This window comes from Leptidea sinapis, chromosome 17 (assembly GCF_905404315.1).
Source record: "Leptidea sinapis chromosome 17, ilLepSina1.1, whole genome shotgun sequence".
Lineage (NCBI taxonomy): Eukaryota > Metazoa > Arthropoda > Insecta > Lepidoptera > Pieridae > Leptidea > Leptidea sinapis.
Genome location: NC_066281.1, coordinates 8,677,855 through 8,747,232, shown reverse-complemented (window position 1 = coordinate 8,747,232; position 69,378 = coordinate 8,677,855). Strand labels below are relative to the sequence as shown.

Sequence of the window (69,378 nt, the reverse complement as noted above, 5' to 3'; positions counted from 1 at the left end):
CAGCAACATAATATGCCTCTAGAATATGCAGTTATTGCACACCAATGCTAATCATCTGGGTACCTAATGTGGAACAGTGAATTCTATGTGCACGAAGACGGAGTAGATATGGCTTCTCCGGTGTCACCCGTTTTATGGAAGACTTCGAGGAAAGAGCAGAAGGCTTCTGTCAAACATAGAGTTTATAGACGCTATGTAGACGACACCTTTTTAGTGTTACCCACGGATAAAATATCTGCATTTCTAGAACATATTAATTCAATTCATTCAAGTATTAAATTCACATTTGAAAAAGAAAGCAACAACCGACTGCCTGTTTTGGATATTTTAGTTATACGCAAAGCAGACGGTACAATAGGCCACACTATTTACAGAAAGGCAACCCACACAGATAGGTGTAACCTAAACGTTGAATCCCATCACCACCCATTACAACTTCTTTCTGTCGGTAAATGTTTGTTTCAGAGAGCCCACCGGCTATGTGATGCTGACCATCTCAATGAGGAGTTACAGCATATCAAGAAAGTACTTCATGAGAACAAACTGCAGCCTCCTCGTCAGCACTGTAACAGAGTTAAGGCGCCAAAAGTTACAAAAAACGTTTTTAGCGTTTGATTTATGAAGAAGAATGAAATAGTAGATTATCAACCGAGGGTCGAAAGAATCAATTCCAGAGGTATTTAGAGGCTATAGTCCGAGTAGGAATTGATTCTTTTACCCGTATTAAACACTCTACTTTTCATTTCGAATATGAAGAAAATAAATCTAGTTGTTTATCAAAACTATTTATTGATAATATATAATATTAGTAGTACCTATTTAAAATTAAATGTCAAATTAGGACAATTTATGTCGGCTTTTTAAATTTTAAATATGCAACTCACCGCTTAATTGTTGCGGCTTATTCCGCTCAAAGAAGTTTTCGCTAAGTTCACACTGGCTGTTTAGAAAGTCACATGGCCGCAGTAATTTTTTTTTTTAGTTTTTTTCACATAAAACTTCACAGCTGACAGGAGTTCTCTTTTTAAAATTCATTAGGTGGGAAGTAGTTTGTATGAGTTTTTCCCTCTCTATGAAGGGAAGCAGTATTTTCCACCCAATAATCAAATCAAAACAACATAACTTTCCGAGTATGAGAAATTAAAACCCCTTTTCCCTTCCCTCCTGAACCTCGGTGGGCGATTCCAGGACGCACTTGATCGGTTTTAATGAATATTTTTAGTTATATTATAGAATTTATATCGCTACAACAAGTTAATCGAAATGTAAACAAATCTATTCATTAAGTTATTAATTATAGCGTATATCGGTCGCTGATCGTAATTTTATGACAAAGAGACATCAGATAAAGACGACACCTCACATATTGTGTGATTATGTTAAATTTACAAGGAGTGACATCATCGTCCGCGCGCACGGAGGTCACACAGCCAACCGAAGGCCTAATTAGTGACATAATTTTCCTTTTAAATGAAACATGAATGAGATTCTTGGCCCTTGATAGATTCGTAATAATTCCCGTATTTGTTCTGTCATTTGCCATTAAAACCTTTTACAATAACTGTTCTTAGAAATGTTTTTATATGGTAACGTGCGTGCATACGTTGGTCAGAAATGATAGTAACTAAACAATTTGTTATGTTTTTAAAGCGATAATCTTCACTTCTAGGATTAATACACTAATAAAATTTGAAAAACAAAATGCGGGATGAAGCCACAACCTGAGAGTTGAACAAAGCATACAAGATTTTATGACGATACGTCACTAGAACGGCTCAGTTGGTTAGAGCACTGGCACGGAACGCCAGAGCTCGTGGGTTCGAGTATCGCATCGTTCATAAAATTGTGTTTCACTAATTTTATTTGTGATAGTAATTATTTCAGTTTGTCATAATGTGTGTAGAGTCAGTTTTGGTGATAACAATAATGATTATGAAGAATCATTGAGAGCAAAATGTAAAGAAGTGAACATCTTGCCTGTTGCCTCTCAATATATTCTTGATAATGTATGTACATAGTGAATACATACATTATAGTACATAAATGAATATGTTAGAAACTGTCTTAACCATAATGTTAACACTGAGAAAAAATATAAACTTATAAGGCTACTACTCTGCTAAGTCGAGTTAGTCTTATGTGGGGCGTCGCATATGCTTTTTCAACAAAATCCCAGAAAATGTTTAAATCAATGTATTAAAAATTTCAAAAGAATTGTTAAAATCGTTTGTGTGGTAAAGGTTACTATAACATAAATGACTTTCTTAATTATACCATAGACTGGAAATGGAGTGGCTATTAATTATGAAATTTTATTGTACGATTTTACATTGTATCCATGTTTTAATAAATAAAGAAGCCCGCTGAGTTTCTTGCGCCCGTTCTTCTCAGGCCTGAGGCATACCTTTTGGAATGGGTGGTAGTTTTCTACTTTCAATAAGTTATGTTGATATATATATATATATATATATATATCCTATGTATAAAAAGAATTATTATTGCCGAAGACAGCAAGCGTCGCAAATATGTTGGTCTCAGTGAGTCATACATCTTTGTGCCGTTTGGTGTCGATACACTTGGCCCGTGGGGCCCAGAGGCGCGGAGAATTTTCAAAATACTATCTTCGCGCCTCAATAAGGCTACTGGAAACCCAAGCGCTGGCAGCTATTTCGGTCAACGGATCAGCCTTGCTATCCAACGCGGTAATGCTGCCAGTATTCTTGGTACGCTTCCACGTAATGATAGTTTTAATTTTATGTAGTCGTAGTATTGTAAATATAGTTACAAATCTTATTGTTTTGATTAAATATAAAGTTCATCCTATGTTGAATTAAAATATTTTATATAATTTGATAGAAGAGTTGTTGAAATTGTGGATAATATTCATAAGTTTCATTGGTACTCAGTTCAAAGAATAGGTACCATCTTTTCTAGACGGAAGTTGCCTTAGTAGATATATAAAAATGATGTAGATACGAAATAATAATAAGAAGTGTATCTGAAATCATGAAGAAACTCCGCTATTACATATTATGTTTATGAATTACATTAAATATCCAAATGTTGGAGTTTTCTTTTGTGTTACTTCCGCCAATATTTGCTTAATTCACAAAGCGTATTGATAAATCCCACAGTGATAACTGATAAATACTAATAAACTATCGAATAAAATAAGTTTTGTGTTTATAGCTATCATAGTTTTATGATAATATAAACAATTCAAATAAAAAAGACTATTTTTCAAAAAATAAATCTATCGAGATTTTTTTTCGTAATCGTGTTTTCGAAACAGCGATAATTTAGATAAAGAAATGAAGATAAACATGTCAAAAAATTGGAACCGTAGTATTTGTAGAAGAATTTTAAGTAGATTTTTAAAAATGTTACTTTTTAGGACTATAGCGCCTTAAACAATTCCACACGTGTTTCGCCTCTACACGAGGCATCCTCAGGACATGTTTACTCGCCAAAATCTGGCACGAGACTCTTTAGTCAAACATTTGGATAATTATGGATTTCCGCAAAGTAACGCCTACTTCAATTAATGTCATGTCGTCAATATAAATTCACTAAATATAAGTTTATGTTTCATTATTATGTCTCCAATTAAATAGTATTGGATTCCAGTCAAAAGTAGAACCAATAAATGGGTTAATCGTTGACTTATTTACTAATAAGTGCGTATTTTAGTGCGTTTCTTGTACAACTTCGGCCAAGGCACGTTTCGCAGCAATACCATGTTAACTAAACAAACTCATATTAAACGAATGAAACTATATTTAAATGTAAACAAAAGTGAAGTGTTACTCTATATATAAATATTAACACGAGATTTATGTTACTTTTATTATTTTTAAATTTTTAAAATACTTTATTTCTGTCTGTTCAAGAAAATATCCCAGACAGGCAGATATTTTATGTTATAGAGTATATATATATATATAAAGCTACTTGAATTTCAAGAAAATGAAGAAGGGTTTTGCAAAAAAAAAAATAAAGACTAATATTCAAAACAAATAAACTACGTTTAAAAAAACCGGACTTCAAAAACTGAAAAGTTTCAAATAACTCAAAATTTAATAAAAAGGCATAAAAGGCATTTATTTTTCAAAATTGATACCTTTAGCTTGATTCTTTTTGATATCATTTCTAATAATATCTAATATACTAGATACTACTACCGCTTCAGAAACAAATGGCGCTCTGAGAGAGAAGAAACGGCGCAAGAAACTCTCCCAGCATACTTTTTTTGCGCTCTTTTCAATAAAAATATACAATATTGTACAGTCATTTCTATCGCTGTAAAATAATCATAATCTAGTCCCAGGCTGTCCCATCACTTAGATATTCAGCTGTGTAGTAATAGGATTTACGACAGAGCTATTTTTTTTATAAAATATTTAAATTTATTTATAGATAATGCCTGAACAGTGGCTGGGACTTTATTATAAAAGTGTATACATTTACCCTTAAAGCTATTATGTATCTTATGAAGCCTACTAGAATTAGTAACAAGCAATCCCTTATTTCTACTCGTAGTGTTATAATAATGAAAATTACTATTAAGAGCAAAAAGGTGACGATTTTTGTGAACTTATATTAAATTTTCATAAATGTACTGACAATGAACAGTCATAATTTTTATTTCTTTAAATTTTTCTTTGAGAGACTGTCTATAACCAAGCTGATATATAGCACGAATAGCTCTCTTTTGCAGACCAAACACTATATCAATGTAAAATACCGTACGTCATGATGCTGTGAAAATAACTGAAGTACGCTAATCTAGCGGTCGCAACATTCGTGTACTCTCTAATCTTTCTAACGGCATATGCCGCAGAGCTGAGTCTATCTGCTAGTTGGGCAATATGTGGACCCCACTAAAGCTTTTTATCTAACGTGATACCCAAGAAGACCGTAGTGTGCACAAATTCCAATCTCTGGTCATTTATAAGTACTTTGGTTTGTAAGTCCGCTGTATTTGGTGTAATGAACCGTAAACACTTTGTTTTTTTACTGTTTAAGTGCAGATTATTCGTCTCAAGCCAACGCACTATCTTTGAGAGTGCATTGTTTACCTCATCATCAATATCTGGACGTCGCTTCAATTTAAAAATAAGTGAGGTATCATCAGCAAACAATACAATCTCATGGCTATCATCTACCACAAACGGTAGATCGTTAATATATATATAAGAAACAAGAAAGGACCGAGAATAGAACCCTGTGGAACACCTATTCCCACAGGTTTAACAGAAGACCGTTTGCTATTTACATGACTATCTGAACTCTCTATATATGATTTTTACAAATATTTAATACACCTTTACGATAAATACTAATAAAGTGCTATTATTTATATTTGCTACATATTGATAGGTTTTAAGTCGGTGCCAAGCCCTAACAAAATAAAACTTAATATTGTAAACAGCTTACTTACTGTAATAATTATTAAGGTTGTCTGGCCACGCATGTCTGTAGCTTGGGTTGTTTTGTTCTAGACGAAGTTATCCCGCGCAAAATCACGCGTGGCGAGTGTAGTACTTATCTACTATTACAAATCGGCTTGGCACTGATTTCAAAGCGATCAGTATGTAGCACATACAAATTATAGTATATTATTAATATTAAAGGTAAAGGTGTATTAAATTAAATCTTTAGTTATTTGATACTTTTCAGTTTTTGAAGTCGGTTTTTTTAAACGTAGCTTATTTTTTATTTTTAAATTTTTAGTGTCAGTTAATAATTATAATATATAATCGTGAATGTAAACTCCTAAAAAAGCCGTACACAAAAAACAATTATATCATCGAGGTAAACAAAAATTTTCATAAAAAAAGGTTCATAAAATTAAAACTACTGGAAAAATGGCAAATGGCATCTATTCTGCAACGAACTAAAGAAGAATAACGTAAATCGAATAATAAATCTCAGAGTAATAGGTGTACATACATATAAAAAAATACCTATTTGAAAATACCGAATTGAATAGAATAGAAACACATTTTTAGCAATAAATAAAACACTCACATAAAAACACAACAATTTACAATATTAATTAAAATCTTAAAATACTAAATTAAATACCGTAATAATATAATAAAGATTAAAAATAAGGTAATAAAAATAACAGGGTGAGCGTGATTCCTTGGAAAGGAGCTGACTCAGTATATTGTTGGTCAGAGCAGAAGACACCAACACAGCACTGGTTTTCAGCAGCCCCTCGTGACATTTGGAGTAAACAGTTGCATTAGTCTTCGAATTGATAACCTCCTCCTTTTTGAAGTCGTTTAAAAAGACTACTCGTAACCTGATACAGAGTGGGCAGGTCCCTTAATGTTTTTTTTTCGATGATATATTTATATGTTTGTTAAATAATTAAAGAATCTCTACTTGGTTTCACAATTAATTATTGTTATTGGAAAACTTGACAGAAATGAATTGGTAAAAAAATATTTTAATACCTCTATTGCCCCGAGGCCTCCGACCCATATTGTGGGTTGGCCTTGGGACGCAAGAACTTACACATTCAAAAGGCAACTGACAAGACGCGGTTGTAAAAAAAAACAAGTAATGAAAAAATAAAATTTATGTATCAGTTATGCAGCCTAGCCAATAGCCAAAAAAAAGCGATTTACTCGGTTGTGTGAAACGTGCAGACATTGACAGATGAAAAACGGAGATAGCCGAAATCCAATACGTTTAAAACAACTAATCGCTTTCAAAGTTAGCCGGATTACATACATATATTTGTCAAATCTCATTGCACAGACTGCACGTCTCAATTTTCATACTAAACTAAATTTCAATGTTTTTTACGCAATCCCGCCTCTACCAGCCTAGCGAAACTCTCTAAGAAAAAAGCGATTCAGTTGTTTAAAACGTGCAGTCATTGATAGATTGACAGATGACGGCTATATTCTTGTAAAAAACGGAGCTAGCTGAAAACCACAACGTTTCAAGCAACTGTTCGCTTTCTAGCTTAACCGGATTATAAGTCAAAGTCAAAAAATCTTTATTCACTGTAAAACTTTATAAGTTATTTAGCGCAAGTCAGGATGAAGTACAAAAGTTACAATAGCATTCAAATGAGTATAACAATATTCATTAACAAAATTTAGAATTCCAACTATCTTTATCATTCAAATAATATTTCACGTTATAATAGGCCTTAGATGTTAATTTATTTTTTACGATACATTTAATTTTTTTAATAGGTAACATTTTAATTTCATTTGGGAGTTTATTATAAAATACAACACAATCCACTTTAAAAGATTTAGCACTTTTACGGAGCCCAGTAGATGGAATTGCGAGTTTATGTTTGTTTCGAGTATTGACACTGTGTACATCACTATTCTTTTTAAATTGTCTAATAATTTTATGGGCATATAGGAGGTTCTCGTATATGTACTGGCAGTGTACTGTCATAATATTTATTTCACTAAACATTTCTCTCAATGAATCCCTTGAATGTTTTCAATATCTGCAGCCCTACCCCACAATATAATTCCGTAAGACATGACACTATGAAAGTAGCTGAAATATACAAGTCTAGCCGTTTGAACATCTGTCAGCTGCCTAATTTTTTTTATCGCAAATACTGCAGAGCTAAGTCGATTACATAAGTTTTTTATGTGAGCACCCCATTGTAGCTTAAAGTCTAATGTAATGCCTAGGAATGTTGTCGTTTCTACTACATCAAGTTTATCATTATTAATTTTCATAGGTGTTGGTTGGTGCTTTTTATTTGGAGGTGTAAACCTTACACATTTTGTTTTCCTTTCGTTTAAAAGTAAGCTATTAACATTAAACCAATTTACTACTTCAGCAATGTCGTCGTCAACCTGACAGAAAGTTTTTTTGCTGGTGTTTTATTTTAAATAACAAAGATGTATCGTCAGGAAACAGTATAATATCATGTTTATTTTGAATAAGGTATGGTAAATCATTGACGTAAATTAGGAACAAAAAAGGACCCAAGATTGAGCGCTGCGGTACCCATCGATATGATAGAGCCAGTTGATCTTTTTCCATTAACGTCTACTCTTTGAATCCTATTACACAAGTATGATTTTATTAAATCTAGTGAAACATCCCTAACACCATAGTGGTGAAATTTTTGAAGTAAGGTTTCATGATGAACGCAGTCGAATGCCTTGGATAAATCACAAAACACTCCTAACGCATCACATGAATCCTCCCAAGCATCCAAAATATTTCTTATTAACTCGATACTAGCATCTGTGGTTGAAAGACCTTGAGTAAAACCATATTGTTTATTATGCATGAGGTTATTATTGTAAAAATGGTTAATAAATTGCGTTAACATAATTTTTTCGAAAATCTTGCTAAAGGTTGGTAGTACTGATATGGGTCTAAAATTGGTGGGGTCTGCTTTATCTCCCGACTTAAATAGAGGAGTGATCTTGCTCTGTTTCATTTGGTTTGGAAATATACCGCAATCTACACACTTATTGAAAATAAAAGCTAAGTCTTTGGCTACAATTTCTATTACAGATTTCACTACGTTAACAGAGAATCCCCAGAGATCTTTAGTTTTCTTAATGCTAATTAGTCTAAACGTTTTAATAATCTCTATGCGATCAACATGCTTAAATTTAAAGTTTGTATTACATAAAGATACGTTTTTCTGTAGCAGTTTCATTGCAGATATAGGTGAGGAATTTAGATATTTTGTCGTAGAGACCGGTATATCAGTAAAAAACTTTTCAAATGTATCTGCAATTTCAGAATCTGTTTTTATGTTTCTGTTACCAATCTTTAATTTGAATTCGTTATTTCTCTTATTAGTTTTACCGATCTCCTCATTTATAATTTTCCAAGTTGTTTTTATTTTGTCATTGCTATTTTTAATCTTTAAGCTTATGTTGTGAGACTTAGCTAATTTACAATCGTTCTTGAATTACATAATTTTTAAATTTTGCACTTGTATTAAATCGCCTCTCTTCATATAAGTTATACAATGTTTGTCTACGTTTGTGTAAATGGACGGAAGCCCAGTCATTAAAAGATAAAGTATTTTTTGGAATAAATGATTTTGAAATGAAAATAGAGTTAAACAGTTTAGTAAATGATTCAAAAAATATGTTGTACATTGCATTGGCATCTAAGTTAAGTTGAGGTAGGAATAGAGAATTGGAACTGAGGCAATTTTTCAATTGATTTAAACGATAATTTGTTACAGGAGTAAATTTAACTTGTTTTTTCAGAATAGATCTGATGTCTTCAATTTTTATTAGTTGACCAAAATGGTCTGAGTCTAATTTACTAATAATACATTTGTTTATTGGAATAATGTCAGTGAATATAATGTCAATACACGTGGCGCTAGTCGCAGATATTCTAGTAGGCTCCGCAAACAAATGAGAGAGATTAAATGAATTGAACAGATTCAGCAATCGCACACTTAAGCAGCAGTTATTTATAATATTAACATTAAAGTCGCCACATACAACTAATTTCTTTTTCGATTGAGTTAGTTTCGATAACACATCTTCCATAGTTTTTTCAAATATTTCAAAATTTGCCAGGGGCGATCTATATACACATACAATTATATTTTTTTTATCTCTATTGCAGATATTTACACTACACGCTCAACAGATAATGCTTCGATATCTTTACGATTTTTGCACTGAAATTGTTTGTTGACTATAACCAAGGAACCACCATGAATAAAGTTGGTTCTACTAAACGAGCTTCCAACTATGTGATTGCTAAAATTAAACATTTGCTCATAATCTCTTAGCCAATGTTCAGTAATACATAAAATATCAATATCATTGCTGTTCGAAAATAATTCTACTTCTAAATCTTTGCCTCTTAAACACTGGATGTTTTGATGTACTAAAGTTATAATTCCTCTTTCTTTGCTACTTCTAATATTACATAAATTGTTATTTGTTTTGATGTTGCTAGAGGATAATTCCGTTGTCTTAAATAATTTATTTTGTAGCTTATTAATGCTAGAGACATCCTCTGTTGTCTTATAAACTAATTTAAATTACTTGGGACAGCTTCCAATGTGAGATTGTCACGAATCTCTTCAGAACAAATAGTGTGCATTTTCTGGTTAGCCAAATTCCTGGCTGTTATACTAAAGTAGTAAGACAGTGACACAGCTACTTGACGTTTATAAAAGTCTGAGAGGTCGTAACTACCTTTTCTCAAATATAAATTATTTTTAACATAATTGTTGGTGTCGATCAGGTGAATTAGTTAATTATTATTTAGAATAGTATGTAATGTTAAATTTAAATTATATGTAAGTTCGTTTTCAGCTTGTGGTAGGCTTTTGCTGTACGGGAATATAAATATTATATACTTCGTCGCCCAATTGTAATTACTATTTCTAAACTTATTACACAGACTGCACGTCTCAATCTTCATGCTCAACTAAATTTCTATTTTTACTTAGGTATTCCTTGTTTAGTCTCGCCTCTACCAGCCTAGCGAAGGTCTCTAAGAACAAAGCGATTCACTCGATTCTATGAAACGTGTAGTCATTGACAGATTCCGGCTATAATCCACTACGTTTTATGCAAATGTTCGCTTTCAAACTTAGCTGGATTATACTTCGTCACCCAATTGTAAAAGCAAGTTTCATACTAAATTTCAATTTTTACTTAGGCAGTCCCGCCTCTTATAACGTAATATTTACATCCTCTTTGCAGTCATGGCTTAAGACATGGTTCTACCAGAACAGCAGTATCTTTTTTGGGAAGAAATTAATTTCTGGCGTGATAATTCAATCACAGCAGTATAGTGTGTTGACTGTTGATCGCTAAAAGATCTATTCTACTATGGTTAAAACATTTTAAGATAACTATTAAAAGAAAAAGAACGGACCGCAAAAGATAGCAACACTTCATTCGAAAAAAAAATAGCATGTGAAACTATTTTTTGTGTTAATGGACACTATCTCACGATGTTTGTTTTTTATGAAAATAAGGGACGAGATGAGCTCGTTCAGCTGATGGTAATTGATAAGCCCTGCCGATTACAATGCAGTACCACTCAGGATTCTTGAAAAACCCGAAAATTCTGAGCGCCACTACAATTGCGCTCGTCACCTTGAGACATAAGATGTTAAGTCTCATTTGCCCAGTAATTTCACTAGCTACGGCGCCCTTCACACCGAAACACATTAATGTTTACACATTATTGCTTCACGGCAGAAATAGGCACCGTTGTGGTACCTATAATTTAGCCGACATCCTGTGGAAAGCAACCTCCTACTGGTGTACTCTTCAGAGACGAATACATTTTCACATCTCAGGAGGATCAAAAGTAGAACATGAGTTATAAGAGTCGCAGCAGGAAAAACTTCACGAGAGACAACTTCACTCAGGTCGAGTCACAGTTTGGTGCGTAATATCAAAATTTGGTATCATTGGTAGCTACTGCTTCGAAGATACTACTGCTGACTGGTAAAAGGTAATTATTGTTTTCGCCTACACTCTGGGGTAGCAGCTCAAACAGGGCAAATTTCCACAGAACAGGTAAAAGACAAATTTGAATGGCATTTTTCATCGTAATAAATTTTTCTTTTAAATTACGAGGGGCTCACTGAAATGATCTGGAAAAAGAAAAACCACATGCACGGTATAGCTAAATTGTATTTTATTGTTTTTCGAAGTATTCTCCGTTCAACTTAATACACTTTTCCAATCGTACAAACCAATCATTAAAACAGTAATTCCAGTCTGAAGTTGATATTGACAAAATGCCTGATTTGTACTCTTCCACAGCTGCTTCGGGGTCTTCAAACCGTTGACCGTTAATAAATCTATCATTCTAGCGAATGTAAAGAAATCGTTTGGACTCAGGTCAGCACTGTACGGAGGATGGCCCATAAGCTCAACGTTTTCCTGCTTCAAAAAATCATTTGTATTCCGAGCCGTATGGGAGCTCGCATTTTCGTGATGTAAGATGATGCGACTTTTCGGGTTATTTTTTTCGGAGTTCGGCTATCATTACTGGCAAACAAACCGTGATATACCACTCAGCGGTAACCGTTCTGCGATCCTGTAAAGGAATTGTAGCAACATGCCTCTTTTTCGAGACAAACGTAACGACCATTTCCTTTGACACGCTGCGGGAACGAACCACTTTCGTTGGTTAGACCTCGTCTTCGAAGACCCAAACTTCTGACTGATGTTTTCTTTCAGGTTGGTATGAATAAATCCATGATTCGTCACTCGAGACGATATTACAAACGGCATTTGACTTCCCTCCGTTGAAGCGTTGCAGAGTATTCCGGCACCAATCTATACGAGCCGCCTTTTGCTCTTCGGACAAATTGTGGGGTACCCATCGGGAAACTAGCTTTCTTACACAAAGTTCATTATGTTATATCGATTGAATTGCACTCATTCCGATACTGATAACAGCCTGAATCTGCTCGTATGTCACATGACGGTCAACTAATACAATAGTTCGCACAGCTGCGATGTTTTCAGGCGTGACCGCTGTGCTTGGTCGACCTGCAGAAGAAACAGTGTTGAGCGACACACGACCGCGTCGGAACTCGGCATACCAGCGGTATATAGTCGTTTGACTCGGTGCTTCAACATCATAAATCGAAACTAGTTCGCTGAGACATTTATCTTGTGATAAGCTGCGACGAAAATTGTGATAAATTATGGCACGGAAATGTTCACGCGTGAGCTCCATTTCTGTCAACGACGTGTCAACTTTAAACCAACATAGTTTTTGATTTTGAACTTTTTATTTTATTGTATGAATGTCATAAGGGTCTAAAAGACCAGTATTCAAATTCTAAAAAAGGTTTTATTGTAACTCAATCAGAAATATTCTATTCCCGATCATTTCAGTGTGCCTCTCGTACTGAATCTAACATATGTTCGGAAAAAGTAGAGCTCATGAGGAGAACATACAAGAAACTCATAGTAAGTAGTAAGAAGCGAGCAGGGCGTTCAAGAGATGGTAATTGATACGCCCTGCCCATTACAATGCAGTGCTAACTCTCTGTGCGCTTGTCACCTTGGGACATAAGATGTTGTCTCATTTGCTCAGTGGTTTGAATTTTATTTCAATAAGGGATTATATTGTGCGTACTAGTTGAAATGAAACTCATTTTGCAGTGAATATTTATTTTTGAGATCTCAAAAACACACTGTGCATAGGTACAAAAATAACAATTTAAAACAAATATCAAAGAAAATTTAAAAAGGTACATTCAATTGTACAAAAATCACCAACAACAAACAGATGGTTAAATAATATTAGCTTAACTTAGTATATAATTACCAAAATAAATTATTGACAAAAAATTCACACCCAAAACAGTATTTCTCTTAGCAAAGCAACTGATAAATATATTCTTAAACTACCCACAACCATAGTGCAATATTTTAATATCCTTTAGTGTGCCGGTTCGATTATGTTCGCTAAATAAACTCAATTGTAACTATGGCTCTGTGCTTTTAACGACAGAAACTTCCTCTTCTTTGACATATAGCTGTGATTCTGGTATGTAATACGATACAAAGGAACAGTCAATATCGATGTGCACCGTGCGAGTAGTCGGGCCCGAGCTCTCTTCTACCGGAGACACCAGCGGAGGGGACTCGGACCCTGCTTCCTGTTAGCCTTTTACTTTGATCACCGCGTTCCCGAATATATCGTCGATTTGGCGGGACGAGAATGTCGCAACAACGTGAATATCCCCTTGACGGCGGGGAATTACCTTATCCTGGTACGTGACCAGCTCGCCAGGCTTGATATCACGGAACCGTGCCTGAGAACATTTTAAAATGAACTTGTATTCATTAATAATTAATTTTTAATAAATGTTATTATCAATTACTTTTCCCGTGGGGCTCAGAGGTGCGGAGGATGTACAAAATACTATCTTTCAATAAGGCTACTGGAAACCCAAGCGCTGGCAGCTATCTTGGGCAACGGATTAGCCTAGCTATCCAACTCGGAAATGCTGCCAGAATGGTACGCTTCCACGTAATTATAGTTTTAATTTTATGTACCTAGTCATAGTATTATAAAAACAGTTATAAGATTTGTTTTGTTTGAATAAATAAAAGAAAAACTGGTATTATGAATCAGAAAGTACGTAGTCAGAATCCTGGTTCTTTACATATTTTCTGCGCTCCGCGTGAGGAACGTCCTTCAACAGAGACTACTGAAGATAACATCAGTGCTGTGCGACGCATGATAGAGGAAGATAAGAGAGTGACCTATCAGCAGATACGGGCAAGCCTAGGCATTGTCATGAGTATGAGTCAAGTTCTAAAAATATTACACGAACATTTAGGCGTCAGGAAGCTTTGTAGCAGATGGATTCCCCATACTTTAAACGGCGACCAGAAACACCTTCGCATAGACTGGTGTCGCCAAATGTTAGATAAGTTCAACAGCGGTGAGTCAAATGCTGTATTTGACATCGTCACAGGTGATGAAAGCTGGATATATTGCTACGAACCCGAAACTAAACGACAATCAGCTCAGTGGGTGTTTCCTTTCGAGGATCGGCCAACTAAGATAAAGAAAGGAAGAAGTCAAGAAAAAAAGCTGATATCCTCGTTCTTTGGTCGGAAAAGTCATTTCGCGACAGCTGTGCTAAAAGATAGAAGGACAGTTACTGCAGACTGGTATGTCAATCAACTTTCTACATTATCCGTTTTTCATTTTCTAAAAATTTTCAGTGTTATCTAGGTAGCTAGCCTGATCTGTTGGCCGAAAAAGTTGCCAGCGCCTGGGTTTCCAGTAGTCTTATTGAGGCGCGAATATAGTACTTTATGCATTCTCCACGCCTCTGGGCCCCACAGGCCAAGGTAGCTAGGCTGATCTGTTGGCCGAAAAAGCTGCCAGCGTTTGGGTTTTCAGTAGCCCTATTGAGGCGCGTAGGTAGTACTTTGTACTAATAATTTTATATGTAAAACACCCACCTGGCGAGGCCTTTGAATTCCAGGACCCTCAAAGGAGAAGTAGCAATCAGTCAGATGTACGGTCAGTGGATTTTGGAAAGTAAACAGCAATGTACACTCCTGGCCAACAGAAGGCTGGACTCTGGCCTGAAACATAATCGTTATCAGATATCCATTTGGGTAAGTTTTCAGGATATTGGACAGTTTATTTACCTGAATTTGCATCTTCGGTTTACGCAATGGAAACGCCTCTTCATCGGACCATGCTTGGCTAGTCTGTTTTACGTAAGCCATTGCGTGAACCTTAACCATCGCATGGTCGACTAGTTTATCCATATACTCCTGAGGCGAGACATGTAGCTTTAATAGTTCTCGTTGTCCAGCTCTTATGATCAATTCTCCTTGGGCTCTTCGCAGCCGGGAAGCTACTGCTCCAGTATAATAACAAGACGATGCAGTCAAAACGCATAATATTGTTCGATCTTCTGTGGATTTATTCTATGAAATAAAAATCAAAGATTAGTTTGGTATCCACTTAGAGTAAAAATATTGCACCTGAAGTCTTGTAACGAAACCCAAATAAAAAATTACCCTTTCTATTTTTTTTATGATAATAAGGGACGAGACGAGCAGGACTTTCACCTGATTGTAATTGATACGCCCTGCCCATAACAATGCAGTTCCGCTCAGGATTCGTGAAAAACCTAAAAATTCTGAGCGGCACTTAAATTGCGCTCGTCACCTTGACATATAAGATGTTAAGTCTCATTTGCCCAGTAATTTCATTAGCTACGGCGCCCTTCAGACCGAAACACAGTAATGTTTACACATTACTGCTTGACGGCATAAAAAGGCGCCGTTTTGGTACCCTTCTATCCGGCATCCTATGCAAGGGTAAATGTTTACCACTGGTAAATGCCCTATAGTCGCCCCTTACTCACCACGTCTGCGACTTCCCTATTGTTTTCATGCCCCGGGGCAACACAGAGCAAATAGATTATGTATTGAAAAACTAAGAGAAATTGTATCAAAATTATATCTTGGTAGTATTCACTGACCTGTATATTCATAATACAGTCAAATGGTTGTCCATATGGTACAATTTCTATATCCATCAGATCAAAAGTCACATCTTCCTGGCTACGATTAGGGTTGTCATAGTACTGCTGAAGTCTCTGGAAACCACGACTAGCAGCAATCACCGAAAGCCGATCAACCGCATTTCCGTCTGCAGGCTTATAATCTTGCGTTATATCGAGAAGATCGGTGTCACCTTCGTCATCATCCAAGGTAGGATTTTTTGTAACAACCTTGCGACCAACTCTGTTAATAGAACACGTCATATTAAATACAGAAATTTCTTACCTTGCACAGCCACTTTATGGAAAAAATTACCGGCTGCTGTTTATCCGAACCGATACGACTTAGGGACCTTCAAGAAAAGAGCATATTTCCTCCATAAAGGCCAGCGACGCATATCTTGCCCCTGGTGCTGAAGATGTCCATGGGCGGTTGCCTCACTACTCCCCATCACGTGAACCACTTGCCCATTTGCACTTGCTCTTATACAAAAAATAAATAAAATATTACACATATAATTTAGATTCATTCACCTATTAACTATATTCTTACTTACTGGTTCTGATTTGAAGTCATTTTAATAAAACCCCAGGCCGAGCTATCTACTTCTTGGAAATGTGATATTTCAGCATGAAGTTCAGAAAACACAAAAGCGGTATCATACTGAAAGCCAATCTCTCCTCGACGAACAGCCTCTAGGCTAGCTGGTCCACAACGATATATTGCATCAGTTTCTTCTTGTGGTGTCGAGTCAATTATCTGCCATCCACCAAAACCTATAATTTTACGTTTATAAGTATGAAGACTATTGAATAAGGAACGCTAAGGATTAAAAAATATATTTGTTTTACCTTGTGGCAAATCAAGTCTTTGCATCCATACGTCATTCCAAGCGTGAAAGTGCCAACAAGAATCATAGCAGTCTTCATCAGGACCATTCGGTACTTCAACACCTTCTTTATCAAAAAATTTGTCAACTGTAAATGTACGATTCGTGTCATGCGCAGACACATAATTTGTCACTGAACGACATGGAATACCTGTAAATAAAATTTTGTATCAATAAAATGATTATCTAAGTGGAAGTTAATATACAATACGTGTATCTTGAAAAACTTACCTAATGCTCTACATAGAGTAACTATCAACCCTGAAAACACCCAGCATTGGCCGTATTCAACGGGGCGGCCTCCATCTGTTAAATACCGTTCAAGAATAGCTACTGAGCCCGTCCAAGCATGAGGTGCTACACCATCTTTATATTCATTGTCATACCGTCCCACCATGAGACCATCTTCGTCAGTTGTTGCATTTACCTAAAAATTAAATCTCATAGATTACAATTTATGAATATTTAGATTTCTATTAGCTGTATAATGTAAACGTGATACTACTTACCATTGCAGATAATGCTCTGCAAATTTTAATAGGACTTCCTCTCTCCGAATGCTCTAAGCCACTACGTTCCAATAAATAGACACATGCTGGTAGTACAACATCATCAAACTGTCCAAATATCCATTTACGGCCAATTGGTTGGTGCCATGTACCACACCAAACTTTCCCTTGATCATTCAAAATGTACTCCTTTTTTGAGTCCTCGTTTTCCATATAAACAGTATCATCACGACACCAAGGGTTAAATATTATGTAAATATCTTCGTCACACTTAAAATCGTTTCTATTTTCACGCTGTCCTTGGCGATTGGTCTGTACCCAACAATTCCATAGACCTATAGGAGCAGTTGCTGGGATATAAACTTCAAACGTTATTGTATTTCCATCAAGTCGATGTATTCCTAAGCTCCACTTTTCCCCATCGCTCACAGGAGATAATATTACAGGTTTAGCTGCAGATTGTGGTATAATTTGTGGTTGAGCTGTTTGCTGATTATTACAACATCGTTCAGTAGGTGTCTTATCATTCGGTTGGGGACTCAGCGGACTTGATGGCACAGGCATTTGTTCACTACCAATGGAACTACGACGGACGCCAAAATTTGAATTTTCTCGAACACTGTTGACTGGACCAACAGATGCAGATGTTGTTATTGTACTAGCATCTTGCGTTCGTGGTAAACCTACACTCATCCCAATTCCTGATCCTATTACGTCACGAGGATGTTGAAACACACCTTGATGTGTATTCCAGTCCACAGGTAAGACAACTCGAGTTCCTTTGGTGATACTTGGCTTAGGACCTAAAACGAATGAAACCAATTTATGCGGACATGTTAAGTTTAAAAAAATTTAAAATATATTATAGTTATTCTCACCATTACAAAAAACAATATAAATTATATCTAGCTGTTTATCAGCTATCCTGTCAAATCGGACTGCAAACAGGAACTTTTGCCCTCTACGTAATACGGGACTTGGAAAAATTTTATCGTGCACCAAGTCATATTGTTCAGTATGATGATCTTTGGAGTTTTCTTTAGAATAAAATTCCGTCAGTTCCACTTTTAGCGGGTCTTGTGAAAAGAAACATTGTGGGATCAGCTCCATGCTATCCAATCGTCTTCTACGCTCGTTCTGGTCAACTAGCTTGCATATCAAATTATGCGCGTACTGTGTATTGGGACTATTCCTCGATGAATGTTTTAGCCTGTGTAGGGCGCCAGCGCTATGAGATCGTCCAACTTTACACTGAGCGGTCGGTCCAGCTCGCTGCATTGGCCAACGACGAGTTTGACCGGGACGGTGGCAGAAACTGGAAATGTTGTAGTTGGATGACAATCCAGGTACATAATTAACCGCCATGCCAGCAATCGAGAGTTGCTGTTCACAGTTACAAGTAAGAGTATTCAGAGCTGTGGCTAACCCTGTTATTCCTCCAAGACCCATGCCCGTTATGCTGGATGTCATAATGGAAGGCGTTTTATCTACATTAGGCTTTTCGATGGCCGCCATATGAAAAAATAATTTTGTATTATCTTCGCCAATTTGACTGTGCTCTAGGCTTATAGCCGAGCAAATGTGGATTATGCGCAATAAAATTTTCTTTATATACCAGGCTCTGCATTCGGGTTCATCCACCGTTATGATATCATGTTCCACAAGCGCCGTACCTGTTTCAAGTAAGCATTGTCTGTGATCATTGTACTGGAGAGTAACAAAGCGCTTGGGTTAAATGTCTGTTTAGAAAACGCTTAGAATTGCAATAATAACTTAACATCAGATAGAATATGCAATAAATATAAACCCTTAACTTATTAAAGGTACCTATTTGCATCCTTCTACAAAATATTAGAATTGAAAAAACAATAACAATTTAATGGGTTGTATCATATTAGTTGTTACAGTTAAAGTTTAAGGCGAATTTAACGTTAACAGTAACGCTGACTTTAACGTAGACTACGGAATGTGTTGTGGTATTCCTGGGCACTGTTAAAGTAAAAGTTGAAAAGTGAAATATCGAATATTTATTAAAATCTTTTGACAGGTCGCTATTTAGCCATTTTACATTTACAATAGCTTTAACCGGCGAAGATTGGACGGTTACGGTTAAAAGTTAAAGTTATGACGTCATCTAAAAATTGTCAAATGGTGCAACACATTTTTTGCTTTACCGGTACTTTAACAAATTGTTTGTTATTACTAAAATTAGTTGATGCAACAACAGCCTAAGACACATAATAGGTACCTAAATCACAGAATTTTTTCTTAACAGTGGAGATTCTGTATGTTCATAAGCACATTGAGGAATTTTCTAGAAACTGTGACATTCATATTGTTAACACGAGGAACAAACATAAACTTGTTATGCCTATTACTCGGTTGGGTCGAGTTAGTAAGTCTTTTGTTGGGCGATGTATATGCTTCTACAATATGATCCCAGAAAATGTACAAAACAAATGTGTTACGAAATTTAAAAGAATTGTTAAAAAACGTTTGTGTTGGAAAGGTTACTACAGCATAAGCGATTTTCTTAATGACACCACGGACTGGGAAAAAAGTAAACCAGATTTTTATATAAAAAAAGGGCCCGCTGAGTTTCTTGCGCCCATTCTTCTCAGGTCTAAGGCAGTCTCTTTTGAATGAGTGGTAGTTTTTGACGTTCAATAAGTGATTTTGAATCCTATTTTGAATAAAAATATTTGTATTTGAATTTGAATTCATAAATGTTATCGATAGTTTTTGATTCCTTGAATCAAATGATTTCAATGAAATGGGCTTACTACAGAAGGCATTCTACAATTATGAAGGACCTGAGAATTTAAGTTTCTATATATTCAAATCAAATCAAAATCACTTCATTCATGTAGAACAAGGAAATGACACTTATGAATGTTAAAAAAAATATTTTTTCTTATTGAATCTACCGCTACTTCGTAAAGGGTTGAGCTAATGAGAAGATGTAGCAAGATACTCATTGCCACTCTTTTAAATTCTAAATTATTTCTATTCTATATAGTCTTTGATAGGGGTCTGTGGTGCAATACGTAGTACCGTTGACTCTCACTACGACGTCCCCGGTTCGATCCTCGCCCGCCACCAATGTGATTTCGGGTTTTGAGTTCATTTGTATATTAGAAGCTTTATAAGTTCGGCAACGCTTCTGTGATTCCTCTGGCGTTACAAGGGAATACGGTGATCACTTACCATCAGGTGACCCGTATGCTAATTTGTCCTCCTTTTCAATTTAAAAAAAGTGTGTGTGTACTTATGTATGCACGCAATAAGATATACTTCTTTAGCCTAACTAACTAGCTAACGAATGTCGCAAACGTCAGAAAATTTTAGGAACCAATTTCACCCTGTTACTTTTGTGTTACAGTGATGCACGCGCATCTTATAATTTCACTCTCATAATATTTTCATAACGCGCCTAAATAAGTATACCTTCATAATACGTTGGAAAATGATAATTGGAATCATATTACAATTCCATGGCCCCTATTATTATAGTCAGTACGATTACAATGCCAGTAAGCTGATACTGTGTGCAAAACATTCATAGCAGTTGACCACGACAAAAGGTAAGTGTTAAATTTGCAAACCGCTTTTTATCTCTTTAGACTAGTTTGCATTTTCTATTTAACGAGATTTTCAATTGTCATTACATAATAGTACCATATAACGCTGCAAATTAGCCAACCTTGTACAAATTTGCCTATTTCGTTTAAATCTCGATATATCACGTTTGCTTACTTTTTTCTTGTTTTCTACCATTCTGTAGTAAGGTCCTGTTACGAAGGAAAATATGGTTTATCTTTCAATCGACATTCATTACGTGTATTAAGTTTCGCTTATTAATTTAAAATAATGTGGTAAGTATACACTTTCGCAAAACCCTTAGGGGGTTGTTTTTGCTGTAGGTATACAAGTAGATAACCCATATTATTCTATTAATAGCAGTTGGATGACAAAATGAGTAAAAACAGACGGAGCTGAAGAAAACCTGGAGCTCGAAGTTATGCGGATTACTCCATCGAAATGTTGCACAACGGAGCAGATCTCGTGCGAAATAAAATAATTCATATGAAGCAGAGAAGCAATTTGGGATCTCTCGGCAGGATATCTGGCCGCAGCATACAGGTCGTTGTCGACGGTTATTGCTCGAACCCGAAGCCCGTCAACGCTGGAGTGCCACAAGGCTGTGTGTTATCTCCCACGCTGTTTCTTCTGCATATCAATGACATCTTGGACACCTCCAACATACATTGCTATGCAGACGACAGCACTGGTGCAGGTCTCTCTCGGGAAATCATCGACCAGTGCCGGGCCAGCTTCAAAGAAGCTGGGCGTCATTAATGGAGCACGGCAATACTTCAAGCCGGCGAACATTCTAGTGCTCTACAAAGCGCAGGTCCGGGCTCATATTGCTGTCATCTCTGGTCTGGTGCACCGCAGTATCTGCTCGATCCATTTAACCACGTGCAACGCAGAGCAGCTCGAATGGTCGGAGACCCGGTGCTCTGTGAACGGCTGGATCACTTGGCGTTGCGTAGAGACATCGCTTCACTGTGTGTCTTCTACCGCATTTATCACGGGGAGTGTTCCGAAGAGCTGTTTAACCTCATTCCAGCCGCCGAATTTCACCTTTGCACGACACGCCACAAGTAAGGATATCATACCATCTAAATGTGTGGCGGTCCTCCACAGTGCGGTTTTCAAGGAGCTTTCTTCCACGTACTACAAATATGTGGAATGATCTTCCTTGTGCGGTGTTTCCGGGACGATACCACATGGGTACCTTTAAAAAGGCGTGTACACCTTCCTTAAGGGCAACGGTCCTGTGATTCCTCTGGTGTTGCAAGATAATGTGGGCGGCGGTGATCACTTAACACCAGGTGACCCGTACGCTCGTTTGTCCTCGTATTCTATAAAACAATAGGTTGGATTCCCTGTGTTTACACCTTTGAAAGTTAGATTACCTTAAAAACTATAAGTCGTAGCAACATACTTCCAGGGAATGTTTTATAGAAAATTTAATTAAGAATATTTCGGCCTTTGACAGTTTTTTCATAGTTTTCATGAAAACCTTAAAAATTGGGGCACAAAATAGGGGGAAAGTGGGGAAAAATGTTTCTCGTCGTGTTTCTACTTCTACAATGAGTTATGTATGCCAAAGCTATATATATATACCAAGTTTTAAGCTTTCTTCCGGATGGGACCATATTTCAAGCTTAAGAATGAGCCGTACTAATAGAAAACAACGACATTTAAAAAGAATGAAAAAAAATACAAAATTATTTTATTAACACTTAGATAATTTATACGTCTATACCTATAGACAACGCAACGCATTACAACAGGCCAGGTTTATTACTTTAGTGTGCGTGACTAGCTACGTCTTACACTTGCGATAAGTACCTATGTCACTTTGTTTTAGTGTGCGTGCGTTGCTGAAAATAAACGATAACAGTTCGCCTCTATTTTTTCGACGTGTTCACGGCTGTCAGTCTATTTAGATACCTATAAATTATCTAAGATTAAATTATTATAATAACTTTGCCCACAGGTCATAGAGTTAGTAGTTAGGTAGTACAGCCATAGAGTTTCGTACTGCATAATCTCTTGTCGTTGATTGGCATTTGGTTGCTTAGCAACATCGTCAGTGTTATAGGTACCGATCCCAAAGCATTGATACAAGTCTAAATATAAATAATTTTAAGCTTTACCCATTTTTAAAAGTTAGTAAAATACAAACACAATTGAATCAACTTCAATAATGGGGTTATTTAAGATGTACAGTGACGCTGTGGTAATAGAATACAAAAGTTATTTTCTTTCAAGGGCTATGTTGTTTACATTATTGACAACGATTTTAAATATAGTGTTACCATTTCTCATCGCTCATAAAAGCCGAGGTAAGAATTTATATTTATTTGCAGTTTCTAATTTATAGGTATGAAGGTAGGTATCTACCCAGGTAGCTAGCAGTAAAAAGCTATTTAGATACCTACTTGATACATAATATTATGCTCTGGTTTGCAACGTATTTTTTTTTTACGAAAATACGGGACGAGACGAGGAGGACGTTCAGCTGATAGTAATTGATTCGCCCTGCCCATTACAATGCAGTGCCGCTTAGGATTCTTGAAAAGCGCAAAAATTCTGAGCGGCACCACAATTGCGCTCGTCACCTTGAGACATACCTACGATGTTAAGTCTCATTTGGCCAGTAATTTCACTAGCTACGGCGCCCTTCAGACCGAAACACAGTAATGTTTACACATTACTGCTTCACGGCAGAAATAGTCGCCGTTGTGGTACCCATAATCTAGCCGGTATCCTGTGCAAAGGAGTCTCCCACTGGTAAAATCTGACTGTTTAAGTCCAACACGTCACCCACAACCGTCAAGAATTTGGATGACGAGTGTTGAATTTGGTCAGTCCATCTTGTAGAAGATCCACCGCGCGATCTTTTACCTTCGGTATCTCCAACCACAATTAATTTTACCAAAGTATCGTCGCCTCTGCACATTGTGCAGATAGACAAGGGAAATTGCTTAGCGGCCGTTTCCAATATCGTATCTCTAGTTACATTGCTGTCACCATTTAATGATAAGTTCTATGTATTCAAATTCAAATATTTTTATTCAAAATAGGATTTAAAATCACCTATTGAAACGTCAAAAACTAATGCTGTCACCATTTAATGATAAGTTCTATGTATTCAAATTCAAATATTTTTATTCAAAATAGGATTTAAAATCACCTATTGAAACGTCAAAAACTACCACCCATTCAAAAGAGACTGCCTCAGACCTGAGAAGAATGGGCGCAAGAAACTCAGCGGGCTTTTTTTTAATATAAAATATGGATTACAATGTAATATCGTACAATAAACAATTATAATTAAAGAGCCTGAGGGTGTTTGCTTTATTCCCAAAATCGTTTATTTTATCCATAGTTATGTCCAATATAGTTATAGTCCAATGCCGGTAGTTAATTGAAATGTTAGTAAGCGTAAAAGGATTGATTTGTAAGTTAAACTGAGGATAGAGAGGTTATTGAAAACGGCCGTAGATCATTTTTATACGTCTAGATAGACTATGACAGCTGTGAAAACGTCGAATAAAATGTAGAACTAACCTCTATTTTGAGCAATTCACGCACACTAACACAAAGTGTCATACAAATCGCGAGTGTAAGACGTAGCTGTACGTTGTAATGCTTTAAAAGCAAGTGGCTCTATCTAATATATAAAATTCTCGTATCATGGTGTTAAACATTGAACTCCTCCGAAACGGCTTGACCGATTCTCATGAAATTTTGAGTGCATATTGGGTAGGTCTGAGAATCGGACAATATCTATTCTTCATCCCCTTAAATGTTAAGGGTGGTCCACACGATTTTTTTTTTAATTATTTTGTCATTTTTTTTTTTTTGATTATGAGTCAGCATTAAAAATACATACAACTTCAAATTTTCACCCATCTACGATCAACAGTTACTTTTGTATCGCGATTTTAATATCGGCAATACAACGTTTGCTGGGTCAGCTAGTAAATATATGTTTATAGCGTATAAATTATGTAAGTGTTTAATAATAAAATTATTTTGGTGTAAATTAGCTTATTAATATTAATAAATTATTTTCAAATAAGTCAGCAAAATATCATAATGAAATGTTCCTGGCCAGTTTTCATTGGTTATCTAACAGCAAGAGTCTATCTAGACGTTTGGAATTGTTTGTCTATTAGCTAGTATATTGTAACACCCTTATTCATAATGGTCCGCTTACTTTAAACAGCCGCTTAGGAGTGTTTTTTCTCATTCTGACTTAGGTCAATAGAAGAAGACAGAGTGAGAATTTGCAATGCTTTAAGTTAGCAGAATATTACGAATAAGGGGGTAACTCTTTGGTATGAATATTTAGTTTGGTATTATTATTATTAATGCGTATTTTAAATGAAATACTTTTCATACATTTCATCTATGGATGTAACGGAATTATTCTACGTGATTATCACCCACTTTAAGTACTTATAGATTTACACTTGTATCAAGGACCGATAACAATGCAATATTTATACAACTTTAGCATTGTAATCTAACCAGGATTAGTAGCAGAGATATTTAAAAATTACTGACAAAATACAAGTACCTTTGATGTTTTAATGATAGATGATTTATACGTCTAGATAGACAGTCTATCGAGATGTATAATTTAATTTTATAACAGGTGTGGACACGTCGAAAAAATAGAGGCGAACTGTTAACGTCCTTTTCAGCAACGCACGCACTCTAAAACAAAGTGACATAGGTACTTATCGCAAGTGTAAGACGTAGCTTGTCAAGCACACTAAAGTAATAAACCTGGCCTGTTGTAATGCGTTGCGTTGGCTCTATAGGTATAGACGTATAAATTATCTAAGTGTTAATAAAATAATTATGTATTTTTTTTTTCATTCTTTTTAAATGTCGTTGTTTTCTATTAGTACGGCTCATTCTCAAGCTTGAAATACGGTCCAATCCGGAAGAAAGCTTAAAACTTGGTATATATATATATAGCTTTGGCATACATAACTCAATGTAGAAGTAGAAACACGTCGAGAAACATTTTTCCCCACTTTCCCCCTATTTTGTGCCCCAATTTTTAAAGTTTTCATGAAAACGGTCAAAGCTATGAAAAAACTGCCAAAGGCCGAAATGTTCTTAATTCAATTTCCTACAAAACATTCCCTGGAAGTATGTTGCTACGACTTATAGTTTTTAAAGTAATCTAACTTTCATACATGACAAGTGTGTGTGCACACTAAAGTAATAAACCTGGCGTGTTTTGATGCGCTGCCTAACAGCTATAGTCTTATCTAGACTCATGCCTATACATTTTCTAAGGTTTTAATAGTAAAAATATGAATGAAGAACGATTGACGAAGAAAGTGTATAAGGCCAGTGTGAATGAAAGTGTTGGAAGGGGTAGACCTAGGCGGACGTTTCAAGATCAAATCAGGGACGTCTTGAAAAAAGGCCAGGTCAAGAGTACCCTAAACCGGAGAGCATGTATGAAAGGAATAATGAAAGTGGACGAAGCGAAAGAAGTATGTAAGGATCGTAGCAAGTGGAAAGAAGTGGTCTCTGCCTACCCCTACGGGAAAGAGGCGTGATTTTATGTATGTATGTATTAATAGTAAAAATAGATTTTATATCAGTTTATAAAGATTTACTAGATTTTTTTAAATATTATAACAGTTTCTTCTATAGCGATATAAGGTCCACGAGTTTATTGTAAGGTAATTAAAAAATCTCAGTGAAATAACGGTCGAGAACACGTTCATACAAGAAAAACCTTTAAATACAGTAGACCGCTAATAGCTATTTGCAATGCAAACAATTCATTCAATCAACTGAGGTGAATGTGGGAATACCTGAATGCTCATTGGTCAGGTAACGATTATGGGTTATAAGGTCGTACCAATCTACAAGTTCATGGATGATACGGTACTCGAACCCGCGCCTCTCGGTTTCCGGCTCTTACCAAATGAGCTAACCGTCCGAGTGACGCATGGATCGTATATCTTTGGTATGTCTTATCTATATTTAATCTCAGAATTGACGCATATCACTTAAAAATAACAAACCGTTAGGCCTATATTACACCGGGACACCACGGTGGCGCAACCAGTCGCCGTTACCAACAAAATGTATACAGCTCTATAGGGAGTTACTGACCTGGTGTTCGTTTGGTGGCGCGACCAGCTCGGACGAGTCATGACTTTGTCTGTGTGGTGTCCCGGTGAAATATAGCCTTTGAGACTTAAGATCTGAACCATTCTGACGTTGATAGAATTTTTTTTTTATAATAATAAGGGACAAGACGAGCAGGACGTTCAGCTGATGGTATTGATACGCCACGCCCATTACAATGCAGTGCCGCTCAGGATTCTCAAAAAACCCAAAAATTCTGAGCGGCACTACAATTGCGCTCGTCACCTTGAGACATAAGATGTTAAGCCTCATTTGCCCAGTAATTTCACTAGCTACATTACTGCTTCACGGCAGAAATAGGCGCCGTGGCCGCACCACTGGGAGGCTCCTTTGCACAGGAAGCCGGCTAGATAGAAAATTGTGAATGTGAAATTCAAAAGGTCTCTGTGTAGTTGACTAACGGCCGTACCCAATATTCAGTCTATCTCTTGAGACTTTTCTGTGCCAATAAACTTATCGACGGTAACTCACCTTATCCGTACACGCTGTCTGTCAATGGGACGCCGTATAGCTTACCAGCGATAGAAGTTTGTATGGAAATTGCAATTCACGCGTCCCAATATAAGGCGATAAGAATGACTTATCGGGTATATTGGGACAGCCTCAGATTATTGACAGCTAATTACTGACAGTAGAAGGTAGTAATCTCTAAAAGTTATCTCTATATGTAGATAGTATATTAGGAACGGCCGTAACTCACAAAAGCCCAGAATGTTCGACTATAAAACATTCTCAAAAGGGGTTGAACCCATGCCGAATACAAAATAAGGGCACAGTAAACGAGGATATCCGGGGCAAGTTGCCCATTAATATCTGTAACGAAATCTTATTTCGATATTTTAGGTTTTTGGCTGAAGTCAAACTATTTCTATGAGCAACCAACTGTGCGTTCAACATATGAGTATTTGTTTATCGGTGATACTGAAGATGCAAGCTTTAGCATTGTGTGTGGTGAAATGAAAGCGTTGCCAATGAATAATCAGGAATACTGTTCTGAAGTACAGGTAAATAAAAAAATTCATAAAATAAAACTGAATAATTATATAGAAATGGTTGCAAATTCGATCCTGTTTCAAAGTCTGGGTGGGACATACAAAACATTCTTCATTCTTCAAGATTATCCGAAAATTAATGAAGATTGGTCCATCTACATTTTTAATCTACACTAGGGAACATATACAAAATCGATATATTAACATACAATATTTAGAGATGTTCCGGGAAGTAGGCATGTTTCATTAATAAATACCAACCACTTTTACCTAATTGTAAGGACAATTAAGTGCATATTTCACATTTCTCATTTTTATTGCTTCACATTACATTTATTGTAGTTGAAATGATTTGTAATAGGATGAAACTGTAAATGTTGATGTAACAGAGTGGCAATGAGTTTCTTGCCACTTCTTCTCATTAAAGCTCAAACTTTTGCGAAGTGGCGGTAAATCTAAAAAGAAAAGAAAACTTTTCATTCATAAGTGTTATTTCCTTGACCTACATGAATAAAGTGATTATGATTTGATTTAACTTATTATAAAAATCTCCCCTGCACTCAAATTGAATATGAAAACAAAATCAACAGTGCATTAGTTATAAATTAAAATGTAATTGTCAGCAGGAATCACAACATACCATCTAGTGTGCAATGATTACCCATTTTTAACTATCTCGCAAAAACAATCAATTTAATTAGTGTTTTCTGATTTCAGATTGAAGAATATGACTATAACAAGGATAGGAAAGTCGATATGATAAACTTTAAGTTAAGTTTAAATATACCTATAGAACATACTTTGTCATCGATTACATTGCTTATAGGCTTAGATTTATATTTAACGGTAAGTTTTCTCATGTATGTACTACAAGTTACAAATTATATCTGGACCTGATGTCGATGACGTCACATCGTCGCTTTGTACGGTGTGCAAAACAAACAAGCATCACTATGATATTATTATTGTAAATAAGTAACCAACGATTATTTTTTCAGTATTAGAGATTGATGTAAATTGTAAAGCAAGTAAATTCAAACCAATTTTCGGTGGATGTTTGCATAGTAATGTACCTCATATATTTTTTTTAGTTTTATCTTTCCCTTATTTTAGAAGTTGACACGTTTTACCACTTTGGAAGTGTCTCTCTAAGCAAGATCTGAGATTTTAGAAACCTCAATATCATTTTTCAAGACCTGTCCATAGATACCCCACACGTATGGATTTGATGTAAAAAATTGTTCGAGTTTCAGTTCTAAGTATAACTTTGGCGAACCCCCAAAATTTGTTTTTTTTTTACGTGAAAATCTTAATGCGGTTCACAGAATACATCTACTTACCAAGTTTCAACAGTATAGTTCTTATACATTCGAAAGAGTGACTGTGACATACGGACGGACAGATAGAGAGATACATGACGAATCTATAAGAGTTCCGAATTTTGCCATTTGGCTACAAAACCCTAACAAAGTAGTGATAGCACGAAATTAACACATGTACATTACGGTAGTGAAACTGCAAACAGTACTGACGCAACAGGACGTGCACGAGGGGGTGAAAGGGGAACGGGAAGGGGGCTTCACGTTCCGCTTCACGTTCCATCGAGGTCCAGAGATAATGTGGCAATGTTGTATTGACAGTGACGGATTAAGACTACTTGATGCCCTAAGTAATCCATGCCTATGGGCCCCCCTATCTGTATGTCAACAAGAATCGGTCTTTAAACCTTTACCGCCTAAAAACATTAGTTTTTTGTAAAATAAGATGATGAGATGTAACGTATTTTAGAAGTGCAGTAGGTGCGACAACAATAAAGACCAAAGCCTAATTTATTTATTTATTGAAATGCGCCTTGCGGATTTTCCGAACATTGAATTCACGCAAGATAGTATTAACGTCTAACGTTTTTAACATATCGGACTCTATGCACAATATGGATATATATCATGTTTATCCTTTTTTCATTTTTTTATATTTTTAATTTGAAAAAGAACGTTCCGCTGAGCAATTTGTAATTATCTATATATGTATATAAAAATGATTTGCTGTTCGTTAGTCTCGCTAAAACTCGAGAACGGCTGGACCGATTTGGCTAATTTTGGTCTTGAATTATTTGTGGAAGTCCAGAGAAGGTTTAAAAGGCGAATAAATAGGAAAATGCTGCTAAATTAAATAAAAACAACAAATTTGTTTTTCCTTTGATGTGTCCATACATAATTTCTATGAGAGAATTTATTGACGGACGGTTTGACAGTTCTGCTGTGAAACAATTTCATTACGACAGCAGTGTGCATATTTTACGAAGTAATTCTTGATGTTATGGTATATTATTGACAAATTCATATAAAAACATTATTTTATTTATTATATACAGAACAACGTCTGTCGGGTCAGCTAGTAAGCAATAAAAATATAGGCAGGACTGTTTCCACATTAGGGAAATGACTGTGGTTTCCCTAATGTGGAAAAAATGTGGAGTGGGGTTATGACTCTAGTTCAGGCTCTATATCAACTTAAAACGCACGAATTTTCAAATTAGTCCTTGAAACTTTTTTTGGTGACGTGAGAGTGAGACATGATGCCCTAAGGACGGATTTTTTTTGGTGCTTCTTCTGGTGCCCCCTCAGATTTGATGCCTTAGGCAATTGCTTAATTTGAGTAATACATTTCAGACAATATGTCCATTACAAATGCAAAGTGTAGCACTAATTAACAAGGATTTTGCCGCACCATCAAACAGACTCGCATATTATGGGAACCTGGAGCTGTATCAAACATCACACCTGCCATGCCGGAGAAATTTTATAGATACAACATACAATGTATCAATTTTTAACATTGACAATCGTCAACAAACAAATATCCAGGATTTTATCGTACAAAATTATGTAGACAGAGAAGGTATGTTCATAAATAATAATATATATGTATATCGTTATATCTCAATACAGGTTAATACTATACAAAAAGCCAGTTACCAATAGGAGGCTACTTTGCACAGGATGCCGGCTAGATTATAGGTACCACAACGGCGCCTATATCTGCCGTGAAGTAGTAATGTGTAAGCATTACTGTTTCGGTCTGAAGGGCGCCGTAGCTAGTGAAATTACTGGGCAAATGAGACCTAACATCTTATGTCTCAAAGTGACGAGCGCAATTGTAGTGCCACTTAGAATTTTTGGGTTTTTCAAGAATCAAGAAAGAGTAGCACTGCATTTTAACGGGCAGGGCGTATCAATTACCATCAGCTGAATATCCTACTTGTCCCGTATTTTCATTAAAAAAAAACAAATAGCCAATTTTATTTGTTAATTAAACATGGAAGATAGAATGATGTAGTGAATCAAGCTACTAGAGTTTTAGGTCTTGTACTAATAATACCTGAAAAATAAAAATATTCAACATCACTAAATAAGTAAGAAAATTACACCTTCCTTAAAGGCTAGCAATGCTCCTGTGTTCCTCTGGTGTTGCAAGAGATTGTGGGTTGCGGTGATCACTTAATAACAGGTGACCTGTACACTTGTTTTTCCTCCTACTCCATAAAAAAAAAACAAAATAACAGATGTTGCTATGCTTCATGGTCTTAACCACAACATCATTGGCTTAAATTAAATTTACAATAAGTGCAATATACCTGCTCCAGCTTAAAGATAAAAAACATTAATTGAGCTCATAAAATACTCTTTTAACATTTAAATATTTTTTTCAGTGATATATAGGGCCAATCCTTTGTATATAAAACATCAGATTGGCAATACACGTACAATGGACATAGAAATATATTTGAAAGTTCCAGAAACAAAAGTGCTATATATACCAAGTATATTACAAGAATTAAGATGGGCCTGGCCTCAATATCTTTCGTTGGTTCTCGTATTATATTGGTTATTTGACAAAATCAAAAGATTTGTTTTTAATCACCGCTTACTAATGGCTTGGGAGATTGTACCTTGGAAGAAAATAAATAAAGAAATTTAAATATGATGTGTTTCTAATTCTAGTAATAAATAAGAAATAATAAATATGTTATTGATGTTCGTTGAAAGTCTTAATAATGTATGGATTTTTAATACAATTACATTTCTATGCTTATAAAAGAGTATCTACAATATCTACACATCATAATTATCAACATCATTGTGTCAATGTAAGCGTAGGTAGTTGTCTTTCAAATTGTTCTGGTGTGGCATCAAGTTCCGCTCTATTATCTTCAATAATAAATGTTTTTCCACTGTAGTCGTCTAGGACTACAAGCAGGTATCTGCACATATATTTCCCATTTTCATTCTGTAAAGTATATATTTGTCATTAATTTACAAAGTATGATATTTTGTAAAGTCATAACTAGAAACCGGATTATATACAAATGCATATGCTCTTGCATATTTAGTACCTTTTCAGTGGTAGTTGCATATTTTAGAAAAAAATAATAATTATGCATACTTACGCTCGATCTCTCTCATCATTCGATGCTTTTCATAATAAGTTTAAAGATTGCATTTAAATTTAAATTCTGCCCAGTTTTAATTGTGGAAACAGGAGCCCCTATACCATACCATACATACCAGTAGCCTCAGTAGATGTAGAACGCTCCTATTCCGCTTACAAAAATTTATCAAGCGATTGTAGACACATTTTGTCTACAGAACATTTAGAACAGTACTTAGTAGTACATGTTTTTAAAGGTAAGTCTTAAATTTCATTGTTACCTAAGTAGGTATATCTTGTAATAGTTTTTTTCATAAATATGATTGTCAGTACAAGCCGTTATAAAATGAAATAAAAATATTTGAAAATATGACTTTTTTTTTTCTTTTTAATTGTATGCATATTTGGCCCTTTTTATGGATTTCCATGCATATTTGAGCTATTTGACTTGCATATTTTGGGCATTTTTTTCAGCATATAATCCAGTCTCTAGTGATAACCCTCATGTCTGGGATTAATTACACAAATTAAATTTACAAACAAAATGTATGCCGTGACCTGTCTTGTTCCCTGAGAACACTCTTCCACTGAGCCAACCGTTTGAGTTCAACCAGCCTGAGAGTTAAACGAAGCATATCAAGATTTATGAATGTTCCGTCATTCGATTGGTTGGCTCACTAGAATAGCCCTCACATGGAACAAAATGTCCCACATTATTCATAAAATTTTGTTAATTTGTGTAAATAATTTACAAAGTATTTGTACATCTTTTTGACCCAGCATTTAAGAGACTTTACTTCTCAAAGCTCATTTAACATATAGCTTGATTTGATGAAGTGATTTTTAAACCTTACCTGTTTCATATCAAGTTCAACAACACCTTTGTTTCTAACTCCTTGAATGTAGAACCTCATTCTCATGTGATTAATTCCATCCTTTTCATATATTGCATGACTAACATGAGTTCTTCTTCTCCTTGATGTTTCCTCACCATAACCTTTGATAGGAGCACCTAATGCATCTTCAATTCTTGGATCCTGAAAATAATAATTGTCTTTATCTATAACAATCAATTTATGATATAATTTTTGGAGAATTATTATTTAATGGCTGCTCACATTTTTGCACTTTTCAAGTGCTTCCGAATATATACTATTGGGGCTGTTGCTAGAAAATAATTCTCTAAATACGTAATAAAAAATAACGCCGGTCACTCCAACCCCAACTAATATTATCCCAGTATATGATACTGTTTTCGTGGTCTCTTTTATTTTCTCCCCAATAGGTTTTACATCTCTAGACACTTCACTATGTCCGTTGGCTTCACTTTTTGCTATACCACTCTCTTTCGAACTATAACAACGTATCATTGAAATTCTGGGCAAAGTGGTTCCTGTTCCAGATAAACGTAAACCAAAGTCATTGAAAGCATCAAACTTTTTAGTACTTCTTAGAATAGTTAAAACCTTCGTTATTGTACTCATGACTGTCTATTTATATTTTATTAACTATAAGAAATTAATTTAATAATTTACTAAAGCATTTAAATGAAGATATTTTTTTTCAATCCCACAATAGCATCTATTTATATCTGTCATCTTTAAAATGTCAATGGATTCCCCATTGACAATTGACATTGTTACCTACAAATACCTACATTGTCAATACCGATTCACGAATGCGAATCAGCTGTTGTTTTTTTTTTTTTTAATTTGTTTAGTGGCACGGGATGCAAGTTCATAGGCCAAATTAGCTCTTGTGCTACAGCAGCGTTGCCAGATGTACCGCTTTTCCGCTTTTTACACCGCCTTTCTTGATAATGATCCACCTTCCGCTTTTAAGTGACGCGGTTCCGCTTTTTTTGAGACTAGTTAGTCCCATGTCATGTTCAATTTTGAACAAGTTAAAAATTTACTCGGTTGAATGAATACTTCCAATCTGAAAAGACTGTTGAAACAGTTGTACCTACACGATAAAATGGTGACTTATGGAATGAATGGTGAAAGACGAAATTGGTGAACGGCTGTTCACAAATCTTCCTAACTGCGCGCTCACAGCTCTGTCAGTTCTTATTTCAAATGCAGATTATGAGAGGAAATTTCAAAAATAAATAATATAAAAACTGACAAGCGAAATCGTCTAATTACACCAACAGTCAATGGAGTACATTTGGCGGACCAGGCTTTAAGAAAAAATGAAGGCATCTTCTCCAAACATGTTGGCAAAGATGACTGTGAAACAGATTTACAACATTCCAAAAACAGAGGTCGAAGAGTCAGGAGATAATGCTGAGGATGTGTTTTCCATCGAATAAGAAATAAGAATAAAATTCCTTTTAAACACTCACTTTTTTTTATGATCACTGACATATTCCCTTTAATTTATAAAATCTCTTGTCCTGGTATGAATAAACATATAAAAAAATAAAGCTTATGGAGAAAGAACAATCGATAATGTACCTATAATATATAATGTATAAACAAGAAGATCCGCTTTTTTTGGTGAAAATCCGCATTTTTATAGTACCGCTACCGCATTTTCAACTTTCGTATCTGGCAACACTGTTCTACAGACTGTCAACAGACTTTTTGGCGGGAAGTCAAACAAGGCGGTCATTTTAAAATTTCTTAATAAATAAAATTCATATTTCTTGGTAAATTAATTATTCCAATCTACGAATGGGGTCTCAAAGTGATGGAGATGGCGATGGGGAGTCTTCGGACAAAAAAAAGAAAATACGCGCGGATTTCGGAGAGAGAAATAATGATAAGTATAAAATTTATTTTAAAAGAAATTATACTAGATTATTTCTAGAAAATGTCACATACAGTGACTATACCGTGTATGTTACATCAACGGACGATGAAAAGTTGGGTAATAAAAACCCTATAAAACATACCCAACTCTTTACAGAAAATTTGAGAGGCATAACGAGCATATACAGAATAAATTCACATAAAATTTCTGTTACTTTTCAAAAAGCTGCTGCAGCAAACAGCTTTTAAAATACGACAGTTTTCTAACAAAATATAAATATAGAGCCTTCATACCTGCCCACCTGGTCGAGAAGGTGGGTTTAATCAAATTTGTGCCAACTGATATGTCCAATGAATATATCTATCAAAATATCACTTCAGATGCAGACATAATATGAGTTAAAAGATTCATGAAGAAAGATGAGAATAAAAAGTTAACACCAATGACCACAATAGCTATAACTTTTTCCTCAACAACTTTGCCAAAATATGTATTTTTAAATCTATTTCGATACCAAGTTCTTACATATATTCCACCAATAATTCAATGCTTCAAGTGTTTTAAGTTTAATCACTCAGCCTAAGTGTGCCGAGTCACACAAATGTGCTCCTCTTGTGCGGGCAGTCATTTATACAAAGAATGTACAATGGATACCATGTGTTGCATCAACTGCGGAGGGGCTCACCTAGCAATTTCAGGGGACTGTCCAATAAAATTAGAAGAAAAACGTACACTTATATTAAACCAGAACCGTACATTTCCATCTATTATAAGTAGCAATACTTTAGATGATAAGAATTTTCCAGCACTTAAATCTAATTCCATTGAAAAAAATGTAAATAACCCTAAGTCTATTGTAAATACTAACTCATCAAATAAAAGATGCACTATAGCAGTAAATAATAAATCAGAATTAGAAAAAATAGCAAACAATGAAATTATTCTCAATGCCATTGTGAAATCATTAGTTTCTTTAGCCAACTCACCTTGTAATGAAGCTCTTACAACAAATAGAAAAAGAGATATTTTCTTGAAAAATTTATTATAATATGGATCATAGCTCTAATAAAAATAATCAAAATATAAAGAATTACATTACAGTAGCACAGTTTAATATTCAAAGTGTTAAAAACAAAAAACCTTTATTACTACAATTCCTTTTTGAACAGGATATAGACATTTGTATGTTAAATGAAACATGGTTGAAAGAAAACAGTTGCTTTAATATACCAGACTATAATATAATACTTCAAAACGGACCTAATGGTCATGGAGGTGTAGCTATTTTGATAAAGAGTTCATATAAATATAAAGGTATCCAAACACCATACTATGACCATTTACAAACAGTTGCAATTATTTTAAAACTCAACATTGGCCAAATATCCATGCTGTGTGCATATAGTCCTCCAAGAAGGGGTTGTTTTAAATGCAAGAAATTAAAGCAAATTATAGATAACTTGCCCAAACCCTTAATGTTATCAGGTGATCTTAATGGACATCATGTTGCCTTTGGTTGTAATTCTTCAAACTCCAGGGGAAATTATATTTTCAATTTATTAGATGAGTCCAATCTTTGTATTCTTAACACAGGTACCATAAGTCATAATCCATCTGCAATAGATATAACATGTGTAAGTCCTGATATAGCCCCTTTATGTGAATGGAAAGTACATAATGACCCAATGGGTAGCTACCATTATCCTACAATAACAGATATTCAAACATCAATTGAAAAATATGAAATTGGTAGGACATTTTATATATAGTAGGCAGATTGCTGCAAATATCATACTTTAAGTGAAAAATCATTCAATAAAATAAACTTAGAATCACAAGATTCAATTTATCTTTACAATAAATTTTGTGACATTTTAAACAACATTAAACAAGACTGTATTCCTAAACTTAAAAAAACAAATAATACAAAATCTTATAAAATTAGAAAACCGGTTCCATGGTGGGATAATGAGTGTTCTGAGGCAGTATTTAAAAGTAAAAAAGCATTAGCCTTTTATAGACATTTTCCAGCAATACATAATTATATTGAATACAAAAAAGCTGATGCACAAAAAAAAAGGTTAATATCCGAGAAAAAGAAGGCAGGCTGGACTTCATTATGTGAGTCATTTAATAGGTATACACCAGTTAGCAAGATTTGGAATTACATTCGGAGGTTTAAAAGAATCTCACACAGAAAAACTCCAATAAATGATGAGTGGATACCTTCTCTTTTAGATAAGCTAGCACCTATCTCTCCACCTGAAAAAGATATAAACACAGAAAAGTTCAATCAACTGTTTCAATCAACTGGTAACCTTCATAGCTACTTTCTTACTGAACCCTATACTATGAAAGAGTTTAAAACTGCTCTCAAATCTAGGAAAGACACCACACCAGGTCTTGATGGCATAACATACAAATTAATAAAGAACCTTCACCCTAACACTTTAACTATATTATTAAAAATATATAGGTAACCACTTATGGCTGTCAGAAATTATCCCCGATTCATGGAAAACACAGTGTGTTATCCCTATAATTAAACCTGATAAACCAGCAAATGATTGCAACTCATACAGGCCTATTTCATTATTGTCATGTATAGGAAAATTATTTGAATGCATGTTAAAGTTTAGACTAGAACATTATAGTGAAAGAAATAACATCATACCTAAAGAGCAGTTTGATTTTCGTAAAGGTAGAAGTGCCACAGAACGCTTTACATCCTTAATTTCAGACATCAAAAACTCATTTCATAACCATTCCCATACATTTTGCGCCTTTCTTGATGTTAATGGAGCATTTGATAATGATGAGTTAATGTTAACCCTTTAGTGTTAATTGAGATTCTCACAGCCATTGGAATACCTGGCAAAGTTTGTAAATGGTTATTCAGATTTCTGTATGAGCATACAATGTTCATTAAATTCAATACCTAATGTTTTACATGGACCTAGGCTTATTTATAAAGGAATAATGCAGGGATCTACTATCTCACCCTTATTGTACAACTTGTATACATCTCAAATTAACAGATATTTAACAGATTCATCTGCTAAGTGTCTCTTGTTTGCTGATGACATAGTTGTGTATAGTGTTAGTAAAAATGTAAATAGTGCTGTACAATGCTTGAATAATTCACTTGACCAAATCCATAGATTTTATAGTGACTTAAAACTAGATATTAATGTAAATAAAAGTGGTGCTATGGTTTTCAGTAAAAAAATGGGTAATATACAAGATACTCCTCTAATATATTTTAATGGTAATCCATTGGTTTGGTTGAATGAAAAGAAGTTTTTGGGAATATGGTTGGATACCAAACTGAAGTTTGAGTCTCATATTAATAATATCATTAAAAAATCTTCTAAATGGCTTAACATTATGTGTTCTTTGGTAGGTGTACACTGGGGTTCTGACCCTAAAATATTGTCCATGCTATACAAAAGCATTGTTAGAAGCCACTTTGACTACAGTACCTTAGCATACATGAATACGAATATTACTAACCTCAGGAAGTTAGATTCTATCCAGAATAAGGCTCTCAGGACTATAACAGGAGCTATGTGCTCCACTCCAATAAATGCAATGGAGGCAGAATCTGGCATTTTTCCTCTAAAATTGAGAATGTTACAAATTGCCAATAAGTTTGGCCTTAAGTTATTAGCTAATAACAATAAATTTGTTTTAGATAGAATTCTACCCAAAGAGGATTTTCCTCAGAGTTGCTGTCTAATCTTTCCATTAATGCTACTCAATTGATATCTGATCATATCCCAGACATAATGAACTTAATATTAAATTTAAAAACTTTATGTATAAATGTATATTCATGTAACATGAAACCTTTGTATAATATTGATTTTAGATGTATGAGTAATGATCTTTTTGAAATAGACACTGAAATAGTTTGAAATCAGTCAGAATTCTTAAGCTTTGTAAATAGACAACAACTTTTTTACAAATTATATACACATGGTTCAAAGGTTGCAGGAAATGTCACCTCAGCTTATTATGACTCTCATATAAATAAAACAAAATGTTATAAGATTGATCCCACATGCAGCATATTTACGGCTGAGTGCTATGCAATTTATAAAGCTTTATTGTACATAAAGGATGTAAATAGTAGAAACTTTTTAATTGTTTCTGATAGCTTAAGCTGTATTACAGCTCTGGACAATATGTCAAGTAAGCAATGTTGTAATTATATTTTATTTGATATTACTAAAATTATATTAGAGTTAAAGAATAGTGGCAAATCTGTTACATTTAAGTGGATACCTTCCCACAGTGGTATTTCTGGTAATGAAGTGGTGGATAAAGCAACCCGAGGTGAATTCGATGAAGATCACAGCAAAGTATTAAAAGTTCCTTATACAGACTACCATGAAACATTACAAACAAAGTTGAGAGAGTTGTGGCACAGTTATTGGACACTTATTAGCAGAGAAAAAGGAAAATGGTACACTAAAATATAAGAGACCCCGCCGCTTTTACCATGGTATCACAAACACAAGGATGTCAATAATAGAAATTTTATTGCCACTATAAACCGATTGAGATTCGGTCATTGTAGAATCCCGGCACACCTAGCAAAACTGAAGATAATACCAGAATCAGAGAGTAAATGTAAACACTGTACAACAGATAACACAGCTGATTTAGAACATATGGTCATGAATTGTCAACAGTATAACTTTCATCGTTTAATTTTAGCAGCAGACATTCAAAATATAACATTGGATGATAAGAAGAAAATGCAAACGACACCTTCCACTTTACAAGACATTTTGTGCAATTTATCGTTATACAAGCCATTGTACAAATTTATTGTAAATACTATAGGAAAAATTTAACTTTGTTATCTTAGTAATAAGTTTGGCCTACGGACTTGCATCCCGTGCCACTAAATAAATTTAAAAAAAAAAGACTGTCAACAGTCTATTGTCATCTGTCTCAGTGTGTTAATGTGTGTTAAGTTTATTGTTACCATTCAATGTTCTTCAATCCTCATTTGACATTTCATTCTTCACATATTTTCTTATCAATCTCTGAGATATCAATTATCAATAATTTATCATCAGTCAACATTCAACAACTATACAGCGAAGTGTGAACAGTCAATAACTCAATAGTCATCACTCAACGCCAGGAGCAGCCAGAAGTCATCACTCTTCAGCATCAAATAGAAAATGTAAATTGTAATACTTATATTCTTTGCTCATCAGTCAGCAGACTGCTGGGAAGTAAGAAGAAAAGTGCTGGAAAATTCAGAATAATGTTATTAGTTGAATAGTGAAACACAAATGTTAGGTCTTATAGATTTTTTTAAATATACAATATTCATTGTAATTATAAACTACCTGGACTTGTGAGACATTATTTACATAGTGTGCTTGACGCGAAATGTGTTATGAAATATAAATTTGAATAATTATGATTAATTTAAACCTCATTTTAAGAATTAAGTATTAGACAAAATTGTTAATATTAAAGAAGAAATAGACAAAGTAATGGATTGGATCATATCAGATGAACTAGGACTCACTGTTGGTCACCTAGTAGCATGGGGAGCTGCTGGTGCTATGATAGTAGGAGGAGTGGCTCCATATATCCCACAATATCGACAAATAAAAAAAACTCAAGATGCAGAAGGCTTTTCTCTATATGTTTGTTTATCATTACTTGTAGCAAATACATTGAGAATACTGTTTTGGTATGTATTTTCATATTTAAGTATAAAAACATTTAAGAAACAAATTTGAAGGTAGTTTTGATTAATTTTCAGGTTTGGTAAACGGTATGAAATACCGCTTCTAATACAAAGTATAGTTATGAATGTAACAATGTTCGTTATGATCCATTTATGTGTTTCTGTGCGCAAGAAGAATCAAATAATAAGAGCCAGGGAGAGAATATTTACTGGTATGTAATCTATATAAACATATCAATTATTGCATAATTGATGCAAATTACTAATGTCTTGATTATCATGCAAATACAGTTATGTATGATATCTGTATTGTATTAAAAATACATTTCCAAACAAGTTCATGTACATAAATTAGGTAATAATGTTCTAAGTAGACCTACCTGAGCATAACTAGTAATTCTTGTCTACCAAAGATGAAATAAGTGTTGAATCAAGACTATGCTTGGAATTTTATGAAGAAAAATCCATCTTATCTCCATTTCAATTAGCTATCAAACAGTAATATAATATAATTTGTTAAGTTATTGATAACACATTGCTTTATTGCTTTTTAACTTATATAACAGGTTTATGGTTTTATTAGATAAACTAATTAAAAAAAATAGGGTAAATCAGGTGGTACAGGTTTTGAGACAAAGTAAAATAAAATCCAAAATATTCTACCATAATCCATGTTATATTGGTGGCAAAAATAATGAAGACAATTTTTTGGTGGTGGATAAATATGAGGGGTGGTTGAAAAGTAATACCTAGCTATAAAATAATAGACATGAATTGGTGCATTATATAGGCAAATGTCATAAATTCATTTATGAGCTGTTTCAATTAGCAACATTATACCATTAAAAAAGTAATTTTTAATTTAGTCATCAAAATTGTCTATTCTGTCATCCTTTATTTCTTCGCCTGTTGTAAATTTGTATCCCCTCAAAATTTAAATAAAGAAAATAGTTACAAGAGGCCTGGTCTGGACTGCAATTTGGGTGATTGATCTCTGTGATGCCGTTTTTCATAAGCGATATTCAACTCGTCAAAGCTATATAGAGCTTCATGCAAAATCAAAACACCTTCCCATAGTTTTCTCGTTCGATATTCCTTCACAGGGTTGAGATCAAGTAAACTGTTGTCATTGTGTTTTTAGACAGATAACATATACAATCCTCTCTACATCCCAAAAGATGGTTGCTTTTAATTTTCCTGCTGACAGCCGGACTTTAAATTTCTTTGGTGGCTTTTCTCCTTTTAATTTCCATTGCATTGACTCTTGCTTACATTCAAGATGCTACTGTCGAATGTAGGATCCATCATAGGTCACTGCTGGCGACATAGTATCCTTAATCTTTTCTCTTCAGTTGTCTTTGCAACATTATGGGCACCTAACGCAGGTTCACCTTGGATATTACCAAATGTTGAAAGATTCAAAATTTTGGAATCAACATTTTCCTTGCTCATTCCAAAATTGCTACCCTTTTTCTACATTATCTGCAGTTACTGCAGAAATAAGCCTTCCGCTACGGGAATAGTCTTCAAGGCTCTCACAGCTAACACAAGTAAGACCAACATTTTATCTCAAATTCGCAAGGATATTAATCCCCAAACACAGTTAGTGTGCGCTTCGTATCTGTATTCAGATATTTCCTTTACTATTTAAGAATTTAATCAAGGCATGATGATGATTTAGCATTTTACTAATTTCTACCGACATTACGAAAGCAGTGACGTTAGAAGAATTTTTTAATGCATGAAAATAAATGACTATCTTGAATTTCAAAAAATGAATTAACAAAGAATATAAAAATATAGTGACCAGTACAGTTTTAGAAACTTTCTTAAAAAAAAAGTAGATTTCATATCAGCCACCCCTCATAATTAATTGTAACTTTTAATTATATTGTTTAAGTCACAATAGAATAGAATTTCCGAGGGTCTTCCTCTTTAAGGTACACACCACTTGCTTTTAATATATATTTTTGTTGCTTTGCTTTCCTTATCAATATATTACTTATTTCGAAATTTAATTTCTTTTTGGTGTCTCGGTCTTATGTTATTTTTGGTTATTCTTTTTTTTTCTTAATAATATTTTATGTTTTGTTTGGTGGGTGGTGTGGTATTGGTGAAATTAGGTGCAATATTCATGTTATATATACTATTATGTTGTCTAAATGGCTCAGCTCAGCCAGACGAGACTGCACGCTGGTTAGGGCAGCAGAGTGGAGTCACAGAAGGTGAAAAACCGCGCCGTTTCTATGGTGAGTTTTGAAACTATATGAACAGTGAATGTTGTAAGAGTGAAATCGCACTTTGGTCAATCATCATATGTTTTTGTTGCAGCCACCAGTGACTCCATGCTTATCACTTTGGGTTTTTGTCACATTTATTTGGTATAATATCATTTGAATCGTTATTGTCATCCTCATGTGTATACCCCTCATCGTTGGCATGGTGTGCTGTTTTCCCATACATGCTGGACCTGAACTTTACTTTTGGGCATCCACTTATGAAATATAGAGAGACTGACTCGATTTGATGTAGGAAATAATATATCATATTGATTATATACTTAAAAAGCCGGGATTTTACAATATTATTAAAATATTTTTGACTTTTGAGGTTAGATTATGTAGATTCGAAAATTATTTTGAGCTATATATTATATTAATCAGTCCAAAGTAAAAATTATGGAAGGAAATGGAAAATCACGCAAGAGGTACAGTCGTCACGCAACGAGAAAACGACGAGTTACAAATAGCAATGGCAGATGGTTGATGAAATAATATTGTGGAAATTGCAAAATAGGTACTTGTAGAACAATACATAAAATGGCCGCCACAGACCACAGTTGACACTCAAAAGTCAAAGACGTGTAGACCATACAGCCAAGATACTCCTTTTTATTAAATATCATTTTTTGTACACATACAGTCACACGTTGTTCCCGTCGGGGTAGTCAGAGACAATAGAATGCCATTTGCTTCTATCCTTACAAACCTCGCGCGCTTCCCCTACATTCATTACTCTTTTCATACATGCTCGCCGGTTGCGGGTGCTTCGGACCTTTCCTTTTCTCAACACGTCCCCAATTTGGTCGACGAATGTTCTACAAGGTCTCCCGCGACAGACTTGCCCACACACACTTGCCTTATATATTTGATGCGTCATTCTTTCCCATTCATTCGCTCTACGTGTCCGAACCATTTCAGCATTCCTTTCTCAGTCCTTGTCCTTGCAACATCCTCTTTTAGACCACAGCGCGCTCGTCGTAAGCATTCGGAATTCAGTCTTCCATTTCATTTTGTGTGGACTTATTTAAATTTAATTTTAGAAATCTATAAAAACATAACATTTTTTTTGTTGTATATGTCATATCTGGACGCTCTTAGGTACGATTTGGCCATGCTCCTTTATACATGTATGTAAATTATTTGTAAACTTAGAATTATATCAATTATTGAAATATATATCACATACTACATCTGTCCACCAAACTTAAACATTGATCATTCGAAATTCACCAGTTCATTGCTCCGTTTGTTGTATTATTAATATATAACACATTTGTATGCTATTATCTTAACATGTAATCAGTCGTAGCTAATAATTACTATCTTGTTTATGGATATAGTACTGACCAGGTCATTATATATTTAAACTTCTTACTATCTTATCTGTACGTCTTTTGCATGATACTTCCTACTATTGTTTTAATGTTATGTCGTATCTCTTTTTGGGTTTAAATGTTTTGTAATCCTACTGTGGTTTCTTTCAGATATGGATAGCAGGTATTTTTGGGCCTGGACCGATTTCCAGAGCTACGTGGATTGTATGCTGGTATTCTCGGTTCTTGGTGCGGCGTTAACATATTTGTTAATAGAGTTTTCGCCATTTGTCGAATTAATAGGGTTCCTCGCCCTTTTCACTGAAGCAATGCTGGGGGCACCACAAATTATTAAAAATATACAAAACAAAAGTACAGAAGGAATGAGGTGGGTTCTGTATAATTTTATATATAATAAGTATCACGAAATATCACAAGGGGGTGGAGATTTAGTGTAATAAAAAGGTATAAAGGCGTAAAAGGCATTTATTTTCTCAAAATTTATTCCTTTAGAATTATTTTTGATGTCATCTCTAATATTACTAACGTTTCGGAAACAAATGGCGCTCTGAGAGAGAAAAAGCGTCGAAAGAAACTCTCCCAGCTTTCTTGTTTTGCCCTCTTTTTAATAAAATATACAATATTGTACTGTCATTCTTATTGAATGACATTCTTCATGAATGACATTCCTATATTTTATATACATATTATTAGTATTTTTTTAATGATGACGTATAAATTATTATTGTAATTATTTGACGTGTAAAAGTGTATTTTGAAATACCTAGTTAATAAACTGTTTTGATTTGATTGCTATAAAATAATTATAATCTAGTCCCAGATACATATGAAATGAAAACAGCAGTGTTCCAAAATTACTTTTATTTCCATTTAAATTATTTTTCAATAAAATCAACATTAAATGAAACAATTTTATATGTATCTAATTTAAATTGTAAAGTTGTAAAGGGGTTTACGAAAATATCATTAACAGTCGTGGAAGTGGTGGTATAGTGAGATATCAAGTATTATTTAATGTTTCTTTAAGCGTGCGCAATGATTTTCATCAGACACTAACCCTGTTTGTCGCTGAATATTAATTTATGTGTGTAAAACCTTACCACTTATAATCAGCGTATGAGGGAGGGTTAAAAAAGTTGCTAAATACATGAGTAAAAGACCCTTGGTTGTAGAAAAAATAGCACTGTGGTAGCAACTAGGCCATACCATTTATAAAATAGTAGATTGTTAACCTAGGGTCGAAATAATCAATTCCCGAGGTATTTGATACCGTCGGCTATAGTCCGAGTAGGAATTGATTCTTTTACCCGTGTTATGCACTTTATTTTTCATTTCGAATATGAGGAAAATAAAACTAGTTGTTGATCTAAACTATTTTTTGATATTACATCATAATATTAGTAGTACCTATTTAAAATAATTTGTCAAATTAGGACAATTTATGACGACTTTTTAAATTTTAAATATGGAACTCTCCGCGTAATTGTTGCGGCTTATTCCGCTCTAAGAAGTTTGCGCTAAGTTCACACTGGCTGTTTAGAAAGTCACATGGCCGCAGCTTTTTTTTAATTAGTTTTTTTTTTACATTAAACTCTTCATAGCTGAAAGCAGGTCTATTTTTGATGTTCATTCCGGCCCTTAGGTGGAAAGTAATTTGTATGAGTTTTTCCCTCTCTATGGAGGGAAGCAGCATTTTCCACCCAATAATCAGATCAAGACAACATTACTTTCCGAGTATGAGAAATGAAAAGTTATATTGTTGTTCATTGTTGCAGTATAAGTATGGTGATTATGTGGACTTGTGGTGACATCTTCAAGACTGCCTATTTCGTGTTACGTGATGCTCCGAACCAATTCTGGCTGTGTGGAAGTCTTCAAGTGACACTGGATGTTGTAATTTTATTACAAGTAAGTCTGTTTTGAATTTGATTGTATGATGTATCTTAGGGTCAGTTGTCAATGCCCAATGGCATGGTATTTTTTTTATGATAATAAGGGACGAGACGAGCAGGACGTTCAGCTGATGGTAATTGATACCGTCTGCCTATTACAATGAAGTGCTGCTCAGGATTCTTGAAAAACCCTAAAATATCTCAGCGGCACTACAATTGCGCTCGTCACCTTGCGACGTAAGATGTTTAGTCTTATTAGCCCAGTAATTTTACTAGCTACGGCTCTCTTCGGACCGAAACAAAAATAACGTTTACACATTACTGCACTACGGCAGAAATAGGCACCGTTGTGGTACGCATTAATACTCATTAATGATAGGTATGGTGACCTCCGCCGTTTAAATCATTAATAATGTGCCGTTAATAAAAAAAAATAACCCGTAATGAATTAGAATAATAACACATACTTGTTTATTCAAATGTAGAATAGTACCTAAATTTTGATACAAGTGCGAAAGTATGTCATACAGATTCAGAATTCTGCACGTGTGCATCGAGCGATGTTTTAATACTGAATCAAAATCAGTGATATACGTTTAGGATATCCTTGGACAAGTTATGATTACTGTTTGAACAATTATTGAGAGTTTATAGCAACAGTCGGCAACGCTCTTGTGATTCCTCTGGTGTTGCAAGAGAATGTGGGCGGCGGTGATCACTTAACACCAGGTGACCCGTACGCTCGTTTGTCCTCCTATTCCATAAAAAAAAAAACAGTTTCTATGCATTCAGCCAATTCAATGCCATCAAATAATAAAATTTCTACATTCAAATAAATGCTTTATAATTAATTATTGAAACTATATATATAATTTAATTTACGTGTATTAACATTATTAACGATGTAAAATAGTCATTTTATACTAAAACTTTTTCATTAAAAACCTCCACACATAAGTGCGAAAAACAATAACTTTCCGCGCACTAAATACGCACGGGTCTACTTTTTGAGCAAATGTGTTCAAAAATATCTACTTGATGTCGGCAACGAACCCTATTCTAAACAGATAAAGCATAAAAATAATTTTATTTATACTTTATAACGTGTTTTTAATTTATATGGGTGGTATGCCTGAAATAAATGATTTTATTATTATTATTATTACAATCGGAATAGCCGAAGATCCCGGGGGTTTCTCCTTTTAAATCTGTGGCTTAATATATGGCCTATCATAATGGCTTTCATGGAATTAGATATCTAATTCTATTTATCTCTCTCTCTCTCTCATGTTTAGTGATCTCTATTTTAACGCTACTTAAAATAGAGATCACTAATCATCAGGACACGTGCAATTACAAATGAAAAGAACAACTGTAAAAGGACATAAACAGTACATTGTACACTTCGCTATAATATAAACTAAGTTTTTACAATTTGTAATTTAACAACACAACGATTTTTTCTTTTCTGTTGTCAGAATTTGTTATTCGACAAATTAATCAGAATTTGTTATTCGACAAATTAAACGACTGTACCTTAGTGGGAAGTAACCTTACCTTTAAACCTTTTTTATTTATATATTTGGCCTATAGATATATATAATGGATATAAGCTTCAGTTAGGTTAGGTATGTTTCAAATGTTTTGTTTTCACATAGCTTAATATAAACTTTTTCTTATTTGTTTATTTAAATCTATTCCTATTCTTTTACTTTACCTTCCTTTTGTATGTCTTCATATAGCTATGGTCCCTCTTTAGTCCAGATCCCATTAGGGTTTCGTTTTTATTACCTTACACCTTCAAGCCCAGGTTAGTGACCGAGCTTAGAGGTTTCGGGTTTGAATCCTGGTAGGTTAAAACATTTGTTGTATAACACAATATGAATATCGTATTAAATATATCATTGGCTTGCACCCATAGAACGGGCTCTGCCTAATTTGGGGTAAGATATCGATTATATTGTTACGTACATACAAAGCACAAAGTAACTAGCGCCATCTAGCGTTAACCAGTAAAAGATCCACTCAAAGATCAAAGACAATATGAAACCCCCTACTCAATACTAGATGGCGTTAAAGGAACTACTGTGGAACTATATAGAAGTATAATCTCGCAAACCGGGTACATGCACGAACGTTCGCGCGACTCAGGTACGTTCTAGAAACTTTCTGGACTCGTCTCGGCCCATATAAATAGCCGCAGTTCAGTTCAGTTTGAGATACCTTCGAGGCGACTACGAAGTGAAAACTAGTGATCAAGAGTACGTAGATACCAGTGAAACCTACGACTTGGCTACGACCTAGGACACCGTTAGTGCTTAGTGTTTGGACCTAGTGCTTTGTGTTGAAACTAGTGCTTGTGAATAAAGTCCTCAAAAGAGTCAGCAGGTCTTTCTCTCCAAAACCTTCGAACCCTAACACGTAACAATATTTAAAGTAAATAGAAAAGACAGAGAGATCATTGAAACTAATAATGTCCTCATCGTTGTTTCTAACTGGTTTTCTGCAAATAATCTTTTGTTGAATGAAGGTTAAACTAAATGTATTAAATTCTCTTTACCAAATGTTATATTCACTGAACAAATAGTTGAACTAAATAATGTAACTGTAGACTTAGTTTCTGATACAGTGTTCCTAGGAGTTACACTAAATTCTAAATTGCAATATAGAGAAATTGTCATCTAAATTAAGTTCGGCTTCCTACGCCGTTTGGAAAATGAGGCAACTATCGGATATGGCAACGGCTAGACTGGTTTATTTTGCGTGCTTCCATACTGTTATGTCTTACGGTGTTTTGCTCTGGGGTACGGCGGCTGTTATTGATAGCATCTAAATAATAAGCTCCCCACGACCGTAACAGAATTGCCTGACAAAACATTCAAGACATATATAAAAACTGTTTTAATGGGGAAAGGTTACTATAATATTAAGGAATATATTGTGGATAAAGAAGTTTGGGGTACGGTACCATGCATATCGCGAGTCTCTGCGACCCTGTAGCTGACGTATTTTTACACGCTTTATATTAGCTTCACTTGTATGTTTGTAACCGACTCTTTGGGCGCGATTTTGACCCAATTTAAACGGCTAGATTTCGTTCAAACTTAGTAGATTTATCGAGGACCGATGACATTACACTAATTTGATAAAATTGTTCAATTTTTCAAATGCAAAATATGATTTTTGTTAATTTTTATAATTTTTAAATAAGTAAATCACTAATAAGCGCCATCTAGTAATTTATTGTAAACTACAAAGGAAACGCGCGACATGTCAAGACAGTTCCACAAAATTAAAGTATCTAATTCGTTTAGAAGCGAATAGATGGCGGAGAATTTATATTTCCATCATAAATTATTAATGCGTGATTCGCAAATATAAAATCCCTTCATTCAATCTAAAAAAATTAACTAAAAAATTAAAAATAAATAATAGTTAAAAAAAACTAAAGAACACGCTTTATATAAAATTCAACTAAAAAAATAGAAAATAAATTTAAATTGAAAATAGTGTAAAAAATATTATATATTTCATTATAAAAAAAAGCGTGGGGTGCTTTTTAAGATATTATTAAAGTAATAATTCTTCTACATCCCACGCTATTTTTATAATGAAATATATAATATTTTTTATACTATTTTCAATTTAAATTTATTTTCTATTTTTTAGTTGAATTTTATATAAAGCGTGTTCTTTAGTTTTTTTTTAAACTATTATTTTTAATTACTTACGTAATTTACTATTTGACGCTTTTGCGAACTTGTGAAAAATTTTATGACTATTTACAAATGCTTTTTGTTAGTACATATACTTAAATAAAAAATTTTTTCATTTTCAAAATATAAAAGTGTCCGAATATTTAAACAAAAAAAAATCAACATAAAAACAACCGACTTCAAAAACACTATTCCAAAACAGCTATAATATGCACTAAAAAGTATAAAAATAATTTTTATACAATCTAATTCTAGTTACGATTATTGTTATTTTTGGAATCGGACCGAACTGCAATGGGACCACAAGGGAAGCATCAGCTTTCAAATAAAAAAATAATTATCAAAATCGGTTCACCGCAAAAAAAACATTCCGACGAATTGAGAACCCCCTCCTTTTTTGAAGTCGGTTAAAAATAAATATATTTTTTGGATATTTTCAGGTGTGGTGGTACCGACTGAATACGGCTGTGGCGCGACACCGACGTGGAGACTAGCAGTGGTCGGAGACGGAGTTATAGCACTCGTTGAACGCCTTCCGCGTGTATTGGCCGCCGCTGTGCGAGGCCCTGCACACGACCTAGTCCCCGCCACCGCAACTATAAGGCCAGCGAGACGAGAAAAATAATGTAAACAAACGGACCGTTACTGAGTAACATTGCGATAGCTAGCGATTATTATCTCTGTCGCTATGACTCGTACGCATTAATGGCGTCAGTTGGTCAACGACAGCTGTCGTTGTGTGTTTCGTGGTACAGGAATGCATTCAGTACCGCAGTTGTCAACATTTGGTCTGCCATTTTTTGAACAAATTCATTCCTGTTCGGATTGCGTTCGAAGTGATACGTATTTTTTGTTTCCGTATTTACTTAGGTTTTTGTTATTAGGAATCCGTTACTGTTAGTTTTCTTATTGATTTTTGCTATCATTGTGAATAGTTATTGATTTTAATTATGAAATCACAGCCTGGCAGCTCTAGACAAGCTTTGAAATACATCAATTCTTTTCAGTATTCAAAGACATCGATGAAAATGTTTTGAACACCTGAAACTTTGTTAGCATTCTTTATTTCTTCTTGTTGGCTTTACTATGGTAATAAATTATACGCACGGCGATTCTATACTAATCCCTGTATCAGTGCATACATTCACTTATAAAAGGTATATATAATAATAGTAATCATTTATTCAAATCTAAAGATATATAGTTAGAATATTTTTGCTCTACCCTCTGTAGTAGGATACCCTGCATTAGTAGGTACTTAGCTAGTGAACCTCTATGTACTGGCTGTGACGTCGTCGACGTGGTACGAAATCTGTACCACGGAACGAGCGATGAGTGAATGTATCGATAGTTTTGATTACATTGCGCATTTTTTTGGTATACGAGTGCAACAAACTTACAACTAAAATCGGTAATATAATATAATCAATCATGCAGTATTTCCTTAGCTAATCAATTTGTAGTGCTCAGTAGGATACCCTTAGTTGCAGAGGTCCTTCCGAAGGCTTATGACTTGAATAATAACAAACTCACTAAAAACGCGCAATATAACTCATTCGTTTTTCGTTTTCGAATAACTTTTATGTAGTTAATAATTACAAATACAATACTTTTTCATGAAATCAGTTCAGAAATTTAGGTAGATAGTACATCTTTTATGTATTCGCTACCAGACTCATCGCTGTAAGTTGGACCAGCGTATAATGTTTTCATATAACGTTATTCCAGTCTAGGTTTTACAGCGTTGTCAATGTATCTAGTCTTCGTGATTAATGCGTGGTATTTAGGTCAGTTAGTTATAGCACATAATATTACTACAGAGTATAGGACGACTAAATGGCAACTCGACAATTTGTGATCAATTTTGATTTTCAAAATACTTATTATCTACATGTCAATCATAATCGGTAACAATAACAACAGATTTGCTTTCCTTTTCTATCTTGCTGTATCTTCGTTAGAGATCGTCCGTCTCTGTCGCTCGCTTTATTTGTCCAAACGCTACTATATTGTAGGTCTGTGGTGCTCAGTTTCATTACCAATCCACTTGCAGTACATTGAAGCGCGCCTATGTGATATAGTTATGTTAACTAGTCAAAATGTAGCAATGAAATTAGAACACAGCGATTAATACAATATTGTATTTAGATAAGTAATAGTATTGATTTTCTATGTTTAAGAGAGAACTTAATGCGAGGCGATTAGGTCGTTGATCGCTGATGAAGTATCAAGTATTTACTACTATAATATGGGTTTAATGAGTTCTGCGATTGTGCGAATTGTGTTGCTCGGTGACAATTTTGTTATATTATGCGGCGTAAGAGACAACTTGCCTTAGATTAGCCTCTCAGATGAGAATGAGTCTGTTGTCTATGGTATCTCTGTAAGTATTTTCTATCTACAGGAAACCGTCTGCACTATAATTTGCCATAACAATTACAAGAAAAGGGAATATATAATTGCGGCGTACTTAGATAGTATGAAGGGACTCTGTTCCCAAATGAAGTTAGGTAAATTATACAATTACTTTTTATCATACAAGTATTCTGAAAACATATCGCTATCAGATATCGTAAGTGTAAACTGGATTTTTCTGATAAAAACTCTGACATTAAGAATTTTCTGTTGTGATTACTAAATTTAATAATGAATTTTAGTCATACCATTTATTCAGGGTGATGGGATTAGATCAAGATGTATGAAAGAACAAATGACTACTCTTTGTACTGGCTGTGACGTCATTAAGGCTGTACCACGGTACGATCGACGAGTGAATGTATCGATACTTTTATTTACATTGCGCATTTTGATGTACGAGCGCAACAAACTTCCAACTAAAATCGGTAACGTATAATGAATAGGTCTAATTTCAATGTAACCACAAACGTATTGATTCAAAAATAAATTAAAAACAATCTAGATTTATTTGTCGACTAAACAAACGCGTCCATTTTCTCGGTCAAGTTTTTTCTAGAACAAAATAGGCGTTTGTTTTGATACGATACATGTCTCGGGCCGATAACCGTGGAACACAAACTTAACATAACAGTGACTAAGGAAAACTTTCGCTCTTCCTTCTAACCAGCGAAATATATCTATTCGCGCCATACATCTCATTTGGATTATTAAAACTCATTTAAAATATAACGAATATGTTATACATATCTACCTAATATCCCCATTCAAAAACATTAACATTACTATTCTTAGCATTTTGTATATATGTATTACTAGTTGACCCGAAATACCTTGTTCTGTACATAATGAATTTGTCAATAATGTTTCAAAATATCAAGAATTATTTCTTAAAATATGCTCCCTGTTGTTATAATTAAATTGTTTCACAGCAAAACTGTCCAATCGTGCGTCAGTAAATTCTCTCACAGAAAATGTAATTATAATAATTATGGGTCCCAAATCTAAATAAAAACTATCCTATCTCTCAAGTTGCACTATACTGCACTCCATGAAGTAATTAATAATCCACATTATAATCCGTTAATTAGTTTAGGAGTTCACAGGAAATATTCGAAACAATATAATTTTGTGGCCTTTGTGGCTGTACATAATATAATATATACATATCTACCAGTTTTCATTCCTTTACCACGTACAAATATTTTTAGTTATGTATATTGTAAATTTGAAAGATATTTCAACGATTTTGATTTTGGTACTATAGAGTGGTAGTATATTGTGAAACTGTGAGACAATTAGGCTTTATATGTATTATACGAAATGTCTGTTTATGTGTAGGCAACGGTATGTAACAAAATGGCGTCGAAATTGAAAAGGAGGAATCTTAGATTTTTTTAAATATTCTTCCATTATTGAGTCCTTAACTCTATCAGTCAAAAAATACCTTATTTGGAAAATAATAGGTGTATAAAATGTGAAGTACTAGCTAATATAACGTGAAATGTTTCGATCTTATATAATTTAGATGTCTACATAGACTGTGGCAGCTGTAAACACGTTAAAAAAAAATAGCGGCGAACAGTTAGGCTCTGTTATCAACAAACGCACGCACACTATAACAAAGTGAATGACGTATCGCGACGTACTTTTAAGCACACTAAAGCATGGCATGGCATGTTGTCATCAAATTATCTAAGGATTCGAGTATGTGTCGATTATTTCCATTTGTTTTAATTAATTGGTCAAACTTTAAGAAGCATAGCAGATTACAATATAATATTAACAAAGAATTTGTCCTCTGTACTTGGCGCTGTAAATTCTATTTCAATTACAACAAGTATATTACCATTATAAATTATGGATATATCGTTCCGGAAGTTGGGACTTTTTTTTATTGGAAGTAACCCGCAGAATCTTTTTTCAAAATACCTGAAATATTTTTAGTTTAGGGTAACTCCAAATAAACTACTACTACTAAACTAAAATAGTTTTTTTCTCATTTTATTCTGTTAACAACAAGAAAATTTGTACACAATATGTGCTAATAAATCCTCGAGATACATTAGACTAGAATATAATATTATAACATTAAGTTTTTTTTTATATTGGAGTAAAATTATTTAAGCTTATCGTACCTACTTCTATTTCTACTTTCCTTTTTCAGCTATCGTACGTACTTGTGAATTGCTCACAATAATATACGAGAATTATATTTGGTTGGAAAAAGCGTCACGATAAAAAGTTATTATGTTCTAATGAATGCCCATATAATAGACATAATACAAACATAAATAAACACTATGGTAGTAGCGATTACTAAAACTTATCGAATTGTTCATTTGTTAAATTCAGACGATAACAATAATTATTAAAATGAATCGGTTGTCATCAAATAAACTTGTTAACTACTAATTTGTAGCACAGCGCACCTATTATGATACTACTATTACTACTCGCACTCACTACTAAATTAGTAATTACATTGTGCGGGGGTGCTGTACCTATCACAAGCTTCGCATGCATTGCATTGACAATAGATTGTTAAGTCAAAGTCAAAAAATCTTTATTCACTGTAAAACTTTATAAGTTATTTAATGCAAGTCAGGATGAAGTACAAAAGTTAAAATAGCAATCAAATGAGTATAACAATATTCATTAACAAAATTTAGAACATTAATTCCGACTATCTTTATCATTCAAATAATCTTTCACATTATAATAGGCATTAGATGTTAATTTATTTTTTACGAGACATTTAAATTTTTAGTAGGTAATATTTTAATTTCATTTGGGAGTTTATTATAAAATATAACACAATCCACTTTAAAAGATTTAGCAATTTTACGGAGCCTAGTAGATGGAATTGCGATAACGATAATTGTTATTACAATAACCACCATGCTCGTAGACTTACAAAACTTAGCGTGATTAACATCAAACACATTTAATTCATATTTGATTTCCGCAAAATCTCGCCTAATTCAATAAATTTTGTTAGTAACTAAATCGAAAATCGAATGCGCAACACCACAATACTTATATTCAGTCCATTGTTTTGTTTTTGCAACAATCCTTTCTTATTTGTTGTTGGAATTGGTGAGTGAGTGATGAATGTTCCTGTAATCTTACGCGTCCATGATTTATGCGACATAAGACATGATTATAACGAGTGTATAACATAATGCGCGTGTGATTATAAACGCCAAAAAAACTTCCAGTTTTAGTTAACGAGGTAAATATATTATTATGTATAGTTAACTAAATATTATACTATTAATTTTATGGTAAGACTATATTTAATTGCCTACTAGTACTACAGTGCTAGTAGCTACATTCACTGAATCGCAGTGGATCACTGATTTACCAAGGTTTCATATTATATTTTGCCATTAGTCACAATTCCGAGGAGCTACCCCATAAGATGTTGTCTCATTTATGTCATAACGGTCGCTGTTACAAGGAGCGTTAATTATGATATCATAAGCAAAACGCAGGTGCGTGGACCTTTTATATAAACAGGCTGAGAATTGCTAGCAAATAACAAAAAGGAAGCCGTTTCTCACTTTCCAATAATAATTCATTCACCGCCATGGCACTTCAACCCCCTGACATCCCGGGTCATCCCCTGTTTCTTATGCCATTCCTGGGGTATCATTATGTGACCTTTTTGCTCGTTTTCTCCTTCCCTCTGCTATATGAGCCCATTTCTATTTTCGTTTCCTAATATTTGTTCCTATATCTCGAATCTTTAACCTGACTTGCTCTTTTTCCTACCATATTAAACAAACAAAAATAATTAACTAATATTGAAGGCTTTAATGATGACCGATGGCAGTTGTAATCCGTTGTACAGTATTAAGTTATTAAATAGTATTTTATTCTGAGGTATACAATGAATAGTAATTCAATGTATTTTAATAGCTTTACTGCGCTTACATAATTAAGTCTAGTACATGATATTATTATTATGATTTCATAGGTATTACAATGTATATTTAGCTAAAATGTACCAAATCATAATATAAAATAAGCTGATGATTTAAGTCAGCATCGCCGTATTTAAGTTTAGGCGCCGTAATATAGGTGTTTTTAAATCTATTCTATGTATGTAATTATTTTACCACTTAAATAGCTATATTATTAAAACTATTATGAAAGAAACCGCGAAAACTTTCTAGAATCGAGTTTGGTATATCCCTTGCCAAAGTGCTAGTTCACTACGACGTTGCTACGAGTATGTAGTTGCAGGTCTCTAAGGGGCCAATGCGAAACGTATCTGCGCAAACAGGAGCTCGTAGTAACTTCAGAGCGATCTTGAACCTTGGCTTCGCAAATTACTACAGATAGGCGTGTCATATCAATGATATATACAAGCGGAACTTTATCATAGCCACTTGGGCAAATTCAATTATTAGTGATATGGATATCATTTTATTATTGAAAAGTATTGATTAAGAAAAATAACGGAAATTTGTTTCTTAAGTTATTATCGTTGTTAAACACGATATTATGAGGATACCTTCTAAAATTATGATCTTCTCATGTGATTTGCTGACGGATCTTTATACGTGAATAATTTTGGACGTTATTATTAAAATATTACGAAGACAAAACACAATTGATATAAAGAGTTAAAACGCGTTTAACTTTGTATATATTTTAATATTAAGTCAACTAAACGTCGAGATAGATAATGTAAAATTTTTGAAAAAATATTGCCAAGTTGGTTTATTGACGAAACTTGATGAAACACCATTATGATAGCGTGCTTGCTTTCAAACATGACTATCCACTACACAATTGAAGTAGCAGGACTTGCGTTTGTTTTATTACCGAAATTTGATGAAACACCATTACCATAGCGTGCTTGCTTTTAAACATGACGACTCCACTACACAATTGAAGTAGCAGGACTTGCGTTTGTTTTATTAACGAAATTTGATGAAACACCATTACCATAGCGTGCTTGCTTTTAAACATGACGACTCCACGACACAATTGAAGTCTTAGAACTTGCGATAAAGATTTGTCTTCATCAGTTCATGTGCCCCTCTACTGGAGGCTACCCATCAGGTCAGCAAGCTGCGAAAAAATCAAAACAGTTCCGACACAGAATATTTGCTTTCCGTTTAGTTTACAAAATTTCGTTACAATTGGTTAAGTTTTGGCCGAAGAAATTACCGCGACTCGAGTTACGAGCTGCAGTCCTTATCGTAATGATGATTGTCTTGCCTCGTTAGCGCGGGCCTAAATCTGAAAAAGACCTGAGCTTATATTTCCACTAAAAAGGTCACTTCATTCAACCCAACATTTGGATATGGACACATTCGTATTCAGCGCCGCCCTCAAACTGTTCTTGTGCAAGCAATGGAAGTGCTACACAATTAGATATATGACGGCATATAAAAACAAAGCCGAAATATAGAACTTGCCACAAATTACATCGTTATATGCTTCGATTGCTATACATTGCCTCATTTACTTCAGTTGTTTTAATTAATCTTGGTCAATAAGCAGCAATGTAAAACATTTATTTAGTTTAGGTTACGTATGTTGAATTTAGAACCCGATTCGGACAGTGACAGTTGACACACGACTAAGAAGAAAAGTGTGCTGACATAAGCTTTAAGCACGTTTGCCGTTCCACTATCAGACTGCGAATGATATGTCCTTATTCGCGAGTATTTGTGATCACAAATCAGTTTCAGACTTAATATTATGGCTTATTATTAAACTAATAATAATAATAATTTATAAGTGGAGATATGTATCTTGTATATATAGCTACGATATCTAATATATATCAAATATAGTATAAATGTAAATATAATATAATGTGTGTTGTAACATATTTGTACAATAAGGTGTTTTTATTTAAAACGCAATTTAGTAAGTACACTATATTTTTCACAATGTGGCTTATGTGGTATATTGTATAATTAATAATATCTGAGTATTCCAAAATATATTTAACGTGTTTATAGATTTTTTAATAGTAATAAGTCATACATTTATTGAGATAACTAAACTGATTACGTTTAGTTTTGAAAACGAAAATTGTGGAAATTGTGAAAGCGAACTTATAACCATCAGGTGACACGTGTTTTCGTTTCTGCTCTTTTGTTCCAATAATTTTCCCACACTGATTTAGTTTTTAATTAGAGTATCATTAATAGAGACATGTATGAAATGAAATTAAAATAAAAAATATAGTATTAAATATTAAGTACAATGTATTAATGTAGTAACACTTATGCTATTAATAATTTTTATTTTGGGATAACTATTCTTTATTGTATTATTTTTTCACATTATAGGTACATATCAATGATGTCATCAATTGTTATATCGAAAGTGTAAAAATAATGAGTTCTTTATCTTTATTATTGTTTGTAGATGTACCTAGATATAGGATAAATGGCTGTACCTGTTAAAATATGGCAAAAGCTGTTACCGTCTTAATATATTCAGTATGTCATAGTCAAACTTCGAAGCTCCGTCGCTTTTAGGTTTGACTATAATATGATAGGCATGTACTAAATGAAGTTTTGACCATATATGTATATTTTATTTGACACACACAAAATAAAAATAAAAAAAACAGAAAAATTGTAACTAAAGTTAACCTAGAACATATTTTACAAAGAATATATAAAATCTTCCAAAATGTATAACAGCTGTGTGACAATGTGTGTCAAAAGGGACACTACTCAGGTGACCAATTGTCACAGCTGATAAAGCTGTCACCAATTGGTCACAGCACTGATTTTCAGTAGCTCCCGTTTTACGGTTGACGTCGCGGTGCTCAGTAATAAATTATTGTATCTGTATGTTGTAGTCAAACTACGAAGTTCCGTCGCTTTTCGGTATAGCTAGTCAAACCTCAGTAATTCTGACAAAGCCTAAATCAAAATCCAAGCCTGTCAAACAAACAAACAGACAAAAATATTTTTATTTCGTAGGTAAATTGCATTCAACTTAATTTTATTATTTTAATTATTAATAAGTAAAAAACATAGTTATATTTATTGAGTACATACTTAAAGTGCAGTACAGTAGATGCATCAATCCACACATACCGTAAATAAAATAAAGGCATTATGCGAGTATTTTATTAGCTATTAAATAAAAAATATATATAAGAACTTTGATTTAAAAAAATATAGAAAAAATGTCGACTAACGAATTTATGTCTAAATCTAGGAGAGAATGATTTGGACAGTCGAACGCCGAAAATCAGCATGTTGAGTTTACAACACGCTTTTGACTTGGACTCGACTGACGGCCGCTTTCAATAACGTATCTCTAGTTACGGATACATTGCTGTCACCGTTTAATGACAAGATCTTATCTATTCATAGTTATGGCCAATATAGTTATAGTCCAATGCTTTATGTCGATAGGTTATTGAAATGTAAGTAAGCGTAAAAGGATAGATTTGTGTACCTCTAGTAAGTTAAACTAGGGCTAGATGGGTTATTGAAAACGCCGGCAAGCTCGTTAGACCTGAGATCTGACTAGCCAAATGTGATAGAACTTTGATGTTTGTCTATAACATATACATAATAATATGTTATGTTTTTAAAGTGAAAACCCTCACTTCTAGGATTAATACACAAATAAAATTTGAGAATAAAATTTTATGAACGATGCGGGATTCGAACCCACGACCTCCGGCGTTCCGTGCCGGTGCTCTAACCAACTGAGCTAACCGTTCGAGTACCGCCTCGTTATAAAACTCTAATTCTCGTTATAAAGTAGATCCTGTAGATGATGCCACAACCTGAGAGGTGAACAAAGCAAACCGAGTTTTATAACGAGGCGGTACTCGAACGGTTAGCTCAGTTGGTTTGAGCACCGGCACGGAACGCCGCAGGTCGTGGATTCGAATCGAAAATTTTGTTTTCAAATTTAATTTATATATATAATACTTATTTATATTAAAGGTAAGGTATTTGATTGTGTATTTGTTTCCAAATATTGTGTACCCATTTAAAAATTATGAAGCTTTGTTGAATTGAAATTGATAATTAAAAAATCGACAACATAAATCTTGCACATATAATAATTTGTGAGAATCAAATGATTCTCATTCATGATTTTCAAATGAAAATCTGTACTATTACCTTAATGCCAAACATAGTTTAGCTATCTCACCATGTTTAATATAATGTATACACATCTTTATTAAAGTTTTATAATAATAGAGTTGTAGATTAAGAATTGGTTTCCGCTGCGCTCCAATTAGATACCGCACTACGTGAAAACAATAGCTTGTATATTAAGGCAACTATTAGATGATTGTGCGCGTGGCATCTTGACACTCAATGGCATCTTTAAAATTTTGTAACATACGCTTTATGTTATTTTACATTTAAATTAATAAATCGCAAAATACTGAACCGGCATTTAAGTTTCAATTATTAGCAAAGTTTAACAGAACATGTGGCACGTCAACGTCATACATTGTTCGAGACTGGCTCGAATACTACTTGGTCGTAGTATCAGTGGCTGCAGTTTGTGACTACGCCTGCGGTATCTAGTTGGACCGCAGCAGAGACCATTTCTTAAACTAAGTATAGAGTATATTATATAAATTTAATATATTATATAGGAATGATAAAATTGTTTAACTTATACTACTAACAATAATACATATCATATTTATTAGAATAAATAAGTAAAAACAGTATCAGTTGTAGTTAGATTGAGAGCTTCTGTTATAAAAATAGATTAAGGGGCTGCATGAAAGAATTGCATCTTATTTTAATTCTTAATATATTATGACTTACGATTTTATTATAAAACTTTTTTTTTTAAATTTAATATGGAGAAAATATTTCCATAGCTAAAATAGGTTTAATGTGCGGTTAACGTTATTATGAATTGACGGTATATGTATATTTGTAATACCTGCGGGTAGAAAAGAACTTTGACATTATGAGCAATTACTAAAATAAGAATAAAAAATTATCTTAAGAAAGTATACTTTGGGTATTTGTTTATTGGGATGCAAAGATTCTAAAAGAATGACATTTTCGATATAATTATTGAGTTTTTATAAGATATTCAATAAAATACAGCGATCGGCCATATTAACTGAAACATTAATGACGTCACGGCTTAGTTATAATCACTGCGTCACATGATGTTTTGGATTTTTATATTACGCGTTATCCTTCTGAGGCGTGACTTCATAATCGGCTTTCTACTAAACTAACGATAGTTTACGCGCGTAACTCAGAGGGAAATAAAATCAGTAATTTGCGAGACAGCTTGTTTTCTTGCTGGAATCCGAAAAATTATGCTTATTAACTTCTTGTCTTCTTCAATAATCGTGAGGTTTCAATTGGGATTTCTTTTTTTTGTGTCTCTCTAGACCATAGTTTCTCAACCTTATTTTGCTCACCGCCCACTTTGAGAATATGTTTTTTTCTAGAGTGTTTTCGTGTATTTTTTTGCCTTTTTAGACTATATTTTTTAATCTACCCGCGCCCCATCTGCGCCATCTCAATGCCCCCTAATTTTCTCTGGGTCTTCTATAAAATCGCGATACAAAAGTAACTGTTGATCGTAGATGGGTGAAAATCGTAGAATGATGTTGTATGTATTTTTTAATGCTGACTAATAATCAAAAGAATTTAAAAAAAATGTCAAAAAAATAATAAATAAAATTGCATGGACCCTTAACATGGAAATGAAAAATAGATGCTGTCCGATTCTCAGATCTACCCAATATGCACTCAAAATTTCATGAGAATCGAACAAGCCGTTTCGAAGGAGTTTAACTACAAACACCGCGACATGAGAATTTTATATATTAGATTATATGATATATACTAGCTGCCCCGACAGACGTTCAGTTCATAAAAAAAAACTATTGCGGGTAAATTTCGTAAAATCCATTCTACCAAATTTCAAGTTTCTACGCCTTACGGCCTACGCAGACCGGGACGGCAAGGCAAGGGATTTTGCCGTGAGTCAGCGCACACTGGCCGCTTAGATACCGCGGCATTCCAGCACTTTGCCACGGCATGCCACGGCGTGCCGCGGCACGACAAAGCACGCCTCAGCGACTCCTGCTGCCTGATACACTTTTAGTCTTCAGTTGCGTTTGATCGAGTGTTGGTGTGCCTCAGTTTTAAAATGGTAGATTGGGATTTGGTGTTGATATCGATTATTGCAGATGAAGAAGAAGGTGCACAGGCTAATAATAGGGATAGAAGAAGATTTTGGGTTGATAATTTATGGAAAGAAAGGGAATCAAAGGGTGAATTCAATAATTTATTTAATGATTTAAAATACGACGTGCAAAAATTTTATGACTATCATAGAATGGATTATGAGAAATTTCAAGCACTGTTGAATATATGTCGACCATATATCGAAAAACAGAGGACCAATTTTCGCAACCCCATTGAAGCCGATCAGAGATTATCCTTGTGTTTGAGGTGGGTAGTTAAATGATTGTATAAGTTTTATTTTTTCTTCTTTTATTAAATTAAAAAAAAAAAACAATATTTTTTGCCAAGTACAATCATGTATTGTAGACACATAATAACGATTTTCAAGTTTTTGCACTGATAAACCTTCTCACTGATAATCCCTGGATCTTTATTTGTTTTTACTTAATTTAGAGTACCTACTAGTTTAGATTAGTTTCGTATTCACAAACTGCAGTTTTGTAGCCAGACCCTGAAGCAGCTTCATAGCCAGGGCCAGAGGCGGTACCATAAACAGACCGTGAAACAGCTTCATAACCAGAGCCTGAGGCAGTTCCATAGCCAGACCCCGAAGCAGCTTCATAACCAGAGCCTGAGGCGGTTCCATAGCCAGACCCCGAAGCAGCTTCATAACCAGAGCCTGAGGTGGTTTCATAGCTAGAGACATCTTCAGATGTTGGAGCTGGAGTTCCCTCTATGTATTTTAATTCGGCGTCAGTTACCACATTAAATATTTGTCTCTTTATTTGGACCTGCACTCTTTCTGGTAGTTTTTTTACTGTGGCAGCCATTGTTTGAAAGAACGAATCAATGGGGTCCACCTCCTTTTTCGATTCAATGTATTTATTTAGTATTTCAGCAGTTGTTGTAGGTTCTGGTCTTATTAAGGAATGGTGTGAATCATTGGTCATTCGCGAAACTGAACGTTCATCATTATCATTGACAGCGGATTCTGCGAAAGAAGTCTGCGTATCCTCTGAAGAGGAGTCCAGATTCGAGGTTTGTTTTCTGTGCTGAATGAATTTTTTCAAAAACTCCAGCTCTTTTTCAAACTTGATAGGGCGTCGCTTTGTGTACGGGTCACCACTCTTTGTTTTTCTGTTATTCAGAGCTTTCCTAAAATTATTACGTATATTACCCCATATTTTCTGGCATTCTTCACCTAAAACAAAACATAAGCAGGTAAAATGGTATAGAAACAGAATAAGTAGGTAATGGGAAAAGGCCTTAGATAGTGACTAGGTTAGCACCAGCTGTGTTTATGGGATTATATTGAGCTAATCTTTTTCTAAGTAGAAATTACCACTGGCATTACGGTGACGGAAAAATATCATGAGGAATTCATAATTATATATAAATACGTAAACTGTATTATTTAATTGACTTTGTTTAACTGTGCCCTGTCTTTCACTCTGCCTCACTTACCCCTAATTATATTATCTTTCAGATTTTTGATCACGGGAAGTAGCTTCAAGTCTCTAGGTTACAGCTATCGCATGGGGTTTAGTACAGTGCGCTCTATCGTACATGAAACTTGCCGAGTCATTTGGAATGCCCTAAGACCTAGTGTTATGCCAAAACCAACAAGGGAAAAATGGACGCGAATCGCGATGGAATTTGATGAAAAATGGAATTTCCCGAACTGCATCGGTGCAATAGATGGTAAACATTTCAAGATAAAAGCACCTCGCAATAGTGGAAGTCTCTACATAAACTATAAAAAGTTTTTCAGTATCGTACTACTAGCGGTTGTGGATGCAAATTATAAATTTGTGATTGCAGATGTAGGATCATATGGACGAAATAGTGATGGAGGTATAATGCAAAACTCAATATTTGGAAAAAAATTGACTTCTAATGCCCTCGATATTCCCCCAAAAAAACGTTTACCGAGGACAGATCTTGAGTTGCCGTATGTTTTTGTAGCAGACGAGGCTTTTCCGTTAACCACAAACATTATGAGACCATTTAGTGGCGATCGATTGACAGATGAAGCAATGAAAATATACAATTATCGTTTGAGTAGAGCCAGGCGTATCGTCGAAAATGCATTTGGTATACTTCAAGAACGTTTCGAATTATGTCAAAAAGGAATTCAGGTTCAACCAAAATATGTTGATAATATCATTTTAGCATGTACTTGCTTACACAATTTCATCATAGGTGGTACAAGCACAGAAAGCCAAAATATAGCAAGTGTAAGCATTAATTTAGAAAACGATAATAATATGAACAATGCATTAGATGGTATGACAGTACGGGAGATGTTTAAAGATTACTTTAGGTCTGATGAGGGCTCTATTCCATGGCAAAACGATATTGTAAATAGACATTAATACTGTGTTAAATCTTAAAATATAATTATAGTGCAAAAATATTTACTTACCTGTTTTATTCATTTCTATTCCAATTCTTTTCCACGCATTGTTCTTCATTTGAGTGTTCATATAATGTTTTGATGACATATTATATAAATAATCATAGTCTTGAACTAAAGTTATTAATTTTTCCTCCATGTTGGAATAAAAAACGTAAAAAACTGGTCTCCGAAAAAATCACGTAGCACAGTCGTCAAAGACGCGGGCGCAAATGGATGGTCAATATTGGTGTGCATTCCCCGCTTCTCTACTCCCGCCGCCGCACCCCGCAGTATATCACTACGAGCGCCGGAGTCCGTGGCATGCCGTTGCCTACCGCAGTATGCCACGGCATCCCGCCACGGGAGCCTGTGGCGCGTGTTGCGATAAAATCCCTTTCAATGCCACGGCATCATTTTAAAGCATAGCAATTTATGTCGTATTTCTGTACCAGTACGGTTGAATGTCCATTAGTAAAAATTAAAATCCCTTGCCTTGCCGTCCCGGTCTGCGTAGGCCCTTATGATTCCATTGAAATCGTGATATGTCAACACATCGGTGGAAATCACTTATCTTTATGAACTCCTCCTAAACGGCTGGACCGATTTGAATAAAATTTTCTGTGTGCTTTCAAGTGGATTCGAGAATGGTTTAGATTCACAATTATTGCACTACCTCCTAAATGGCTGGACTAATTTAGATGATTTTTTAGAGTGTTTCAGTGAATTTGAGATTGGTTCAGATTCTCAATAATGTCGACAGATAATTTTCCTACGTGTGTTAGTGATGTCCTCCAAATATCTAGACTGATTATATAATTTTAAGACGTGTGTACAGAACAACGTCTGTCGGGTCCGCTAGTAAAATTTATATCTAATATATTATAAAATTCTCGTGTAATGGTGTTAAACTTTGAACTCCTCCGAAACGGCTTGACCGATTCTCATGAAATTTTGAGTGCATATTGGGTAGGTCTGAGAATCGGACAACATCTATTTTTCATCCCCCTAAATATTAAGGGTGGTCCACACGAATTTATTTTTTTATTTTTTTGACATTTTTTTTTTTAAATTTGTTTGATTATGAGTCAGCATTAAAAAATACATACAACTTCAAATTTTCAACCATCTACGATTTTAATATCGGCAATACAACGTTTGCTGGGTCAGCTAGTTATAAATATACATAGATTACCTTACCCTTACCTCTCGTGCGTTAGGACAGGGATCAATGAATGTTATCACACCACCTAGTGTGTGAGGCAGTCGTCAGCATTCAAACAGTACTTTTGATTGGTCATTTTTGAATTGTCTGGACGTGACGTCACAAATATGGCGGCACGTGCCATTCTCATTGCGCGGGTTACGTAATACATTAGTACCGTGCCTTAATTTGTTGGTTTTATATACTCATGCAGCCCCTTAATAGACTGTAATAGTAGTTCAATATTGTAATGTTCTTAGATCATTTATACGTCTAGATAAACTGTGACAGCTGTGAAACCGTTGAAAAAAAATAGAGGTTGACAGTTAACCTCTATTTTGAGCAATGCACGCACACTGATACAAAGTGACATACTTATCGCTAGTGTAAGACGTAGCTTGTCACAAACACTAAACTAATAAACCTGGCCTGTTTTCATCGGTTAGCTAACAGCAAGAGGCTCTATCTAGACGTATAAATTATCTAAGTCAATGTTATACAAAGCGAAAGTCTTTGGCTTGAACCCAAATAATGATTGTTTGGGTATGTTCCGATATGTACTGCGACCACTGTACAGTGTGACGTCAATTTAGTATACTGTGAAGCCGTTCCTTTATAGCCAGTTATACTGGTTACTACTAAAACGGAACGCAATCCCGTATACTGTCAGCCGCATTATTTGACGCAGCATTCAAATGAGTATATTAAAGTTTTCTAGTTCATTAAAAAAAGCTGGGATTAAACTGTAGGTATTGTTTATAAAACGTAAGGCACTCGAGTGGTTTTGACTGATCACGTGATCAAAGTACTGCGAGTACCTTACCTCAAAAACGCCAGTGCTCACAGTAGAATATGGCGGCGATTTATGACGTCATATATTTCCCTAGGGTACTGCGGCAGTATACTGGCAATCCATAACGGATTTTTCTACAGTGATAGCACTGTGCAGTGCTCGCAGTGCATATCGGAACATACCCTTTATTTCACTTTATATTATGTTAGAATCTTAGATTATAGAATAAATACAAATTAATTAAAGCTTCCGTAATCTACGTATTACAAATGTGCTATTTCCAAATTGATTGAAATGGAACTGAAAATCGAAGTGAATAAAATGTTGTGATTTTAGATGTTATAATTACAAATACGAATAAAGTTATTGTTATTATTTGGTTTTTTATTTTACCAAGGCTGTCAACTAATGTTATTGATATTCATAATTAAAAATATTGACACCCTCTTACACAAATTATCTTACCCCAAACTAGGCATAGCCTGTACTATGTGTACAAGACAACGGTATATTTACTACAATATACTTACTTAAACATATATAATAAAAACATCCATGACTCGGAAATAAACATATTCATCATATAAATGATTGCACCTACCGGGATTCGAATCCGGGACCTCTAGCTCAGTACGTAGGGTCACTAACCACTGGGCTATAGGGGTCGTCAATTAATTTGTATATTATTATATATTGGATATACACTGACATGCAAAACTATCACACTACAAATTGCAATATATTTTTAAGTAAGTACACAAGGTAAAGTTTCGAAATAAAAAGGACGCATTCATGATTTTAATTTTGTAATAAAAATATTCATAGTCGGTTTCCTTCTTTCAAGAATTGGCTGAAAAAAACTTAGGTAACAAAAATAATCCTTTTCGAATATTACCATTAAATTTTTCTTTGTTTTTTAATTCTTTTCTTGATCAATTGGATGTAATTCCAGAAAAACGTTTCAAACCACAATCATGTCGAAACTGACCTAAGAAAACAAAACTGGTCATGTGATTCATATTAACGGACTGACAAAAAATGGCAGCCCTACTGTCACTTTTTAAATTACACCATGCGGTAGAAGCCCGACTCACATGTATGGAATACACTAATTTTTACTAAACCTTAAATACGAATTCCTTAAAATGTGATGTTTGTGGCTTGGACCGTTTTTCAGGAACTACGTCCAATTAGTCTTGCTTAGATAATTTGTACGTCTATTTATAGATTACTAGTTGACCCGACAGACGTTGTACCGGATATAATAAATAAAATAATGTTTTTTATAAATTTGTCAATAATACATATGTTTTGAGTTTTCCTTAGTGTTAATTTCGCCAATATTTATTTATTTACCTGATCAATTTGTAAGGATCATGACTTCTGGAACTTGGCATCAGTTAGCGTCGTACTGCAACTTGCAAGAATGGTGGGTATGATTGCGGACGATCCAGAAATGAAGCAAAGGTACGAAGAAACTGGAAACTATCTGTGGAAACCTTTTAATTACACACCTAGGTATACTACGGCCCGAGAAGACCCGTTATATTGTTTCCACTGTTTTGAGAAATCGCCACCTAAATGAAGTTGAAGACCAGCAACAACTTCTTCAGACATGAAGGGACTACACTAAGTGCGATAATTTACGTCAGACGTTAAGGGGTCCCTCCCCTTCCGGTCGACGAACAATCTTTGATATCAGAAGAAACAGTGTAGGAGATAGCACACAGTCTTGGAGCACTTCAGTGTTCACGGGCTTTGGTAATAACCATCGGCAACGACCTGTTTTCTGCCCCCAGTAAGGATTCTGGTGGTCCACTTGCATAAACTCTTGGGAAGCCCAATGATGGAAGATTTGAGAGAAGCGCCTTGTGCCATACACGATCAAAGGCCGTCGCTATATAGAGACTAACTTCCAGGCCTTCGTCAGCCGACCGACTATGGCGAAAGCCGTACTGTCGGGCATCGATCAACTGGTGGGAGAGCAGGGGGGGTAATAGCAATAGGCCTGTAGTTTTGCGGATACAAACTGTCTCCTTGTTTTGGATTGGATGGACAAGGGCTGACTTCCATAAGTCCGGGACTACG

At 34.5% G+C, this 69,378-nt stretch overlaps 5 protein-coding genes and 1 long non-coding RNA gene across 13 annotated transcripts; 3 read left to right on the top strand and 3 right to left on the bottom strand.

Annotated features, from left to right (window-relative positions):
- Positions 1-13,156: 13,156 nt before the first annotated feature.
- On the bottom strand, positions 13,157-19,076 carry LOC126968895 (hemocyte protein-glutamine gamma-glutamyltransferase-like). Its single transcript, XM_050814045.1, has 9 exons — positions 18,287-19,076; positions 17,409-18,211; positions 17,131-17,326; positions 16,862-17,050; positions 16,567-16,786; positions 15,989-16,253; positions 15,144-15,428; positions 14,952-15,077; positions 13,157-13,786 (listed from the first exon to the last, which is right to left on the bottom strand). The coding sequence occupies exons 1-9, from the start codon at positions 18,921-18,923 to the stop codon at positions 13,634-13,636; spliced, it is 2,874 nt and encodes a 957-aa protein (XP_050670002.1). The 5' UTR covers positions 18,924-19,076; the 3' UTR covers positions 13,157-13,633.
- A 2,341-nt stretch (positions 19,077-21,417) lies between these two features.
- LOC126968976 (transmembrane protein 231) lies at positions 21,418-32,146 on the top strand. Of its 3 annotated transcripts, none has more exons than XM_050814235.1 (5): positions 21,418-21,551; positions 28,017-28,177; positions 28,883-29,011; positions 30,838-31,066; positions 31,878-32,146. In XM_050814235.1, the coding sequence occupies exons 2-5, from the start codon at positions 28,130-28,132 to the stop codon at positions 32,144-32,146; spliced, it is 675 nt and encodes a 224-aa protein (XP_050670192.1). In that variant the 5' UTR covers positions 21,418-21,551; positions 28,017-28,129. The 3 variants fall into 3 exon arrangements, with proteins under 3 accessions (XP_050670192.1, XP_050670190.1, XP_050670191.1); XM_050814233.1 differs by lacking the exon at positions 21,418-21,551 and adding an exon at positions 23,091-23,326; XM_050814234.1 differs by lacking the exon at positions 21,418-21,551 and having other exon boundaries at positions 27,610-28,177.
- A 44-nt stretch (positions 32,147-32,190) lies between these two features.
- On the bottom strand, positions 32,191-34,199 carry LOC126969003 (mitochondrial import inner membrane translocase subunit Tim21). The gene is made up of 3 exons (XM_050814268.1): positions 33,715-34,199; positions 33,451-33,633; positions 32,191-32,455 (listed from the first exon to the last, which is right to left on the bottom strand). The coding sequence occupies exons 1-3, from the start codon at positions 34,078-34,080 to the stop codon at positions 32,303-32,305; spliced, it is 702 nt and encodes a 233-aa protein (XP_050670225.1). The 5' UTR covers positions 34,081-34,199; the 3' UTR covers positions 32,191-32,302.
- Positions 34,200-36,555: 2,356 nt separating this feature from the next.
- Positions 36,556-40,141, bottom strand: LOC126969025 (uncharacterized). Of its 3 annotated transcripts, none has more exons than XR_007730319.1 (4): positions 38,867-40,141; positions 38,028-38,224; positions 37,547-37,615; positions 36,556-36,967 (listed from the first exon to the last, which is right to left on the bottom strand). It is a non-coding gene; the product is annotated as an uncharacterized LOC126969025 (long non-coding RNA). The 3 variants fall into 3 exon arrangements; XR_007730317.1 differs by having other exon boundaries at positions 37,580-37,615; XR_007730318.1 differs by lacking the exon at positions 37,547-37,615 and having other exon boundaries at positions 38,867-40,137.
- Positions 40,142-40,363: 222 nt separating this feature from the next.
- On the top strand, positions 40,364-56,310 carry LOC126968983 (solute carrier family 66 member 2). 3 transcript variants are annotated; one of them, XM_050814244.1, is made up of 6 exons: positions 40,364-41,075; positions 41,148-41,284; positions 43,244-43,321; positions 44,839-45,055; positions 46,464-46,596; positions 50,737-56,310. In XM_050814244.1, the coding sequence occupies exons 1-6, from the start codon at positions 40,873-40,875 to the stop codon at positions 50,788-50,790; spliced, it is 822 nt and encodes a 273-aa protein (XP_050670201.1). In that variant the 5' UTR covers positions 40,364-40,872; the 3' UTR covers positions 50,791-56,310. The 3 variants fall into 3 exon arrangements, with proteins under 3 accessions (XP_050670201.1, XP_050670200.1, XP_050670202.1); XM_050814243.1 differs by having other exon boundaries at positions 43,196-43,321; XM_050814245.1 differs by lacking the exon at positions 43,244-43,321.
- A 6,335-nt stretch (positions 56,311-62,645) lies between these two features.
- LOC126968960 (uncharacterized) lies at positions 62,646-65,318 on the top strand. 2 transcript variants are annotated; one of them, XM_050814208.1, is made up of 3 exons: positions 62,646-63,165; positions 64,385-64,599; positions 64,720-65,318. In XM_050814208.1, the coding sequence occupies exons 1-3, from the start codon at positions 62,861-62,863 to the stop codon at positions 65,271-65,273; spliced, it is 1,074 nt and encodes a 357-aa protein (XP_050670165.1). In that variant the 5' UTR covers positions 62,646-62,860; the 3' UTR covers positions 65,274-65,318. The 2 variants fall into 2 exon arrangements, with proteins under 2 accessions (XP_050670165.1, XP_050670164.1); XM_050814207.1 differs by having other exon boundaries at positions 62,647-63,165; positions 64,385-65,318.
- The last annotated feature ends 4,060 nt before the right edge of the window (positions 65,319-69,378 follow it).

Excerpts from the sequence above, each read along its gene's own strand:
- LOC126969003 (XM_050814268.1), bottom strand. The coding sequence starts at position 34,080 with ATGAGTACAATAACGAAGGTTTTAACTATTCTAAGAAGTACTAAAAAG. Across the intron at positions 33,634-33,714 it reads CACTTGAAAAGTGCAAAAAT|GATCCAAGAATTGAAGATGC; the intron begins GTGAGCAGCCAT and ends TATTATTTTCAG. Across the intron at positions 32,456-33,450 it reads TTGAACTTGATATGAAACAG|AATGAAAATGGGAAATATAT; the intron begins GTAAGGTTTAAA and ends TATACTTTACAG.
- LOC126968983 (XM_050814243.1), top strand. The coding sequence starts at position 40,873 with ATGGATTGGATCATATCAGATGAACTAGGACTCACTGTTGGTCACCTA. Across the intron at positions 45,056-46,463 it reads AAAAGTACAGAAGGAATGAG|TATAAGTATGGTGATTATGT; the intron begins GTGGGTTCTGTA and ends TCATTGTTGCAG. Across the intron at positions 46,597-50,736 it reads ATGTTGTAATTTTATTACAA|GTGTGGTGGTACCGACTGAA; the intron begins GTAAGTCTGTTT and ends GGATATTTTCAG.
- LOC126968976 (XM_050814233.1), top strand. The coding sequence starts at position 23,188 with ATGGGGTTATTTAAGATGTACAGTGACGCTGTGGTAATAGAATACAAA. Across the intron at positions 29,012-30,837 it reads GCTTAGATTTATATTTAACG|ACAATATGTCCATTACAAAT; the intron begins GTAAGTTTTCTC and ends AATACATTTCAG. Across the intron at positions 31,067-31,877 it reads AAATTATGTAGACAGAGAAG|TGATATATAGGGCCAATCCT; the intron begins GTATGTTCATAA and ends TATTTTTTTCAG.
- LOC126968895 (XM_050814045.1), bottom strand. The coding sequence starts at position 18,923 with ATGGCGGCCATCGAAAAGCCTAATGTAGATAAAACGCCTTCCATTATG. Across the intron at positions 15,429-15,988 it reads ACTGTATTATGAATATACAG|AATAAATCCACAGAAGATCG; the intron begins GTCAGTGAATAC and ends TTTATTTCATAG. Across the intron at positions 13,787-14,951 it reads GAATTCAAAGGCCTCGCCAG|GCACGGTTCCGTGATATCAA; the intron begins GTGGGTGTTTTA and ends AAATGTTCTCAG.
- LOC126968960 (XM_050814207.1), top strand. The coding sequence starts at position 62,861 with ATGGTAGATTGGGATTTGGTGTTGATATCGATTATTGCAGATGAAGAA. Across the intron at positions 63,166-64,384 it reads AGATTATCCTTGTGTTTGAG|ATTTTTGATCACGGGAAGTA; the intron begins GTGGGTAGTTAA and ends ATTATCTTTCAG.